The 72,089-nt window shown below is 40.5% G+C and overlaps 1 protein-coding gene across 1 annotated transcript; it reads left to right on the top strand.

The window, feature by feature from the left end:
• Positions 1 to 7,994: 7,994 nt before the first annotated feature.
• On the top strand, positions 7,995 to 58,461 carry SLC7A11 (solute carrier family 7 member 11). Its single transcript, XM_081021459.1, has 12 exons — positions 7,995 to 8,790; positions 12,167 to 12,293; positions 16,107 to 16,222; positions 23,719 to 23,844; positions 26,915 to 27,014; positions 27,614 to 27,658; positions 50,118 to 50,241; positions 50,413 to 50,516; positions 51,326 to 51,422; positions 52,923 to 53,072; positions 54,695 to 54,872; positions 57,957 to 58,461. The coding sequence occupies exons 1-12, from the start codon at positions 8,514 to 8,516 to the stop codon at positions 58,022 to 58,024; spliced, it is 1,512 nt and encodes a 503-aa protein (XP_080877585.1). The 5' UTR covers positions 7,995 to 8,513; the 3' UTR covers positions 58,025 to 58,461.
• Positions 58,462 to 72,089: the final 13,628 nt, after the last annotated feature.

The raw sequence follows: 72,089 nt of genomic DNA on the forward strand, positions 1-72,089 counted from the left end.
TTATTTACTTACCACCCACATCAGAAGGAATTTCAATTACCTGGAGTCACATAAAACAGGAACCAGGACAAGAAAGTAAAAACTTTTTTTTTTTTTTGCTAGCAGGCTGTTAATAATAATCTTCTAATCACATAGATGCCAGCATCAAGAAAGATGCTCACATTTTCACCTGAAGAGCAAAATGAGCTTGGTCATCAGAACCTCTTAAAAACATCTTGACATTTCTGAGATACAGGTTTTGAATTATATGACTCAGTTCAGGGATCTTATAGTCAAGTGACTGATGTTACTTTCTTCCACAGAGTTTTCAATGCTTCATTCATTATTTGAATGCATTGTCAGAAACTGCTACCCATGCTTATTTTTCCTTCTATAGTGACTATGTGGTAAAACCAGCTGTGCCCTCCTCCAAGATTCAATTCCATCCGCCCCCCCAATGAAACTCAATATCCCATGGTTATTGAGCATGCTCAGTTCTCATTCACCTGTTTTGGGAGAAGGGATTTCTTCCCACTCCTCTTTTAGGTTATTCTACAAAACTCTGGAGTACTCCTGAGCTTGCTGATTATTCAGTGGTCCCATTTTACTATCCGTCTTATCATCCATTACTTGAGCTTGGTATAAAAGACAGTGATATAGAATGCCATTGACATCAAGATCTTAAAACAGGTTGGTTGAACCTGTGACTTTGACTGCACACACAAAGCTTATCACATGCACAAGCTTTTCATTCTCTTCTGTGGGAATGGAAATGCTTTGTGGTTGCAATGGAAAACTATTTGCTCATGCTCATCATTTTCCTCTTGCAGAAGAGAATAAGAGGATTTTAAAATTGTATATTTTAGGTGAACATAAGCCACATTGAAATAATAGGTCGTATATTCACATATTGGTATATTCACATATGCCCCACATATTGGGGCAACATCTGCTGACTCCCCACTCCATCTTCAATCACCCACATTATTTCCGGATGTGGAAATTCAGTCACAAGGCCCCAGGAGGATATTTTTGTGGGAGACTGCAGCAGAAAGGATGAGGTGGGAAAACCCTGTTCCATTGACATTCCTGTTCCATTCACAAAAAGAAAAGTATGACCCAACCAATGTGGAATTGATTTCTATATAATATTTTCCAAGGCATTTCTCCTCTTATATTAAATGGCTAAGCAATGAGAATTTCTATTCTATATTCAGTGGTTTATATACAAAGCTACTTCTGTAGATTTGTTTCCCTGGGGCTCTTCTCTCTCCCTCTCCTTCACCTGTCATGGACAGAGCTCCTAAATAAATCATGAGAAAAATATTGGTTCTGTGAATCGACTCCTAAAAAGTAATTGTGATACTTGATGCGATGGCCGCTTGAGACCGTCTCATGGTGACACTAGGCCTTGAAATGGTGCTTCTCTTACCAACAACTCATAAGAGAGGTCTTTCTGAGGTGAACAAAGTAGCTTAGAAAGTGAATGCAAATGTTATTTTTCTCTGTCCTTGAGAAAATATGCTTTGTGCTATATTTGAGACAACAGCAGAAATAAAAGATAGACAACTCAGCTCTTTCTTCCCCTCATGAAAATTTAAATCTGAATTCACTATCTACCTTGTCCCCCAAATTTATCATGTACTAGAAAAATGATGAAAAACTTTACCTGAGGTTTTCTCCCCTTTTTGGAAAGGGAACCTATTTAAATTCTGTAAATGTGAAGCAAAACATTTTTTATGCCTATTATCAGTTATTTGAACTAGCATTGCATGGGTTTACTTGGTAAATGTGTGGAGTTTTTCTGGGTGGGATAACTTTGGTGGCTATGAAATGCATGGAACAAGAACCACTGAAGCAAAAATGGGTACCCAACAAGCCCACTGTGAGGATCAGTGGTGTAGTGGTTAGCGTGTCAAAGCAGGTTCAGAACTCACTGGCTGACCTTGATCCAGGCATGATCTCCCAGCCTAACCTACCTCACAAGGTTGTATCTTCAAGTGCCCCAATTTATCCAGGACATCCCAGAATTACAGAAGCCATCATGGCTTTTGATTTGGTCCCAGAATGTCCCATTTCCCCCCTCCAGCCCTTCTGCCGCTGAGCTCAGGGGGGAGGATGAGCCGGCGCTTGCAGTGGTGCTGCTCTCTCAAGCGAGTCAGCTGACTCCCACAAGAGCGCGGCACCAAAAGACGTCCATCTCAATTTTCACCAGTCTTCTGTGTTAATGTGTATATACCCATACATAAAATGGATTCCATAAAGGTGGCACCAATGTGATGTACATTTGACAGCCATTTCTTCTATGTGCAGTATGCACATGTGTGTTTTGACTCACTGTTTAGATAACACTGGCAATAGAAAGAAGCACTTTGAAGTACAAAAAGGCAAGTTTCCCTAGGTTTTGGTCCTGCTTTGATAAAAGTTTCAGAGGTTTCTATCTAAAACATATAGCATCCTCATTTGAGCTGCTTTGCATCTTACCAAAGTCCCTTGCCACACTAATTGGGAACCCAGATGTAAAATCTTGTATAGGCATGCCAATTATATATAAGCGTTTGGAGTACCACATCTATCTTGCTTGTCTAGTCTAGCCTAACTAGCAAACAAGTTCCACCTGCCTAGTAATTATTGCTATTTGTATATTATGGTTTCCCAATTAGAAGATTTCTCAGGAAGGTTTTTTTGTTTTGTTTTTTTTTAAAAAAGAGTTCAGCACCTTAAAAGATTTAATATATCTTTTCATCCAAATGTGTTAAAATTGGATGGCAGAAGATTACCAGTCGCATCTTCCCATGTGCCATATGTAGTTGTGTGTAAGCATGTGATGCTGCTATTATATTGAAATTATTCCCTCTCTCCAGTGCTTCATTTATGCAGAAGCTAAGGAAACTGCAGTTTATGGCCTCAGATTATGGATATTCGGGGGGGGGGGGGATTACTACATTTTTTACTACATTTCAAGTTTATATAATTGGTTAAAAAATAAATGAAACTAGGGAGACATGAAACAGTTGAAAATAAAGAAAATAGGCATTATCATTCTGATATGACAATAATATAGTTAATGAACCCGATAAAAAGTTTGACCTAATCATTCATCAGTCTCATGAGTAGTTGACCAGTTGACACATGCATGCACATGGATGTGTTTGTTTCAAATGTACATACTTCAGCTTAATGGCAAAGTGAATGTGGCCTCAGTTTTCCTTTTGAAATGAAGCTGGTTTGAGGGAAAGTACACTAAGCAGTAGTATTTCTCAAGAAACAAAAGGATGGCTCTACGTTGTGCATGGTAACATTTGTACACTGATTCAAAAGCCAGTGGTGAAAGCACAGTAAATGGTCATGTTTACACAACCTAAGTTTACTTAGTTATTGATGAACACGACTAATTTAGGTCTACTAATTTCAGTGAGTCTACTCTGCATGAAATTTAGTTGAATACTACTCTCAGTGTATAACTGTTCTTGAGTTGCTGTACATTAAAATTGTTCATGTATGCTAAGTAAGAAGTCATAAGGTATTTTCATTTAAAGGTATCTTATAGTATACAAGTATGCTTATTGCAAGTTATATATTTTAGTTTCTTTGTTTTTAGTTGCATCCTCACCTATTTACCAGTATGTATGCAAATATAAAAGTTTACTATTACTATTTTCAGTTCTGTTAGAATAATATACCTTTCTTTGGTAATGCTACAGGACATTAATAACATAGGTCTTAATCTGGTCCTGCCTCTTTCAGAATTTTTTTTTTATATATTTAAACTGTGGGCTGTTAGAAGGCTTTACCCCTGTTTTTGGATATTCCCAATTGCTACCATAGATTCATATGTAATTAAGCTGACTGCATGATATGTAATTTACATATAAATCACATTTAGTGGGCAATTGCACATGCAGCTTGTAAATGCGTGGGTTGTATTCAGAAGACATCATCAAAACTGCTTTGAGGTTTTATTACATTCAAGGACTGTAGGTCAAGAGGAGTCAGTGCAGCACCCTCAGCACAAGGGGAATCCAAGTGTCCACAGGATGTAGTATGTTCAACAAATTCTTCTGGTGGTGGTGAACAGGGAAACTATATACAGTGGTACCTTGGTTTAAGAACAGCTTAGTTTTTGAACAACTTGGATTAAGAACACTGCAAACCCAGAAGTAGGTGTTTTGCTTCCTGTTGAGTGTGTTCCATTTGTAAATTGAGTCCTCCGCTGCTATGGGAAAGCGCGCCTTGGTTCAAGCACGCTTTGGTTTAAGAATGGACTTCTGGAACAGATTAAGTTTGTAAGCCAAGGTACCACTGTACTAATACCAACAGTATAAATACTCTGAAACAAACAAATAAAATATATGAAACATGGCAGCCAGCAGGTTGATTTCCTCCCCACACCCTGATGGAAAGCATAATTTGTCTTCTGGACAAATATTATGTGCTTGTCTTTCAGGCTTGGGACACTGTCTAGAGTCTTGAGTCCAGAGACAGATTCTCACATACTGTTGAGGTTAATGAAACTTAGGTACAACTAACTTTATTTAGAATGGAGTTTGTTGTCTAGAGAGGACTTAAGTCCTAGATTCTCTTTTTGTAAAAAGTTAACACCACCTTAAAGAAGAAATGGCAAATACCATAATACCGCATGTAAACAAATAAAAAGAACCCCACTTATTTTTTATTTAAAAAAGCTTCTCAAAGGTAGGATTACCAGTTTCTGGTAGCTGAGGCTGATTTGGAAATGTCCTAGCAGATGCTGTGGAATACCTTACAGAAAGGGTGGCTTCGTACTTCCTATTGTGGGTTGTTGCTTGCAATTTAGCTGCAGAGTTGCATCATAGCTAACATAACACCACAGCTTAACAATCAGTTTAATTGTACATTATGTTCCATTAGATTGTACATGGATAAAGTTTTTTTGCTCAGAGCATTCCCATCACTTCCCACGTATGTTTGGAAGAGACTGGAAAAAATCCAAGTCATGATTTCCATGTCATTCATGTTCTTCCCCAATGCTTCATCCTTTTGGTAAAGAGTCCCTTAAACTTTTCCACTTGTGCACTTATTCCAACACCAGAAATAGCACCAAAGCGTATGATCAAATTTGTTTTAGGGTTGGCCATTTTTACCACCTAAAGCTTCATACCTTTTGCATTTTACTACAAATGCAGGGCCACATGCAAAGGGATAGTGCCTTTGGGTCCCCTTATATGTGGCTGCATGCAAATGGTATACAGTGGTACCTCGGGTTCAGTACTTAATTCGTTCCGGAGGTCCGTTCTTAACCTGAAACTGTTCTTAACCTGAAGCACCACTTTAGCTAATGGGGCCTCCTGCTGCTGCCGCGCCGCCGGAGCACAATTTCTGTTCTCATCCTGAAGCAAAGTTCTTAACCTGAAGCACTATTTCTGGGTTAGCGGAGTCTGTAACCTGAAGCGTATGTAACCTGAGGTACCACTGTAGTGCTGGCACTGGTACTTTTAAGGCAGTGGCTCCCGTGAAGCTCAGCTTGTCCATTATTAATCACAAAGGTCAAGAAGTGTGAAAGCTGAGGTTCAATAAGACTTCTTCCAGCAAGAATGGTAGTAGAGGAAGAAAAATTGATACAATTGGAGGATCAAACTCTGTAAGGAATTAGTGTGATGCATTTGCTCACAACCCTTCCCCTCCCATCATAATCCAGCATGCACAGTTCCTCACTCTGTTTTCTATTGCATTGTTAGATCTCTCTGACCTTTCCAAAGCAGCTGCATATCTGCTTAGTACGGTGCTTGATTATTATGTAGGCACAATATCTGCCTTTTCTTGAATGATTAGCACCAGCAGTCCTAGGACCACAAGTCTGTACCTCTTTCATATGGTAATGAATCCTTCATTTCCCATTTAGGATTATAGCACTAAGGAAAGCCCATCATTTCTCTGTCTCCCTTGAAACACTCCATTGCATGCCTGCACACACATGAGTAAAGCTTGCTAAATTTGCTGGACTGTTACACTTTTATATGCCAGAGATCAATTATTTTGCGGGGAACTGTTTGTTCTTCTTTATGGATTAGCTGCTTTAGGAATTGTTCCTGCTAACCTTTCAGCTAGCAACCATGAATTCCTTGCTTCAGAAGCAGACTGGAAAGCAGAATTACATATTACATCAATGCAAATGTTAAAGGAACACTTTAAACCAGGGCAATAGTCATTCCTACCTTTGAGGTTATATGACTCACAGAGTTCACAAACAATGACTTATTTGTGATTGCATCAAAGATAAAACTTTTTGTAAATGATGCAACACAAGACGCAGGAAATCAAGTGATCGTAATTCATGTCTGGGCTTGAGCTAATTTCTAGATACTGTACAAGAAAACCAAACTTAGTATCACCTCCTACTTCTAGGCTAAGTATAGGTAACAACTACACAGTAATGTGAACCTGCCCAAGTACTCTCTCTATACAAACACACACACTTTTACTTTCTCCACAGTTAAGATATGCACTTTAAAAAACTGCTTCTTCCCAGTGTTAGGAGTAGTAGATGCTCTGTGACTTTAACAACTGGAAGCACTTTTATAAAATCAGATGTGGAAAGTTTTGAAGCAAACTATAGAAACTGTTCAACCATTGTCTTCCTGTTTCTACCAGTGGGCTAAAATCCTATTGCAAACCCTAGTCATAATAGAAGCTAGGCTGTCTTATGACTCTTGTGGGTCCAGGTGCAGTGCAGCTGTGGGTGGTGGGGTCAAGGTGTGATACGGTTGCAATAACCACAGGACAACCAACTGGGATTTTAAGCAGGCCACAACTTTATTGATGATGGATGTCAGTGAACTTTGGCGAAGATATTGGGTGTGTATCCTGAATCAACTGTCCCATCTGCTGGCTGATTATATTGGCAGGGATAACCAAGGTTAAGGATCACACCTATGAAGCATGGACATAGCCAGAATTTTTGCTGGGGGGGGGGGGCAGAACCTCAGATTTGTATTGATTTGTATTTTTTTTTTATTGATGGGGGCAGCTGCCCATTGCTATGAAGTACATCAAATTGGGGTGACTGCCCCAAGATCATCATTTGGGTGCCATGGCCCCTTCTGGGGTGTCTGGACAGATGCAACCCCTCGGACCCTTAAACGGGATACCCTGATTTTTTGGAGTGGGGCCCCCCAACCCCCATCCACTTAGACTAAGGATCCAGCCCAATTCCTTGCCTACCGGCGCCAAACCACTTACATCTGCAACCAATCCTTAAGGCCATTTCAAATGTTCAGGAACCAAATGTCATTGACCATTGGTGAGAAATGCACCGTACAGGGTCCTGTTATCAAATGTGATGCCTGGGTGCTGAGTCACCCTGCCCTCAAGTCATAGTACCGTGATAGTATAGCTGTGTTCATTTTCTTTTGTGTGCTGTTCTTTTGTGTGCTTCATGGCCCCTTTCAATTCTGCCTTTCTAGCAGCTCAGACCACAGGATTGTTATTATGCTTGGGACAAATATGCTTGAGAGAGCACAAGGATCCTGCTTCCACTGCATTCAGGAATGCTGTCTCCACTCTGACAATACTTACAAGAAGAGACTATAATTGCCAACAGCCACTGGTGTGAGATCAACAACAACTTAGTCTTTTCATTATTGAAGGATCGGGGGGGGGGGAGGGATTAATTCCAGGAAGAAAATTAATGTTAAAATCATGGAACTATAGGAGCATAGACACAACTTGCTGGAACTGACTGCGTTGCTAGGCAACATGGGGCAACCAAAGAGGCCAGCATGTGCTCTTGAATGTGAATGTACATGCTCTTTATGCAAAATGTTGAATTGGGTCCAAACAAAAATACAATTGAATTAGGTCCAAACCAAAAATAGTAAAGAATGCATACAATCTATGTTGCCATATGATAGCTGGGGTGGGGGGAAAAAAGTATTTGGAAAGAAACAAAAACTGCCACATTATCTTTGCTCTGTTTCCTCCCCGCTCTGTATTTTGAAAATAGGCATTTGCTTCTCATTAGGAGTCTCTTTAAATATTTGGGCGTGTGCTGATATAGTAAGTTGCTTACTAGAAATCACTTAGGACTCCTGCCTTTGTTGAATGGGACTCATGTGAGTTGTGCAACATCCTGCTACCGTGACGGGGAAAAGTGCTGAGTAATGCCAGAAGCAGAGCGCTCTCCTATGGCTGATGCAAACCTGGAGAATTTGCATCATCATCACTCAGCAAGAGTAACTTGGTATGACAGGAGCTTATATACAAGACCATGCGGAAGCTGAGCTGGCTTCCAGTGAAAGAACAGCACCAAGGTAGTAGCTGTGTGTGAAAGGGCAGGTGTTCCTGTAGCACTGAGATAGCAGTGAAAAGTAAAAGACACCTGAAGAATTTTATACCTGTTGGCACAGGTGGGTTGAAAGGCTACAGGCAGTGAATGTCTCTCTCTCTCTCTGTGTGTAGAAGCAATTAGCTAGACAAAGGCAGAGAGAGGAACGAAAGTGCCTGCTGGAGAGTTTTACAAAACATTCATTCTTGGAGAGTGCTGGTAGCACTGAAGCATGTTTAGGAAGCCTCCCGGACCGGTAGTCTGTAATGGCAGCTACCTGCAGGAGCAATCTAACGGCAAGTTGCCCTCCAAGTGCAAGACCAAGGCAGCCGAGGGAGACAAAGTGGTTTTGAAGAAGAAAGTAACTTTACTGAGAGGGATATCTATTATAATTGGCACTATCATTGGAGCAGGAATCTTCATCTCTCCCAAAGGAATCCTCCAGAACACAGGCAGCGTGGGAATGTCCTTGATTGTCTGGACTTTCTGTGGCATCCTTTCACTCTTTGGTAAGTTTGTGAAAGTTTATAATTGATCCTTGGGGGGCGGCAGGTGGATTTAAAAAATCACAAAAGAGACAAAAGTTTGATACTGGAGATCAAAAGCCTGATTTGAGACCCAGAACTAACACTGCTTTGGTATTTTGGGGGTTATTTTGCCGCTTGGCAACCACTGTAAGTTGCAAAGATTGCCATGCGAAACTCGGTACAGCAGGACTTTAAGACCAAAATTGTATTTCTTACGACTCCCTGAAGGAATTGCAGAGAGAAGTCTCCTTTATCACATCATAAAGTTTGCTGTTTGTGTTGGTTTTCAGTTTAAGCTTCGAAGAACAGGTAGCAGCACACTCACAGAGGGGCTGGCAGCTGGGGGAGGTGAACCGCTTGGTTGGAAGAACACCTGCGAAATGTACACCTAGATTGACCTAGTTCCCCATTGGTTAGATTCTACTTTTGCATGAACTAAACTTCTTTTGAACTCTCTGGTGGCAGGAAGAAGGGAATAAAACAGGAGCACTCTAACTCAGTGATTCCTAATTAGCTAAGTACTGTGGACCACCTGTTTTTCAAAAGCCAAGCCATGGACCCCCTACTTTTGAAAATTTTGATCTCTATGGTGTTTTTTTGTTCTGTGAAAATGCCATGGACCCCCTTGGGTCAGTTGTGCAGACTACCAATTGGGAACCACTGCTCTAGCTAATTTGATTTTTTTCTTTAAAAAATATTAAATCAAAATCTCGTTTGAATGATGACTTTGAACCCCTCACTTCTAACCCTTAATCTTAAAGCCAGACATTCTGCTAATGTTTAGAAAAGCTATTATCTTGATAATGGCATCTGTAGTTTGAGCATGGATATTAAAATTGAAATCCTATACTTATTTACCAGGGATCTTGCTGGAGCTTACTTTGAAGTAGACATATATAGGATTGCAGAGTGAAAATAGATTCTGGAGCTCTCTGTTTAAGACTAAATGGCCAATGTATATACCAGGTTTTTAAAACTTTTTTAAAAAAATGATATTCTAATTTTAAAAAAGACTTTATAACATTTATCATCTATATAGATGAAGAAATAGCCTGGTCATATCCATAACCTCTAAATCTTTCAAAGAATGGGCCTCTTGATTGCCTTAATAAGTTAATCTCAAAGAAGCTGAAGTCCCGCATGACCTTAGGTATTACTATTAGCCTAGACGACTTATTTTCTGGTATTAGGAACAGTGGGCAAATGAGAGGGGAGTAAAAAAATCTCTGCTCAAGAAGTGGAAAATGTGAATGTTGCCCTGTGTCAACTTACTGTGCACTTGAAAGATCAGAGACAAGGCTTTATCCACCCTTGCAAAACATTTTGATCAGAATCAGAACGTATAGCTGTTGGGCCAACAATAATTTACAGGGCCAGCATAAGGGTCAACCTCAAAATAATTTCATTTTAATTAGTACAGGAGATGGATTTTGTTTCTGTTTATGCTACGTTCTAATTGAGCATCAGTGTCCAGGAGTGATGTGATTGGAACAGAAGAAATAAAATGCATTCTTCTTGCGTTTGTAACACATAAATTTACATTTTTGTGCTAAATTCTCTTAAAAGTATTTGGCCAGTAAAGGTCCTCATAGTGTTCTCTGCACAGCTTTGACAACAATTTGATAGACACTGCCTTCATACTGTTTCATCTTCCACTCTTCTTCCTCATGGATTATGCAATAAGAGATCCAGTTACAGAATTCTTAAATAAAAAAAAACAAAGCACAGGTAGCTGTGAAACCCTCAAATGCAATTCTTTGAAGTTAATTTTAGAGGAGAACTTTCAGATAGCACTGACTTTTTCCTCAGAAAAGGAGCTTAAGTTGATTGGCATATGTTAAATAATTCCACTATCTGTATATACAAAATTGGTCTGCTAACTGTTATGTAGATTGAAGTGAAAAGAAGTAAAATTTGAGATGCAAGTGACTTTATCAGGTCTATTGAAATGCTTTGGTGGCCCTTAGATGTGATGCTTTAATAAATACATTTAAATGTAAAAAGAGAGAGACTGAAATGCTCAAAAGTAGCCATCAGAATATTCAGTGAAATTATGAAATAATGTTAATGCAACTCATTGATAAAAATCTCCAGTAAAAGGAAAGATGATTCCCTGTGACAATTTTACAACTGATTTATATTGATTATGGATTGCATGGGTTATGAATGGAACTCTATTCAAAAAAATAATAACACCCAAATTAATATAATACAGTGGTACCTCGGGTTACATATGCTTCAGGTTACATATGCTTCAGGTTATAGACTCCGCTAATCCAGAAATAGTACCTTGGGTTAAGAACTTTGCTTCAGGATGAGAACAGAAATCCCGCGGTGGCAGTGGGAGGCCCCATTAGCTAAAGTGGTGCTTCAGGGTAAGAACAGTTTCAGGTTAAACTGAACAAATTAAGTACCGTATTTTTCGCTCTATAAGACGCACCAGACCACAAGACGCACCTAGTTTTTGGAGGAGGAAAACAAGAAAAAAAATATTCTGAATCTCAGAAGCCAGAACAGCAAGAGGGATCGCTGCGCAGTGAAAGCAGCAATCCCTTTTGCTGTTCTGGCTTCTGGGATAGCTGCGCAGCCTGCATTCGCTCCATAAGATGCACACACATTTCCCCTTACTTTTTAGGAGGGAAAAAGTGAGTCTTCTAGAGCAAAAAATACGGTACTTAACCCAAGGTACCCCTGTATTGTTGACTGTATTTTGTCTCCCAATCACAAGTCTTCCCTTTTTCAAGACAATTTTAATAATGACCAACTGTCTGCAGAGGCTCAGAGCACCCACAATTAATTGAATGAAGTAACACAACCAACTGCAGGACTTCTAGTCCTGGTTGGAAAGGGATGTTTGCACACTGAAAGTTGCTGGATTGTGATTCAAAATAAACTGGGCAATCCTAACCCCACTTATCTGGAAGTAAGCCCTGTTGAATTCAACAGGACTTACTTCAGTGTAGACTTGGTTAGGATTGTGCTGTTTAGTCATATCCAGAAAAGGCCCATTGAAATAAAAAAAAAATCATATAATTGGAAGGGGATCCGTGGATCATCTAGTCCAACCAATGGACTTAAGTCCATGAATCTCAGTGGATCTACTCTGATTGTGCCTTAGTTGGATGCCACCCATTGTCAGAAGATAAGTCAATAAATAAGTTTTTTTAAAAAAAATAATCTCCTGAAGCATTTGCATGAATAGGCCTTGTGTAGTTTTCATGGGGCGTGGAGCATGAATGTAAGCAAATGCTATTGGGCTACATGCATGCTAATAAAATGTATGAGGCTGACTATTCATTATAGATAAGCTTGGCTATCTTTCAGAAATGATGCCTTAATATTAATTATGATTTTGCAGGTGCGCTCTGTTATGCTGAACTGGGCACAAGCATAAAGAAATCTGGTGGGCATTATACATACATTCTGGAAGCCTTTGGCCCTCTACCTGCTTTTGTAAGAGTGTGGGTGGAACTGCTCATTATACGGTAAGTCAATTCTGTCTGCATTTGTTTTGTTGTCGTGTACTCCCAGTATGCTTTTGAAAGTCAAAAATCAATTAAAAATATGGTGTGCATGGACATAGTCCAGCTGTGTTCTGTCCCTTAGTTTGTGCTTCCTGTTCTTGCTTCCCAAGATTTTCCTTTGTGACATAGTTGGACCACTAATTGTTAATTTGTAAAAATTAAGAAACTCTAAAAAGCAATATTTTTAAAAATAAAAAAATGCTTAATTTTGTTTGCTCTAAAAAGCTGAAGCAGAACATTAATAATACCCGGACCTCATGTTGCATCATAATGTTGGTTTAAAACTATCCAAGCCTTGTAATTTCCCCCCAATAAATCACAGTGTCTGCTGGCTTTTATGAAACTTACTTGCAGGTAGTAATCATCATTTTCCAGCAACTCCCCTGGTGCATCCATGAGACATGCACACCTGCGCTTGATTCAGATTTGGTCAGATGGGGCTATACAATATGAAAGAACCCTCCCATGTGTCTATTGCACATGGAATTGTATGCATGCAGAGTCTGGCTTTGTGGCAAATATGGCTAGGGCTAACATTTCAGTATGCTTCGTGCCTCCGTTCTACTTCAATATAGTATTGACTATGTAGTATTATTTCTAAACCCTGCCTTGGAGTCTTTGGTAGAAAAGAAGCTGTAAATCAATGCCCTGCTTTCTCTTATAAAAGGGAGCCCCACTGGAATTTCCAGTGGGTTGGGCATGGCAGGTTGTGGGAACTCTGTGAGTGGGCACAGTGTTTTAGACCACAATATGCACCAAAAGTTGACAAGGAAGAAGGTGACTGATGGGTGTTCAGGAGCAAGATCTGGAGTGGTCCTGAACAAATTTAAAGCTTCACTTGTAGGTGTCTTTTAGTAAAATGTGAAAATCTATGTGAGGCTGAAATTGTGTTCTGTTGCCCCAGGGTGATCTGAGAATATTGCACTTCCTCTAACACTTTATTCCCTGCGTGAAAAAGAAGTAGAGCTGGCTAAACTGGTTTCAACCTACAAGTTCTCCCACCCCCTAGCCCAAGAGATTCCATTTTTATAGTCTTAGTGGCCCATTTACAACATTGTTAACTTACAATTTACACTGCCAGTTGGCTTAGTAAATAAGCACAATGCCTTGTTATGTTATGTGAATTGCTCAGTGTTTACTATGCTGTTTAAAATAGCTCTCATATCACAACAAATACAGTTTGAGCACCTGTGGGAGCTAACAGGTTTATCTGTAGGCAGTTTAGCTTGTGGATGTAGTTACTCTAATTCTGCATCTGAGGAGCTTGTGTTACTAAAGATAATCCATACAAGTGAAACAAATATGCGTTCTCATTTCCTCTCCCTCTCCCGCCCCATGCCACATGTATTTACGTAGCTTATTTTAGTTGTTCTTATTGCTTCATATGCCTACGTAACAAGCTGTAGCAATAAAGGATTTGGTTAACAACAATTGTGCTCAGTCACTCTGAATGGGATATATATTTGAGGTGCGTCACTCTCCTGGGAACACACTGAATTGATTAGCAAGTGTTAATCCACACCCAACACAAAACAAATAAAGGCAAGATCCTTTCAAGCCACGATATGGCATGCATCCTGGGATACATGCTTGTCCAGATCTGTAGTTATCAAGAGTGCCTCCCCTGCCAAAATAATGCTTTAAGTTTCTGCTATAAATTGATTGGCGTTGTGTCAATAAATTTGGCATCTATTTATTTTTTTAAAGGATGAGTCAAGTACTTTAGCATAGTATGCAATGTATATAAGAGAGCCCCAATCCTGGCTTTGCTTTCATAAAGAAAAGCAGTTTTGTGAGCCTGGAATTTGGAGCAAAGAAGTGGGCAGGGATTGAGGTGCTTAACTCTTTCTCCGCTTCTACATTCAAAATAGCCTTAATGGGGAATCATTTTCAACCTGAATGCAACTCTCCAGGTGTCATTTTGACCCTGAGGACCCTGCCCAGCACAGCCGTCTTTCCCATTGGTGTTAGTGGTTCGTTGCGCCAGGGCCTCTCAGGGGTGCCCTAGCGAGTGGGGGAGCTGCGCGGCTTTGCCGGCAGCCTCCCCTTTACCTGCATGCCCACCAGCTGCGCCTCACCAACTATATGGCTGGCAGGCATGCAGCTTCCTTCCCAAGCCTCCGCAGGAGGAGAGCGATGTGATGCCCGCAGAAGCTGTGCGCAGCTTCCCTCCCAAGCCTCTGCATCTGCCAAAGGCGGCCCTGCTCCCGGCCGTTGTTCTCCTCCTGCTTCTTAGCGAAAGGCAGCACACAGCCTTCCTGGGCTGCCTTCCTGGGCGCCCCGATGCCAGAGAGCATGTCCGCCAGCATGTTTTCCTGCTTGATTGCTGCCACCACACTGGGGATCAGGGTGTTGGGGGAGGCAGAGGACATTTTCCACCACCCCCTCCCTTGTTTTGGAGTTGCCGGGGGGGGGGCACCGGAGGGATCTTTGCACCATGGCACCAGATATGCTTAAGACAGCCCCGCTGCCCAGTTCCCTTATTGGACGATAAGGCCACCAGTGGCTACTAGCCACAATGCCTATCCTCTGCCTTCAAGGTCCTGGGAGCCATGCATGTGCATGAGCCCTGCTTGAAGGTTTCCCATGAGCATCTGAGTGTCCACTGTGACAACACGATGCTGGACTAGATGGGCCATTGACTTGATTCTCCTGTTCTTCATACAGTTCTTGAGTACCTTTGCCTGGCTGGAATTTGTCCTTGGACTGTAATATTACCTTTCACTTGCCTGTCTCAGCTTCCACCTAGCCAAATCAGTTTGCAAAGACACTTCTAGCTATGGTTTCTAGTTTCCCCAAACACTCGACACACTTCCTCCACCAAATGTAGCTGGGTTAGTCAATATGCTGCCCTACAGAAGTTGGACTACAACTGCTATCTTGACCATTGGCTAGGGATGTTGACTAGGGATTTTGGGAGCTGGATTCCATAACATCTGTTCTTGCTTTGTTTAAGAAAAGGGTCTAAACCAGAATTGGTGTAGAGCAGGAACCAATTCTAACATCACACTAAGCCACGGTTATGAAACACCATGCCCTATAGTGTTGGCATGTGTTCTATGTATTTGAATTCTACGTATTTGAATTCCAGCAATTGTTTATAGCAATCGGTTTCCTCTGCTTATAGATTTTTGTGCAAAGTAAGTTTCTTTAGGGATACTTCCTCATTTTAATAAGGCCTGGTGACTGTGACTGTCACAAAATGTAGAAATGACGCTTATGAAAACCTCAAGATTATGAGCCAAGAAAAAGTTCCAAAAGCACAGGAATCGCAGCTACCAAGAGCACAAAAGGGAGAACAAAAGAACTTGTTCCTGTTTAAATGAATTTCATATATATATAAAAAATCATTTTTTAAAAGAGTGCAAAAAACGTTTTTCTGCTTGGCAGAAGGGTAGTCGCAATAGTTGTGTGAGTTATATTTTCTGATATTACAGTGTTCACGTGACTAGACTGTTCACACAAGCAATTCATAATTGCAAAAGTTATCCAGCCTTCATAGGATGAATACCTTAATGACAATGTCCTAAAACTCTGGAAGTAGGGATGGGCAAATCTATTAATTTCTGTTTTTCTCAGCTTCACATATTTTAAATGTTGTTCAGTTCTCTACATTTCCACATCAGTTTGCATTCATGAAAATTCACCAGCAATTTGGCATGTGTAATATATTTGACACAGCCTGACATGTCATGTAGGCATGTATACTGTAAATAATCTCCATATCTACCTGTAAACTGACCAACCTTTCCCCCCTTTCTTTCTCTCTTGCAGCCCTGCTGCCACAGCAGTGATTTCCCTGGCATTTGGACGTTACATGTTGGAACCATTTTTTATCCAGTGTGAAATCCCAGACCTTGCTATTAAACTGATTACAGCTATGGGAATCAGTAAGTATCAGTTTTTAGGAGAAATGGGCTGAAGCAGGTGAAAGGCAGAAGAAAGCAAGAATAAATTCTGCACTCAATTAATACAACTCATACGAGACAAATTAAAAATGTGAATTTGTAACTGAATTGTTTTAATAGTCTTAAAACAGACTGTTCTCAGAGATACTTCAGGATGACCAAGGGGTTTATATTTGAGAGTGGGAGACAATATGAAATCAAACACTCTTGCTAGGAGTTTGAGTTGCAGTGGCTGGGTAAGGCTTTTCTTCTGAGGTATGGTAAAGGGTGAAAAATAACCCAGCAGGGTAGGCAAGGTAAGGTACAAATGCAGAAAGCAGCAGCTGGCTGATATCTTTTATTCAGACTAGAGAACTGACCAGATAAGGCAATGATACTTATTAGATAGGTGAAATCAGTAACTGGAATTACTGAATCTGTCAGACTCAGAGCTTTCATTCCTAAATCTCCTAAGACAGCTTCTTGCTGAAATAGAATAGCTCTGTCTTTCTGGCCCACTGTCATGATGGTGCAGGCAATAGGGAAATGATGTCTACTCTTTATGATCCAAGATGTGGGACACTTGGCACATGACACCTGGATTGTTTTAGATTGCCTGGAAAAACAAAACACGTTAGTGGTTGGCAAACATTAGCTCAGCTGCAGAGTCTGAAATTTTGTGGCTTGTTTAGCACTGCAGAGTTTATAGCCTACTATTGTAGACTGGGAGGAACCAGCTATTTAACTAGTTGAGATGGATTGGTGTGTCCAGACTGATAAAGACTCATTGAGAAAAGCTAGGCCTCTGCTGGGCAGTACTTGCTTACACACTTTCAAGGGCCAGTCACACAAACTTGTGATATTTTTCACTCTCACACTTAACCTTCCCGTTTAGTGTAAAGTGAAATGAGTAGGTCACCTTGTAGTCACAGGTGCATCTGGGGAACACAGTATTCCAGGCCCCATGGTGGTGAAGTTTCCTTTGTCAGTAGAATATTAAACTTCTGATTATGAGCCTAGTCAGTGTTCAGTGTTTGGTCAGCAGTGCAAATTATGGGCTATGGATACTAAGTTCTATCTGTGACCTTTGATATTATTGAATATCAGTTGTTTCTTGACCAATGTGGCAGCTGACAGGTGCTTCAATATTTGCTCCAGTTTTTACACATTTATCTTCTTCCCAAGCCCCAGCAATTATGCAGAGACTTGATATAGGGGTGAGACTGAATATGAAAAAGGTGACTGTAACTGAATCCAGTAAGAACTGAAATATTAATGTATTCAGGTTATGAAGAGAGCATGGCTACTTGGCATAAAGATGATTTTGGTCTTTTTACGGAGGCCACTACGCAACATAGATTCCACATGTGCTCTAAAGCAGTGTTTCCCAACCTTGGGTTTCCAGCTGTTTTTAGATTACAATTCCCATCATCCCTGACCACTGGTCTTTCTAGCTAGGGATGATGGGAGTAGTAGTCCAAAAACAGCTGGAGACCTAAGGCTGGCCAACACTGCTTTAAAGTCAACCTCTGGCCATCCTCTGTTGAGCACAATTAAATCTTCTTGGGTTTGACATAGAAAGTCAAACCTTGAGTCTGGATATATCTCAGAAATCCCCTTGTTCCACATATCCCTTTGCCACAATATATTGCATTGACTTAATATAATGGCAACTGGACCCAAGATTGGATGAACTAGGGCCACATTTTATTAACAACATCTGTAGGAGAAATGAAAAGAACTGGAAGCTATACTTTGAACAGATCCATTAAAATCAATGGAACTTAAGTTAGGGCTTGATATATGTTCCATTGATGTCAATGGACCTACACTAAGTGTGAATAAATCTGGATCCCTAGATTACATCTTTTGGAAATTATATAATTACGTCCTGTGCAAGCGACATTGCCTAACAAGTGAGCAAAAGGGCAAATCTTCAATTTCTGTTTTCCAGCTGCTGCACATATAGTTTATCTATCTATTACAGAACTCTTTGTACTAAGAATATGCCGAAATAGTAAGCTGGGCCCTTATATTAACAGATATTACAAACAGGCAGCCAGACCCCACATTAGAAAGGAAATTAAAGGCATCAAGAAGGAGTGAAGTCATGCAAGACAATTCTAGTTACACAAGGAAATGCACTCATTTTGCATTTTCTTCAGTTGGATTGTCCTTGAACTTCCAGGTCCCAAAGTTATTTGTGAGTGTGCTTTTCCACCAACCCAAAACGTGGAGAGAGAATCAATACCTGACCACCTTATTTTTCTCTTAATTATGTTAAAACCTAAAGGCTCTATCTAAGTAATTGAATTAAAGTTATGAGCTTTAGAGGTTAATGTGGAAAATATTTCATGGAAAGATAATAGTAAAACAGATGTTTGATCCTGCATTTGCCCCTGGGACAGCGTTGGTGGCTGGATGCAGGAAAGGATTCCATTGTAAACATTTGCCTAGTGTTTTTAATTTGACCACAATGTGTGTATAATTTGGAATGGGATTTCATCACGATTAATTTAATGGGGCAATCTTTGAGATAAACCAGGATTACCGTATGTGCCTTAATTAAAAAGAAAGAATCAGTATGGCAGAAAGGTGGAGTCCTCCTAAAATAATGTCACCTGAGGAGGGAGATAGGAGTTAACAGCAAGTGGCTGGCATGGAGACCAAATGAGAGCCTGGGAGTGAGCTGGAGGAGTTGCTGCTTCAGAATGGAGTCTCTTTTAGGAAGCGCTTTGAGAACAAGGCAGGCCGCTGTCAGGAGAGACACTGAAAGATGTGCATGAAGAAGCAATTATAGTAAGGTGAACTGGAATGACTCCAGGATGAGGCATGCTAAACCCTGCAGGGCAAGCCTATTTGCCCTTGGAGAATAAAATACTGATCACCAAATACAGTAGAATGTCAGCCCTGCTTTGAGCACACAAGCAAGAAGAAGCACTATCTGGGTCCCTTGAGGTAACAGCACCATTACCTCTAATGAACTGGGATTGGGAGTTTGCTATGGATCACTTGCTGAGCTAAGATAATGGTTTGAGAATTAGAATAAACAGGAGACCCACTAAAATAAACCAGGGATTTCCAAGCTGGTGCTCTCCAGATATTGTCAGACTACAATTCCCATAAGCCCCAGCTCTTGTGGCCAATAGTCAAGGTTGATGGGAGTTGTAGTTCAGATTGTCAGCACATGAATTACTGTGTCTAGAATGTCCTTATCCAGAGGCAGTTGCAATTGGTGCATGATCTTCCATTGGTGAATGTGCCACAGAAGCAGCTTGGGGTGGATCTACCCTTCCCCAACAACAAGACATCAATCCTGATCCTTTAGGACAAGTCAGCGTCTGTCTAGAATAGTCTGAATACCACCTCCATAGTCAGACAAACTTCCACAAGCAGTACTTCTGTTTGGATGCCTGATGAATTCAATTTTTGTAAATTCCAATTTGTACTGTTCTGTCCTGATCTTCACTTCCTTGACTAATGTGCAGATCAGTACATAATTTTTTTTACAATTTTGCAGTTCTGTGAATCATGCAATACAGTTTTTGGCTCTCAAAAATATCAAAATGTGTTTACATTTTTTTATTTGTATATTTGTGATAGAAAATGTTGTTATAATAGATTAAAATCACTATATTTATAAATGTTAAGTAGCTCTATTATTTTTTTTTGGCAGTGCCCCATACATATCTTTAAATACAAAACTGACACATATGAGATTCCATATCCATTCCATACTTTTCATACTTCCATAAATATATTCTATGTAATTCTTTGTACCCCTACCTTGGTTTTTTAGTTTAACATACACACCCACACTCCACATTAAACTTAGGAAGATTGTGCAAACTTTGCAGGTGGATGAACACACCGATGTAGTTATAAAAGCAAACCCCATGTGCTGTAATATTAAATGACACTTTTGCCCTCTTTTTATGACTAACTACAAAGCCACAACAGAGCAGCCACAAAACAGGCTGGCAGCCTCACGACCAGTTTGAACATGGCAGAACTTACAATAAAGCCTTGCTATAAATACTGATAAACTGTTCTCAAACAGATGCTGGCTTTTTCATTGCAATAAGCATGACTCACTTAAGAAGAGTGATTTATGATTCATTCCTTGGACTGCTCAGAAAGGAGGCCACAAGATGCTGTGTGAACTTTTGTCATCCACATAACTCAGGTTCTTGCTGGCTATTAACTAACGGAAAATCAAGCACATATTTCTGCAAGGCAGGTCGCTGTATTGAAATGTTGCTACTAAGTGCTCATAGGAGCAAAGATGCTTGGATTACTCATTCATCCCTGAGTTGTATAACTGTGTTCAAGGCAGAGAAGCTGAACTCTTTTTATTCTGATCTTTCCTTTAAAAGACAAAGTCGGTGTTTAAAGTCCTTTCATATACTTCACCATGGCTTCTTGTCAGCCTATATATCATTGTGCAATTAGCCTGAAAGAACTGTGTTGCTAACAGATATTACAGTTTAATGTCTTTTCCCCTCAGCATATTACTGAATCGCTGCTTCTCTCCCACCAAATCATCATTGGATTCCAACACCTCTTTCAGGGATCATCTATATTTCTGTAAACACTCCCCCCCCCCCAGCTTTCCCCCGGGAAAACCCACTGCTTACTATTGAATCGGAGCAAATGTTCATTGGGTTTTCTCCAGATTGACGTTCACTCCAATTTCATGCTAAAGAGAAGGTTTTACAGAGGAAAGCCATTGGACAAGCTGCAAACCACTTGGACCCAAGGTTTCTTGACTTGGGACAAGTGTGGACAGGCCCTTAGTTTGTGGCATTGTAACCAAGGATGTATTCAGTTGTGAATCTAAAGAATAGTTCAACGTAACAAACACAAGGTTAAATTAATCCTGAGGTTGTGAACTCTATTGTTTCATGTTGAGGAAGCTGGTGGCCAAGTTGTGTAAAGAAACACCACATGCTGTACACCTATAAAAAAATCCTGTACGTGTGACGATAATTGTGAATAAATATTCTGGCAATATGAAGCATTACACTAGTTCAGTATTTTTAGTATGCAAGTTCACAGCCTCCATCTTGGGTAGTCTGGATTTATAGATCTAACCAGGGCAGATACACAAGGCTTCTGTTGTGTCTGCTAATCTCCATGACTCTGCATAAATCTGTCTGCGCAGTAAATGTGATGGTGGTTTTCCAGTTAACCCAGCCTTCCAGTTAATCCTGAATGAGTAGCTGGACGGAAGAAAATAAACAATATTTTCTTTCTTTGGCTACTGATTGACCATTAATTGCACTTTTCTTTAAACATAAGGATTAAGTCATTTAATTATATGCACATTTGTAACAACCAAACAATCACTTCTCTGGGCCCAGTGCAAACTTCTAAACATGTTATTCTCGCCCTGTAATCCCTTTTCTGTTTTGGAAAAATTGGAAATTGGCTGGTGTCTTTTTAAGATTTTGTTGCTGTTGTTTCTTTGGTTTAAGCTCCTTAATCTGACTGCCTACTTTATATTTATAGCTGGTCATGGCAGCGTGGCAATGTATATAATATATTTATATTTATACATGAAGAACAGATTCCTCTAGGCCCCTTCACACATTACTCTAGTTCAGTGATGGGCAAACCTGGCCCTCCAGATGTTTTGGGACTACAATTCCCATCATCCCTGACCACTGGTCCTGTTAGCTAGGGATGATGGGCGCTGTAGTCCAAAAATAGCTGGAGGGCCAAGTTTGGCTAATTGAATACAAGGTGGACTGCACCACTTGCCCTATTCCTACATTGCATGGTTTCCTCAGCCCTGCCATTCATGCACTGAGCAAAGACAGGCTGCTTGCATAGACTTTCCCTATGCAGATGTCCATGCTCAGTGTGTTTTCTTGCTCTCTTGTTGCTAGCCAGATGCCACTGCTCATTCCTGCTTGCCCTACATCTGCACCTGGAATCGTTGGGCAGCTCCCAGGGCCCCAGCATCCTAGCAGTGACCATGCTGGTATCTACCCTGCCTCCCTGAATTCTTCCCCCCCCGATTGGTCACTCTAGGCATCTAGCTGCCCTTTTAATTTCCCCAAATACCCTCAGCCTAGCGTCACTTTGGAAGACTGTGAGAAAGTAAAAATGTAGCTACTGTGCAACCAGGTATCCTCATTATGGCAGAGGAGGAGTGTAATTACTAGGGATCTTAGAGAATTCTGACTAAAGCAGAAATGGGGGCAGAAATCGCCACTGTTTGCAAACAACCTTTCAGCTCAGTCATCATATATGAAATCCCTGACGTCATATATAATAGCATCAGGCATAGGGCAGGTTGCTTGACAAAATGTCCTGGTGGGTGAAATCAGTGTGTTTTAGGTTAAAAAAAATTATATGTTTTTTTTTTTATAAAAATGTTTTAGATGCCTTAAGTCCTGGTCTGTGAAGTGGTTGTTATTATTATTATTAAATAACAACTACAAGTAATTGCATCACCATGCAAATAGGGTAGGGAGAAGTGCGTGTGTCTCAGACATGTGAAGGCACTTGAGGTCACCTGCTTGCTAAAGCTAAGCATGTCTGGACCTGGTCAGTAGCTGGATGGGAGACGACCTGGTAACCACAGGGAATTCTGCCTTAGGTTCTAGAGGGAAGAAAGGCAGGATACAGATGCAAGAAAACAAACAATTAATTCATCAGATGGAAACATATTTTTTTTAAGTTCCCTCTGCCCAAGAAACTCTGGGGAATTCTTTCCAGATTTCCCAGTGTTCTTTGGAAAATGTCATTACAGTTGAACTGATACAAAACTGATGTAACTTAGTAGGTAATAGTCTTTTGCTCATGTACTTATTCATACTTAAGAATATGGAATATGGAAGTAATTCAGGCTCCCCAAGAGAGCTGAAAGGTTCCTTATAACCACCTTGCTGAATGCACATTCCCCAAGGCATCTCTCTAGAGGAAACCACACAGAACCTTTAGGAGAAGAAATGAATGTGAACATTGAGCCCAAAGGGCAATGTTTTGCAGGGCCCATAATTGTGAGGATTTGGCACTCTGATTGTTTTATTCCATTGTTCAATGTTTTCAATGCCATACAAATCTGAAGTTAAATCAAACCAAAGATTACAACTGAAATGGGAAAGTGACATTAATTTTCAGTTTAAAGGCTGAGTTATACCAGTTCATCAATTATCAACACTGAATGGTTCTGCCAGGAAGGAAGAAACTTTAATATCTGCTGTTGAAAGCTTGCAAAGAGATTTATGGCTGGTAGAACGGCAGTGGTGGTGGTGGGGGGGGGGGAAAGGAGTGCTTTAGCAAAGGCATGTTGAGGAGAGTGGGATGATGAAAAAAAGTGTGTGGCAAGAAGACTAATGAAGGAAACGTTTATAAGGGTAACTCCACTTCTTCTGCAAATGCCTAGAATGCATGCTGGGGAAAGCTTTCCCTTGATGAAGCTTATGGTGCTTTTGGAGGGATGAGTAGCACTTTCTTTTAACTATTTTCTCTTCTTTTCCCCCTTCCAGCAATTGTAATGGTCCTGAATAGCATGAGTGTCAGCTGGAGTGCCCGCATCCAGATTTTCCTAACCTTTTGCAAGCTCGTAGCAATTTTGATAATTATAGTCCCTGGAGTTATGCAGCTAATTAAAGGTATGAAGTGAAAAGTAAATGCTATTTTAAGTGCTTTTATCTCCCCCTTCCCACCCTTGTCCCTACCCATATAGTGCTGAGGCCAGCAAAATCTCTTAATTAGTCTCTGCTTGTTCAACTTAAGCTCCATACTGTCATGTAAATAACTGGAAGTGGAACTATGCTGAGAAGAACTTATATTTACAGCAGCATGCTGATGAGAGCGTATTGAGGCTGGATCCATAATGTTTTAAATGAAGGGCCAATGAGTTGCTCCTCTCAAGAAAAAAATTATTAGGAGGGTAAATGCATTGGAACAGAACTTCCGATAGGACATTCAAACAACTATTTTATACTGTATTCCATTTGGCTGTGTGTGTGTATGCGCGCACGCACACACGCATGCGCGCGCACACACACACGCATGCGCGCGCACGCACACACGCATGCGCGCGCACACACACACACACACACACTTAGAAGACAATACATAATCTGTGAGCAAAACTCTTCCACAGTGCTCTTCATTCATCAAATTCCATTGCAAAAAGCCTTTCCTCCTGCAAGAGGGGAGGGGTTGTGGGCGGGATCCGATGCCTGTCTTATGCAGGGGGCGTTAGCCCCCTGCCACCCACTCACCTGGCTGGCGCACCACGCCCACGGGTAAGCGCCCAACCAGGCGGCTTGGAGGGGGCGCATGCACCATTGAATGCTCCTTGCTGTATAATTTAGAACAGGGCTGAAGGGGACTTCAAACCCATGGGGCAAATTCAGCCCTTGAGGTCTTCCTCGAATGCTTCTACCTCTCTGGACTGTGTTTCTTGAACTGCCATCATTCCTGTTGTTTGCCTGAATAGAGAGATGTGTCTGTGTAAACCTCTGACTTTTAAAAGGTTTTAAATACATCTTCTTGTGCAATCCAAACGCAGACAAATGGTGATTAGTGGCCTATGGATAGATGAAACAAGCCAAGTTCAAACAATAGCTTTTAAATCTGACTTGTTTCAACTAACTGCACAACAGGCTAAACTGCGGTTAATCTAAAAGAAGGGTAGAAGTTTCCACTTTCCTTCATTTGACCATGAGAAAGGAGGAAAGGAGGAGGATTGTGTGAACCAAGGCACATGTAGAGTTATTTTCATAATGCTAAACTGTGGTTATGAGTTACATCCAAACACAGCCAAACTCTTGATTTAAAATTTTCCAGCTTCTTCCTTCAGGTTTATATTCCCACTGATTGGCTTTCACTTTCAAAACTTTTCTCAGCTTATTCCTCTATGCTGTTTAAACAGATGGCTAATTCTTTTAATTAAGGGTTACTTTGAATCTAATAAGATAATCAATGTGCCAGCTGTTTTTAATACCACATGTTTACAGATATAATGTGAATAACTGTTATTGTATTGGAACAAACTGCAGTTTCCTGTTACATCCAAATACAAGAACCATGGTTTGTATAGGCTGCAGTAAATTAACAAACCATGATTTGAAACTATGTTATGACAAACTTCTCACAATTTTCCATATCTGGACACCATTGAAAACTGCAGTTTGTTCCAAAATGTAAATGGAAGTTTCATATTTGCCTACTTTGCATATGAAGGAGGAAAGGGGAAGCTGAAAAGCCCCAGGAGCTGCTGGAATTGGTGCGTGGCTACTCCCTGTAGTGAACCACTGAACTTCACATGACAGCCTTCTTAGTGAAGAGCCTGCCAAACTGACCCCACCCGCACAGGCTCACCACTGGATCTTTCTAGAATGAAGGGACTGTCAATATATTCCTTTCCTAGCTGAGCCTTGATTGAGCAATAGGCCTCCCTCAGTTCTACTGTAGATTAATAGTAGGGAGAACAAATTAACTGTGCTGGAAGAAAATTGCTAAAATATTACAGGATGTGTTTGCAGCAAATTTTCTGACAATTTTCTGTTATACGTTGTGGTGGATATAGCTTTAAGCAAACATATGTTTGTTTTTGGAATTCTGCCACTCCACCCCCCCCTTCTGAAGTAGAAAGTTGGGGAACTGCGTTCTGTAAGTATAACTGCGTGTGCTCATGAGGAAGGAATTGTTTTGTCAGTAGGTTTTCTTGTTAGCTGTTCTTAAAAATTAGCAGAACTGCTTTCAAAACAGTCTTCACTGGGAATTAGGGTGAAAGGGTAAATATTCCAAACAGCTGTGGGACATACAGCCTGTTATATGTTTGTAGCCACCTCCTGGGGCCTATTTCTAATATGTTTACCCTTAGGTGTTGGTTCTGATGGTACTGATGTTTGCTTAAATATAATGTGGCTTTTGCTAATTATTGTGTGTCATGTAGTATGTGAAACACCTGCAAGAGTATATCCATTAGATTGAATGATTATGCCCTTGTTTATCAAAGGCACTACTTTTGTATCCAGTGTTTCAGTAGTTGTTACTTCTTGTATATGTTATCTCTTACCTGATCTGTGACATTTATTGCAAAGCTGCAAGAGCTTTGTTGAAGTCTGTGGATGTTCATTTGTAGCCAGATGGTGCTCTGTTGTAGCCAACCAACAGAAGGATGCCTCTCTTCACATGCTTCTGATGTCCCATTTGTCTAAACTTAAAGCAGGGGTAAAAAGGTAAAGGTAAAGGGACCCCTGACCATTAGGTCCAGTCGTGACCGACTCTAGGGTTCCGGCGCTCATCTCGCTTTATTGGCTGAGGGAGCCGGCATACAGCTTCTGGGTCATGTGGCCAGCATGACTAAGCCGCTTCTGGCGAACCAGAGCAGTGCATGGAGGTAGTCAACCTTTCTATACCTACCGTCCACTAATGCATATTTCTTGATGGTAAAATTTCCTTACTGCCCACCAGTGCTCAATGGAAGGAGGATTCAGCTTGTGCCGTGGAACCCCCTACCACCCAACTAGAATCCTGAAACTCCCACTAGTGGGCGGTAGGGACCAGGTTGACAACCTCTGGTCTAAAGTATGAGAGGCTGATTACTAAGCTGGAATTAGAATGATTTTTTAAGAAAAACAATAAATGGATTTATCTCATGGGTGATTATGCTGGTGATTTGCACACTTTGTAAATTGTTGATATATATTTTAATCTGCTTTTCAGGAGAAACTCAGCACTTTAAAGATGCATTTGTGGGGAATGCAGCCAGTGTCAAAGGATTGCCTCTTGCTTTTTATTCAGGAATGTATGCCTACTCAGGCTGGTAAGTGGTACGACAGGTTGGATTACACTGAATGCCTGACCACTGTATGCTCAATATGCTATTAGGTAAATCTCAGCCAAACTGATGCCCTTTTAAAACTTGGAGCATGGCAGGAGTCTATGATATAGATGTTAAGCTTATGAGATAGACGTAAGTGCTCTAGCGTATGCTTTGTATGCAGAGGGTCCCAAATTCAATCCCTGGCATCTCAAGATAGGACTGCAAGAGACTCCTGTCTGAAATCCTGGAGAGATACTCAGGTCAATGCAGAAGACAATAGCTATCTAAATGAACTAGCGGTTGCACTTTGTATGAGGCAGCTTGACAGTGCACTCTTGTATGTGTCTTCCCTGACATAGGCCTCCCACTAAGTTCAATGGGACTTATTTCAGGATGAGTGAGTATAGGGTTGTAGCCTAACTGACTTTTCCTGCGGTGGGGCCCACTTACAATTTTATGGGAGATTTTTGGGCACTCTGAGGCGTACTCAAAAGCCTAATCTGCTGTACAGAGTTATTATGAGTATTAAGTAACAATTATATTGCATGTGAAAAATTCTATATTGGTAAATAAAATTGATTTAATCTTTGCTTTTATAGGTTTTACCTCAATTTTGTTACTGAAGAAGTAGAGAATCCAGAAAGGTATGTTCTTCCCCTCACTTCCTTTTCTTAAAAAAACTGATCTTAAAAGTCCCACTGCTCTAGAAAATAAATTAATAAACCTATGCTCTTTCAGATAATCTTGCATGCCAGTCAGGTTGCTTTCTCTTTGCAATGATGATATCAGTTTGAATATGCTTTTGTTTGAAATTTTGCTAATTATTAATTCGACCTGACCTGCGTAGGTGTGTATCTTTTCTTGTATACTGAAGACAAAAAGAAAGTAGTTCTCCCCATTTACAGCATGTCAGCAATTTTCTATGGGAAACATTGAATAGATGCCTCTGACATGTCACTGGGAAAGGATAAGGCTTTGAATGCAGATTTCATGGCATATTTAAATGTTGATTTGCTGTGTATAAGGTTGCTCAGTCATAATGTGATCTCAGCACACTAAGGCCCAATTTAAATTTATGTGGAATACATCCATGGAAGTGTTCCATGTAACTGCTGTTTGTGGATGGAGGTTATACTGAATGGATGTATAGTTGCCTTTGACTGGACTTAACTGTCTAGGGGCCTTTTACCTTTACCTTTACTAAATGGATTTGTGTGGATGTTATGTGAATGTGACTCTGGCCCCAGAAGGTTACCCTTGAGGAAATGTGGGTCTCAGGGTAATAAAAGTTCTCCAACTCTGATGTGTAGGGTTGCATATTTCCCCCCTACATGGCCTTGTTATGTTTCTGAATATACAGTTATCTGCTGTCCTGATATGCTGGCATCCCTTTGATGCAAGGGTGATGCTGTCGCCCTTCATTCTGTGTAGGTAGGCTATATCATTGTACTGTCAGTGTGCTCAACCTGAATTAGGTGAATTGCTATGTGAGCCCCATGCTATCACATTTATCTGGCTATTTCAGCCAAAATGGATAATACCTAGAAAAAATGTAGACTAGCTAGAATTTGACAGAGTGTTGCTGCACATATGCATTGTTGCTTCTCTCTTGTTAGAAAGCCATTGGGGTACTGTAAAATATTCAGATGAAGGCTATTAATGGAAAATAAAGTGGAAGACAATGTGTTTAATTCTGCATTCGGGGAAGTATTCTCCATATGAAGTTAGAATGTTGAAAAAAAAAAAAATCAGGATTATTGAAGTAACCATAAGCAGACTCCCTCCAGTTACTACTTGTGATACAAACAGAAGCCTTTGTAGTAAATCAGAAGTGTTGGCTTCGTTAGAGTCCTGACACAGAACCAATTAAATCAAGCAGTGGTTAGTACTTTAAATTTAGTTTCTATATGCACTAATGGGAAGATGCAGTATAAGATTCTATCAGCACATCTGCATCCCAAATAGTTGAGACATTTTTCCAGCAACACAGAGGAATGAAGTGCTTCTCTGACTCAAGTGGAGGAAAGGCGCTTGATGATTCAACAGCTCAGCACCAACACCCAATAAAAATCAGAGCTAGTCTTTTTATTGGCTTCATTCATCTTTGGATGAGGCCTCTAATGCTGAACAACTGGAGATGCAGAGCTTAATTATTTGAACAGGCAGGTTTTGAGGCTCATAGCCACAGGCAGTTTTGTATCACTATCTTGTTTGCTTTGCTGTAGGTGTTTTATTTAAATCTCCCACAGAAGTTCACACTGTACACAGGACTTCTTTGTAGAACATCATTGTGGAACTGTTGCTATTGCCATAAAAAAGGATTATAATTCTTCCAGATGTGTAATTTGTAATATTTTGTGAAGAGCTGTAGATGCAAATTACTGCCTGGAACAAGGAAGTGTATAATGAATCCTTCTGTCTCGTGCCGTGCCAAAGTAAATGTTTGCCTCAAAATCAGTCACAGTTGTATGTTTCCAGGTGCACTTCACCATGTAGAATAACTGGCAGCTGGTATTCCTATAATCAGTTCATGCTCAAACAGTGATAATTAACCTTCTGCAACATTTAGGGTGACAGAGTGCCTGAAAAGAACTATGTGGCAAACACAGATATTTGCACCTCAAAATAGTAAATCTCCATGGCATGGGGAGATGTTGAATCAGTAATTTGGTACAGGGATATGTGGAATCATTTGCAGAATTATATCTGTGACTGCTTTAGCCTGCCATATTCAATTTTTCCTTGCTTGCTTCACTTGAAACAATCCCGTACAAACAGGTTGTGTTTTCTGTTTATCCAATGAAAAGAGATGAGGGTGGCAGATACTGAGTTGCAAAAGTCCATCTTTGGAATTCATGACTGGGCAGCTGTCCATAACCAGTGTTGCATTTATCAGAATACTAGTGTTTTGGGAAACCTTAACCTTGTCAAGGCTGTCCTAATTGACAATGGCATTCCCCTCCCTCATGTGTGTTTTAGACCTTCATCCTACCTATGCTGCAACAAGCATATTGGAAGGACCAGTTCCTTTGAGTTTGTTATATGGAGTATTGGGATGTGGAAACCATCACGAGATTTCTCTATTGCACTATATACCAATTTTGTTGCTTATTAAGGGAAATTTCTAGGAACTGATCTCAACGTTGTAGCTTAGAAGTCACTGTTCATAACTGGAAACATTGGTGCAAATATATTTCCTGGGACATTAATGGGAAAAAGTATAGCATAACTCATCACATTTGACTTTGTCTTGACCTTTGTAGTAGATTGTTGTGTCATTTTGTCTGTTACAGTCAACTCTCCAAGGTAAGCATGGGATAAACTGGAATGTAAACTTTTAGGCATTCATTTCTACAAGAGTAGAAAACATTGGCTAGTTTGGAATTCACAAATTAAATCCAGGTGTATTTGAGGTTTAATACATCACTACACTTTGATTTAGGATATTTGTGAAAGCTGCATAAGGAATATACCACTTGGGTGTATTGGTGTTATTTCCTAGTTTCTCATGTTACTTGGGCTAATCCACGACCCCTAAAAAGGATAATAACACAGGATAGGAACATAGGATGCTGCATACAGAACATACAGAGTGAGACTATCGGTTCATCTAGTTCAGTACTTTCAACACTGACTGACAGTGCGGCTCTGCTGGATTTTTAGATAGGAGTTTTTCTCAGCCTACCTGGAGATGCCTGAACCTGGGACCTTTTTCATGCAAAGCATGTGCTCTGCCACTGAGTTACAGCCTTTCAATTATAAATTAATGAAGAATACAATAATGAAATAATTGAATGAAGTGAATGAAGAACAATGATCCAGTAATGAATGGTGCAAGCTGTTGATTCACATAATGAAGTACATGAACTACCTGCTTAAAAACATCTATTTGTACACATTTTAGGGCATTTTAAAATTAAAACAATAGGTAACATTAAGGGGAGACAAGTAACCTTAAAAATGAAATTTCAGGAAAGTGCTGCAATTATTTAGCGTTAAGGTGAAAATTCCAGTGTTGTCACTATAAAAGAGTAAGGGCCTAAACATAAATAAAATGGAGAGACCCAAGGGCAAAAATTCTTCAATATCTATCAAAGCTAAAGCTGGAAACAGTTTCTCAAAAATTCCTTTGTCATAAATCCTTGCTAGAATTTGTGGCAAAATGTACATAGAGCAATTCCTTGTTTAAACATGAAAGTTTGCAAATGTTCTGTTTCCATTTGTTAAATAAGTTTGAGGCCATCCAGGTAATCAATCATTGTTTAAAAAGTTACACTGTGCAAAGAATGTATTATTGAGATGTATAGTGTTTGTAAGCCTACTCTCAGATTGATAAATCATGTCTAGGGCCTGTTGGAATACAGAGAATGAATTGCTTTGCTATGACCTTGGGGTGTGAGATTAGTCAGTTTGTCTATTAGGCTTTTCCAGTGTTCTTCTCACTTCATTTATTCCTTCTGTCCTTTGGAGCCAAGATGCAGCAGACTTGGAGCAAGTTGCCAGGGCTTGATATAATCACTCATTTTGGGAAAGCAGAATATCAGAATGGCCTGAATGATCTTTGTGGGTTTTTAATATCAGATTTAAATAATCTGAGTGTCATATTTAATTAATGCACTGTCTGCTTCCTATTTATATTAATTAATGGCTGAAAGTCAACACATCTTGAGTCAATGAGAAATGAAAAGACGAAGCATAATACTGAGGATATTTCCAGACTTGAGGAAGGTGATGTCGACATAGATAAATGAGAGGTGAGCAGCTTCCCAAATGTCACAGTGCTTCCAACATGTTGGTGAATTCCAGCCCTTTAAATTTTTTGGCATGCTGCAATCTGATGTACTATCATTCTTAGTTAAATCAATAACTCACACGATACTTTAAATATCAAGCCTGATAGGTCTAACTTCGCTCACATGCCCTGAGCTCTTTTGAAAGGTGGACAGTGACAGAATGGGAACTGTTGGATGCTCAATGTTTTAGAAACATCATTTACTTTGGAGCCTAACTGGTAACAGTTCACCTTTGGAAAGTGTATTCATATTTTGAGATGTGAAGTTTTGAAGTCTTCTTTTGAATATAGGGTTGATAGCATACCCCACAAGTGTCCCAGAAAAAAAAAGGGCTGTCCCATCCCGTTTTCTCTCACAAGAGCACAGCAGCCATTTTGGGTGCTACGATCTCGCATGATTTCATACTGAGATCCCTTTGTTATCACTTCATTGAGTGGGGGGTAGAGCATCACAGGATGTTTTGACTTGCCAAAATCTAGAGCCCTTGAATCTACTGCACTCTGCCATAGTGCCTAATTTCTAGACACACATGCACACTCGGCCATGGGACATTCTCAAGTACCAAGGAGTAGAATGGGGTTGGCAGAAGAAAGTAGGGTGGCCATGCACGGTGGAGGACAGCACTCTCTATTTTGAAGGCTGTCCAGTCCAAGTCTAGTTTAAAGATGAAGAACCATAACAACAGGAGCCCAGGAGCCCATCAACAGTTAGCAGCTTGTGGCCTGCGGTCCAAGCAGGTACACAAATCACCCAGTGTCTGCCACACTATGGTGAGGTGTATTGTATTTCCCTTAAAATTTGTGTCTATATTTATAGATGACTATATGGGAAATTTGTGCAAATTCTTATCCTCTTTTTGGGTGATGCATGACTGGCTGGTCTAGAAGAGAGAAGCAATATGCTTTGTGCACTCCTTTATTTAACATATTGCCTTTTTTCCCATTTAAAGTACATGGGTTCCCCCAAATAATCCTGGAAATTGTGGTTTGTTAAGGGTGCAAATTGTTACTCTGTGAGGGAGTAAACTACATCTTGCAGAATTCTTTGTGGGGAAGGCCATGACTGTTAAACTGGGGTGGTATAAGCATGCTTTAAAAGTAATGTGGACCTGAGCTTCTTCTGCAGGTCTTCTCTTCAGTGGATATGACACATCGCTAGCCCTCCTCCTGTAGGAATGCATATTTGGGGGCACACTTGTATAAATGATAACCTTGAAATGCAGAATGGATCTTCTGGTTTGGATCCAGCTTAGAGCTGTTTATCTACTGTTGGTAGCTTGGGGATATTTATAGATACTGTGAACATTAGGGAGACCATAATTAATGGCATGCAGGTCAAACTTTAAGTTAATTTTCCTTGTCTTCAAGTTTGCACCTCTCTGCAATTTCCTGAGACTGCTTCTGAGGAATTTGTTAGGTAGTTTCACTACATCTTCAGGCATTGGTTCCTACATGAAGGTCTGTGTGTATCCTCACTTAGTTATAGCTGATGAGTCAAAGTGAGATGGCAACTCACCTATAGTGGGAAGTAGTGCTGGCAGCAAAACCACATAACTTTAAAAACTAAACATTCCCTCGCCACAGGCAAGATCACAGGAAGGCGCAAGAAGAAAGCAAATGCATTACATACAAGTGCCTGCGGCGCAAATCAGCCTAGATGGCTCAAACAAATGATGCAAGTCACATGCTAAAGAGTCCAGATGAGACAAGACAAAACAAAACATTACTTCTAGAAAGTCTCAATCACCAACTTGAGCAAAATTCCTTATCTGCGTCAGATAACGTTGATTGCTCAGACTTTGCACATGAGTAAAACTCATTCATTGAATCTTTCAGTGAGTGCATTTCCATACTACCCTTTCACTTTCTTTGTTTTTCACTGAATGCACAAACTAAGAAATAACACAATGATCTAGTCTAGGAGTGTGGAATCCCAGATGTTGCTGGACTGCAAGTCCCGGAATCATTGACCTTTAGCCATGTTGGTTGGGGCTTGTGGGCATTGGAAGTTCAGCAGCAGCTGGAGGGCACCAGGATCCCCCTTTCAGATTTTCGTCAAAGTTAAGTACCTCTCTATAGAGTCAAACTCTATCAAAGCTCCATTGAATCTGAGGGTACTTAATTCTTAGTAGACATGTATAGGATTACACTATGAGCCCTGATTATTTGAATAGGGAGTTAAGCAGGTATAGATGAAACCATATATTCAAACATTTGGCATATCATTTTTTCAAAAAGGAAATATTGCTCTTATCTATTGAGCATATGAAGGAAACTTTAGCTGGATTTAACATGAATTATAAGCTGTTCCTTAATAAGCAAAATTATTTTTTCTTTTCAAATCACATATGTAAATGGTAGATGAAAGGAACAAGCTATATTTTTCTCTTAGTGTCTTTAATGTAAGGGGCATTTCCATGCACAGTGTGTTAAATATTCATGCTGCCCATGAGCTATCATCAAAATATATTTTTGTTTTTTTTAACTTCTTATTGAGACTAAAGTGCCCTGTTTTAAGGAATTGTTTGAGTACCCTGTGCTTAATTTTGTGTGTGTGTGTGTGTGTGTGTGTGTGTGTGTTGTTCTGCTTCACATATGCATAAAAAATACATTTGGCTCAAAGTCAATTTGTTCATTCCTCTAAGGCCACTATGCCAAGTAAATGGTGTAAAAATGGTAGGATTATATTGTAATATTTTATCTTGAGGTAATCAAAAGTGACATACATTAATCCCTCAAATGCTATTCTATAGCTCATTTGCTCATGTAAATTTAAAAGGTGTCCAGGTACCTTAAAATTGAAGGGCAAGGCTGACAGTATTTCCTTTCACTTTTATTCAATATGGTTTATGGTCTAGAAATACTTTTAGGCTTTTATATCCGGGTCAATGTAACTAGCTGGGTTGTTTATTTTAAAAGTAACTCTTTCACACATAAATCTTAACTAGATGTTGACTATTACCTGTGCAGCACACATAGAACTATTCCAAATCCTTAGGTCAGACATCTAGACTGTACAAAAAATAGCCTGATTCCCACTAAGCTATGGCTTGATTAACAAACCACAAGTTGTCCTAATATATGGTTATGTTTTCCAGCTGCTCTTGCTTTGTGCCATTGTAATTTGGTGAACATATGGGGTGGGGTTTGACTGGGTTCACATGTTAACAATCAAGCCAAAGATAAAATAAAATAAGGTTTGTAACCAAAGGTTTGTATTCAAACAACAAACACACCAGTATACTTGTTGCAGTGGCGGAACATTGCTGTGCAAGGGAAACAAAAGCACCAGTGCACCAGATTGTGCAGCATAAGAGTATACACAAGCACATGGCCAAAGATGGTGGCACAGCAGATTTCACAATCTGTTGTTGTACAACAAGCTTCCGCTCGCACAACTGTTGCACTGGATTCCTTTGATGCATAGCTTTTAAACTGCGCCATCTGCTAGCACAAGGTGTCTTGCACTAATGGACAGAACATACTGGATACAGCTCAGTGTTTGTTGTTTGAATACAAACCTTTGGTTACAAATCTTATTTTATTTTATCTTTGGCTTGGTTGTTAACATGTGAACCCAGTCAAAGTTACTTTAACTTAGCACTGCACTGGATAGAACTCACTCCCTGGTTTCCAGATTGTGATTTGTTAGCAGTAAGCATGCCCCATAGCTAAACCTCTGGGCTGGGTTCACTCTTAATGCCAAGCCATGACTTAATAAACCATAGGTTAGTGTTATGTGCAAACCAGACCACCCTTTCTTTTGCACTGTACTAGAAAGTGCAATATTGTTGTATGTGTGTAGATTTTATTGCGTTTATTTTATAAACATTTCTATAGTACACTTTTGCTCCAAAAAGAGCCCCCCCAAACAACTTAGAACAATAAAACATCAAAAAAATATTGAAGAACATTGAAACCAATATAAAACAGTTAACAAGGCCATAAAAGAGTGATGGAACAAATATGTCTTAGCTATCCATCTAAAGGACTCTAGAAGGGCCACTTGAATCTCTATTTGTAGGATGTTCCTCAGGCAAGGTGCCACCACTGAAAATGTCCTATCCCATACAGAGCTGGCTATACCACTAGGCAGAGTGAGGCAGCTGCCTCAGGTGTCAAATTCTGGGGAGTAATGGCAGTGAGATGTTGAACAAGAGAGCTGTGTGTCACTTATAGACTGCCATGTGCCTCCAAAGCTAGACTGCTACCCTCAGGTGTAGTGGAGGGAGCTGTCCTATAAGTAAAATTTAATTGCTAGAAAGTTGGGTGAAAAATAGATCTCTTTTATCATGGACCATCCCATAACAAATGGAAGCTGGAATACACACACAAACCTAGCCTGTAGTCACGTGGCATCCTGTAGGGACAAAATATTCATCCATTTTGCCTCTGTTGCAGTTATGATGCATGAAATCTTAGCTTTTCTTCTCCCTGTCCATCTATATGGAGTGTGGGGTCCATTGCATTTTCAGGATAAGCTGTGGTAGTCTTCCAAGACTGGGTTGGGATGAGCATTCTGTTTAAACGGAGGATCTTACCTACATCAGACCAAGCATGATGACTAATCCAACTCTGGTAAAACGGAATGCATAGGACTGGATATGCATAGGTTATTAAGCTAGTAGCACTCAATTTCCACTGATTGAAATTGATGGAACTTAAGTCAGTATAACTAAATTTTCACATTCATTTTAATGTGTCATAAATATGATTAACTTAGTCTGGATTCAATGCACACACACATATGTCCTCCTGAAGCATTAGGAAGAGGGCAAATCAAACTTTTAAATGCAGTGAATATGAGCTTTACCCCGTCACTGTTCTCGTTGGCTTCAGCGTCTGAAATGGGAAACCTTTTATATCCATGGAGGCTCCTTGTGTATTTTTGAACCCTGCATAATTGGGGCTAATGTGCCTGCCCCTGCTGACCCTCTTCTGTGTTTATATTGCCTTCTTCCTAATGCCTAAACAGGACTATAGTTTTAATACAGTTCTGCTTTTTATTAGATATTAATATTCTTTAAGCCATAAGAAATTGAGGCTTTGACTGAAGTTTCAGAAGCAGCCAGCTCTTCATGCACTTGTAATATATTAACCCAGAAAGAGAACCTGCCCAGTCAGATAAACAAAGCAGATTAACTTGGCAAGTACATTTTCTGCCTATATAACCTGGTCATTATTAATCACAGTACAGTCATGTATAATTGTGCAAATAGAAATTCAGCAAATGTGTGTCTTATAAAACTAATTTCCTGAAATAAAAAAAACAATTTCTTTCCAAAAGGAGCATAGTGAATGTTGTTGCCCAGCAAATCTGGCTGGTGGCCCACCACTAGCAATATTAATGATCTGTTTGCATTTCCATTACAGTCCTTTATCTTTAGAATTTTATAATTTACCAATAAACTCTTTTTGCAAGTTGGCATTTGAGCTTTAACTGGCCTTTGAAAAGGCCACAGGAGATGAGATAATTTGTTTGAAAAGTGACTATAGTAATGTTAATTTAAAATACTTTTCAGAATTTCACATTCTTTAATGCAATTTAATGTACACATCTAGAGTAGACCAACTGATCCAAAATACAGGCAACATTTGGACTAAACAGTCCATAAAGATTTTTAGATGGTTGAATAAAAGTGCAGTGTCTTTTATTTTTAACCCATTATTTCTGCCTGCATGATTATATACCATTCCCATTGTCAATACTATACATAGAGTCTATACATAGAGTCTATGCATGTTCTCATGCTGGCACCCACAGAACGTATCTGAAGGATTGTTGTTTTGGTGGGGCTGCATGAAACAAATAGGGACTAACATGTGATGGAACTGTTGAATTGAATTTAACTTACAAAACAGTTTGATTTGCAGCACAATCCTAGATATGTTTACTCAGAAGTAAATTTAGTGGGGCTTACCCCTACCAGTGTAAGATCACAGCCTTAGCACAACATGAGCTGTGGAGGACTGGTATAGTATTTAATATTTATGTACTTACGTTCATTTCCATTTACAATATGGAGAAACTATGAGGAAGGTGTTTCATTTTGCTATGTAACCCTGTTGCTTTAACAAAATGTACAGAAAGAAGATCATTGTACTATTGATTTTTTTTTAACCAAGAACTTGTTTGTTTGTTTCAATCCTTGGGTCCTACTTGGGCAACAGCAGTAGAAGGAGCCAGTGGTAGTTAATGCTACATAAAGCACAGATGGAAGTGGCAACAACTTCCTGCCAATGGCAGTAACAGTAATTACAGCAGATTGCGTAAACCAGATGGGCAAGCTAGATGGGGGCAATTAGCATTACAAAACAAGTAAACGGAAAATTAGGGTGGGGTGTGTAGTAGTGTGTATGTGTGCATAGTGGGAGGGGGTGTCAAATGTTTTTGCTTTGCCTGCTTGACCAGAATGTGTAGAATCTTTAGGGTACATCTGTTTGGCAGTTCCAAAGAGGGATTAGATATGGGTCCAAAGCACAGTTGATCCTTGCAGTCTGCATGAACTAGTGACCTTGTCTCCTGCTGGTTTTGCCCTGGGTCTTGGCAATACGTTTGTGAAGGGCGCTATAGAAATGGCTTATAAGAGCCCTGTACAACTTGTGCCACACTGAATTGAGCATGGCCCCCTCACCGTACAGGGTAGTTCAGAAAAGCTTGAGAAACCATCAGTTGTTGCTACCTGACTGAGGCTGCAAAAGAAGGCATTTTGTGGGCACCTGGGTGGTTGATGCAGCATGGGCTGGCAGGCTGTTTCAAATTGGGTCACAATTTGAGAAGACCTGACGTATGCCAGTAATTGTAGTTGGGACTATAATATTTGGAATAGAGAGAGGTTTCCCCCCTCACTTTCTGTTGTTTTCCTTTTCTCTTGTCCTGATTTCAGCTTTCCATTTCTGGATTTTGTTGTCTGTGAAGAGAGTCATTTGCTGTAATATCATATCATGGGAAATGGAGATTATCTCCAGCCGCAGCTTTAAGGCTTTAGTAATCTCAGTCACTGGAGGGTACTTTCTGAAAAACCTATCTGATTTTTTTTTTGAATTGCTTTTCTGAGAAAAGAGCCCAAAGCACTTTAAGATCAGATGACTTTCTAACCTCCTGTTTCCAGCTTCAACGGCAATTGTCTCTGTATTTTAATGCAAAAATTACAGGTGTGCAGGTTCTCTTTAGCAGATAGTTTGCCTTTCTACACTTTATCTGTGACAAAGGGTGTGTTGATATGCCTGCCAAGGGTCCAGATGTCACCATGCCAATCTTCGGTTAGTGATTAGTGAAAATTCTGGGCTGCATGAATATTCATTTCAGTCAAGATCTATTTGTTTTGGTCATAACAAGTACCTACAAGATTAAAATGTTTTGGAAAAAGGCTAATAGTATACAGTAGGGCTGCAAGATCATGTTACACAAGATCATGTTATGCAGCATTCATTAATCCAAGTAACAGTCAAACACATGGACATCCACAAAGTTTTACATTGAAAAAATGGCCCCTTTCTGGATGGGCAACAGTGGCGGAAGAAGCTGCTCGGGTGCCTGGCTGCTCCGGAGTCTGCCTGCCTCCTCCCACTCAGCTGCCCTACAGCTGGGGAGGAGGCAGCGAGTGGACTGCTTGGGCAGCGTGGAGCCTGCGCTTGCTCAAGCCACCACGCCTCTCCCAGGAGAGACGTGAGGCTCCGCATTTTGTCACCACCGCCTCAGTGGATACACCTGGGGTGGCCAGCGCCTACCGCACCCCCCTTCCTCTGCCCCGATGGGCAAGTTATTGTTTGCAAGCAAGCACTCCTCGTCATGCCTTTTGGTAAGTCTGACCAATACTTGTGACTTTCAGCAATCCAGGAAAGAATTGTATCCTCACATTCAAGGCCAATGTCAGCAGGCAACGTCATGAGATCCCAGAATGCTGACAGGACCACTCACTGAAGCCAGTGGCTCTTTGTCTTCACTTATTGGTCCAGATTCTGAATTCCTGTTTTGCAGCAGCGGTGGATTTGACCTGTCCCAATACATACCAATTCCTCAAGTTGTGATTGGCTGCATCTCCCTGGTGATTGCAAACTTTGGAGCTAGTCTTGCTTCTGCTTAAATGTGTGAAATGTCTTGAATGCTCTCCAGTTTCTTGAGCATTTGAGTCCCCTGCAAAAGAGGTTTTCTGTATTTCTGACTCAGCTGGGGAATATCAGCAGGTGTGGAGTTACTGTATTGTTGCCCCAAGAATTTCAGTGGGTGTGGAGTTGATATTGCCCTGCTGTTGTGAAATGCCCAAGACAGCAGTGCGTGTTTTAATTTCATAAAAACGTTTCTCCATTCCTCAGCAGTCACTCTGGTGGCCCATGCTACCTGATCTGATAAAGACCAACGAGAAAAGTTAGCTCCCTACTTCAAGGGCTTAACTGAAGAACAGGAAACCACAGAGGCTCTCTTATCAAGTGCCTGGGATATGTACACTTGCTGGTTTTCTTTCTTTGATGCCATTCTTTCAAAAAGCATCATTACTAATTTTAAAAACTAACAAGGAATAGCTTATTTTCCCTTTGATAATCTTCAAATTCAACAAAGGACTCCTAAAAATAGAGCTTTGTTCAACATTTAGCTAACAGAACTTTCTCATAGCCAATTTTTCTGATTTTTCTGCAAATCCTGTTCTGCAGTATTGCTGCCAAGAAATATTGTCGAGAACTTGTTGCAATCAATGGATTAACATTGGATATTACCCAAGGACAGGGATTGGTTTTACCTCCTTTCCATTGTTATGAGGTGGCCAGGAACCTGGGGCCAGGAACCTGTGGCTTTACAGATGTTGCCAAACTACAGTTGCCACCATCTTTGACTGTTGGCCATATTGGCTAAGGCTGCTGAAGTCCAGTAACATCCCCTAAGCTAACTGGTTGCTTCCTTGACTCCCAGTGCATGATTACTGCACAAAGAACCAGTCAAATGCACACGCTAACAGTCAAATACAACACAAGCTCTTGTGTTTCATATCCCTCATTTTCCCTAGCAGAAATGCCTGATGACTTGCTGCTATAAATTTTGCACCGAAGGGGGGGGGGGGCAATAGTATGGATTTTTAGAATACCCATTTTAAAAAGGGAACTTGTTGCTTGTTGAGTTTCATATAGCAGCACTGAACTATTGCAAGACAGGTGGCTTCATATTTTATCTCTTGAGAGCCCATGGCCATGCTGATCTCTCTCACAGAAACAGCGAAGGCTAAATTCCTCTGTCAGCTATACTGAGCCGATTGCAGACAAATTGCTCTTACCTTGGCTGTTATGAAACTCTCCTGGAAGAATTTTTTTTTAAAAAAAAAATTCCTAGTAATTCTGAGAACTCAGCTGTGCAATCGTTTGTGAATCTCTAGTTGGGAATTGATCTAGACTTAGAACACTGAAGTTCAGATGAAGGAAGTTCAGAAATTCTGGAATAAATTGTTAAATTGAATTAAGAGCACTTTTAGATGAAAGCTTATGATCATGTTAGGTCTTTTGAGACAGTTATGTTGGGAAGGAATATGAATTAAGAATTCGGGGGGGGGGAGGAGGAGGACTGATCACTGAAGAATCCTACTTTGGAATGAAGGAGTCATAGATATAAAGACTTTTCTGGGAGACTATTATTTATTATTATGTTGCTTTCTGCAGAGATGATGCATCCTTCCAGATACATGGAATAAATACTATTGACATTTTGTAGCCTTTAAAAAATGCTTTTAAATAGAATTGAATTCAGTGGTAAAAGTCTATCCTTTATATTTTATAATCATGGGCAGTGCTTTTTTCTGGGGGTACGCATACCCCTCAACATTTTGTGAATCTTTGTACTTTTGTCCATTTACTGTATTTATTTTTCCCAATTTCAACTATGAAATGGTGATTTTCTTGAGTCAAAATGAGAGTACCCCTAAACATTTTATTTTTTGGGGGGGAAAAAGCACTGATCATGGGCATATTTGATAGCTCTCATGAATGTGTTAATTTGGTAGATCTTGAAGCAGCTGTCCCAGTGTAGGCTGCTCAGGGGCAAAGGATGACCTTCCTATTTATTTAAGTACTTGTGCTTTGAACTTTAAGCTATAGATGCATAGAAAATGAACCTTTTGGCAGATGTAGCTTGGCACACAAGTGAGAAAGTCTGCACCTGCTGAATCAAATTGCCCTTTCCTATGCACTTGTTAAAGGTATAGGAGCCCTGTCTTCCTGTTCCCTATATTCATGTTACAAATAAAAATTACTGTCTCCCCATTCTCTCCATTGTTGTCCTCCTCTTCTCAATCCTGCTCATCTGTAAACTCACTGTTCCATATCAGTTCTGCAAAGAGAAATGCCTGAGCCCCCTATATTTTCAGTTCACAGACTCTGCCCCCCATCTTCCTCTCCATCTTGCTTCTTAAAACTCTTCCATTGTTCTCTTCACACAGATAAGCTAGATCATCTTTAGCTGCCTTTTCTTCAAAATAAAAAGGATTAGCTTATGCACAGTTTTTTAAAAAACATGCTAAATGCAACATGTAGTTTGGCCATGAGCCTGATTGGTTAATAATGGCAAACCTGTGTCTCTGCAGATGCTGCTGTGCTTCATCGCCCATTAGCCTTGGCTAGCAAGGCCAGTGATCAGTAGTAGGAGTTGTATCCTAGCAACATGGGGAAGGTCACGGGTTTTGCATCCCTGTGTTATGTTCCATTAATTCTTGAATGATACTATTTCAGTGCATTCTGGACTATTATGCTGCAATCCTATGTACACTTGACTGAGTTTCACTGAAATGAATGAGGCTTCTAATTGAGTAGACATGTATAGGATTGCAATGCACATGGCAAGATACAGCAGAAAATCACCTTGTGATCTTTGTTGGCAGCTCTGTTAGCAATGATGGAGTGTAATATAGCAAACTGGAAAATGGTGATTCTATTTTGTTTTTGCCTATATGAACTCAAGGAATTGTATTTTGGAGCCATCAAAATCTATTGTTAAAACACAGGGCTGCTTTAAAGAGAGAGAGAACTGTTAGGAACATTTTCCTCACTGTACTACATCTGAACAAAATGTTTCGTATGCCCATTACTAGTTTCAGAAGCTCCATCAGAGTAATTGTCAGGTTGAGCAGCCTAGCCAGCTTCTTCTATTGCAATGAAAAGGTTTGGGGTTTTGTCCTCTACAAACATTTGAAGCAGATTTTCACGATAAACACAATCCGCAAAGCAGTCTATGTCACAAGCTCATCTGCAGGCAAAAGGCTGCAATAATTACAGTGGCGGGAAATTGAAATCTGACAGGCTAGTTTATTTCTAAATACCATCATCCTCCCTTTGCTATGCTTCCCATCCCTTTCCCCTGGCTGTGATGTTATTGATATGTGGCATACAGTCTCTCTTGGCCCAGCTTCCCAGTGCTGTGAGACCCAATCTGTTCTTTCCCTGGTTCAAAATGCCCTTATTTCTACCTCTAAGGTCCACAAGAGTGAATGCCAGTTCATTGCCTAGCGCTGTTCATATAATGCTGCCGGTAAGTTTGATATTAAACTTGGGTAAGCTTCTCTTTCTCTCTCACCCCCAACACTCTCCCTACTAAAATGATTTTGGCTGGGGGCACTGTAATTCTTGCTCATAAATCAGGTGCTCAGAGATTTAATCATTCTAAATTCACATGAGAATCTAGCGCAATAAAATATTTCTCACTCCTTCCTTCATCCTTTTTGTAATTGTGCCACCATACTTTTATTTGTTTTTAAGACTTGGGAAATCTGTGCTCGAAGATGTGTCTTGGGGCTGTTCAGTGTAGAAAAGCTGGAACCACTTGATCCTGTTTGGATTAATGGTCTGAATGTTACGGATTTCTAATGCATCCTTAATAAAATATTTTGGAAAGTTGCCACAATAAATTCCCTTACTCCTTTATATGCAGATTGTCCCCCTTTATATATGAATTTATTTCAGCTTTCCATCATAGTGCATACCATAAGCCACTGAAGGCAAAATATCACTGAGTGCACTTAAGTCTGTGCCCATGGGGTATGGATAATTTGAAAGAAATACTTAAATCCCTAGTCATGGTGTTTCAATGGGAATGCCCTCTGGTATGTTGAAAAGACAAAATATTGCATTTCTAGTCCCATTTCCACCTCTTATTCTTCAATTGCTTTGTCTTATTTATTTACTAATAATATTTGTATACCACTCAATATGCAAAATCCCTAAGAGGGTTACATAAAACACAATAAGGTCATGTTGATGGGTTTTTTTTAAAAGAAATCATTTTTATTGGTTTTACAAATACAAAGTTGAAAAAAACCACAAACTAGTAAAAACATATCTGTGTCAAGAGATTCTCCGAATTTCGAGACTTCCTCCCATCCCCTTCATGGAATCTAATTTTAAACATCTACGATGTTGGTTTTTTTTTTTTTTTTAAAAAGCTGGTATTGCGACCAAAAGTATGAAGAAATAGATCAACAAAAACAGAACATCTCTTAATAAAACCATCAGCAAAACATTGAAACAAATCAGAATGGAGAGGAGAGATGACCCTTATGAGCCAGGGAAAGCTTGAACGAAGAGGCATTTGAAACCTGAGACTGTTTATGCCTCACAAACAGCACATGGAAGGCAATTCCAGATAGTGGGTACCACTACCGGGGCCACATTCAAGATGCAATAAGAAGGCATCCTGCCAGTCTGCAATATGATCAGGAATGCCTCCTCCTCAGATCTGACCAGGTATAACCATTATTATTAATGGATAATAAGATCTATCTTACTATCAAGATGCAAATTACTACGATTGCTGTGATGTACTTCTTACTCCACTGCTCCATAGAGTAGGGTACTGGTTCCCCCATCCCTGCCATAGAGGTTTGGGGTCAAAGTTTTATTTGCACTTCTTCTGTCCTAGTGTTGCCAGGGGTACCAACTTGAATAAAAAAATTTTTGGGGGGAGGTAAGTCCCGTCCCACATAATCAATCACATGATGCAATGCATGCACACCGTTTGAATGGCAATGCCCATCAACTTTGGGGCCCCCCGGCCTCCTCAAATATTTTATTGGGGGGCAAGGCCCCCACAGCCCCTAGAAGTTGGCTCCTGTGAGTGTTGCTATCTGTTCTTATGACATGTTCACATTCAGTGAGCCTATGGAAAGCAGGATGGCATTTTCTGCCCCTGAGCTTGACACATTCAAATGAACTCATGGAAGTTGGAAGTTGGCACAGAATCTGCAATCCTGTTCCCTCTCCCCTGTATTTGTTCATGTTGGGCGAGAAGCGGCTTTTTGCACAGCCTCCTCAATTTAGAGTGGATGAGCTGCTGCAAGGCCATAAACATCCATTGTCGTTCAAAACCCATTGACTCTAGGAATGAAATGTATTGACAGTGACTGAAGGGAAAGCAAAATGTTTTTCTTTTCACACTTTCATAATAACCAACGTAACCATCATTTATAGCCTAAGGCCACTGTAATAAAAATTACAGGAAATACATGCATTAGCATTTCAAATATGCATCAATAAGGGTCAGGAGTACTGGTAAATACATATCTTTAAAATAAAAAGCACAGTCCTTGCCTTCCTAACTAACTTGTTTGTGCAAGATTATTCTGGAGGGTGGCACTTGTGTCCTTTGTGATCATATTCCATTTAATTCACTTTTGCAAAAGGTGAAGGGGAAGGACACTACTTAAGAAAAAGGGTGGGAAGCTACTGAAATAGCTTCTTTTGTAATAATGCATGCTCTGAGTTGAAGAATGCAGGAGGAAAGAGTTTAGGTTAACAGAGAGCAATCTCACTTTTTCTGTAAATAAGCAGTGTAGAATGATGGATTGAAATTATGTGTGCGGGCAGAGCAGCAGGCTTTGAAGAGAGCCAGTGTATGCTCTGTTTTCATCCAGATCTCCATACATTCTCAATTGGTTCTGGAAATGCAGATAGTGGGCACCTGCCACATCGCAACTGGCATGCTGTTCCCCAGAAAAGGGGCAGCTACACAGAAGACCCTGCTCTGAGTTTATACATACAGGCCATGTATACACCAGATTGAGGATGGTTTTGAGTACTACCCAGAAGTGCTCAAGAGAATATAAAGAATGTGACTGATTATCCATAATAATTTATGTCTACCCATCATAATTTATTTTTGTATGGACACATGACACTGGTAGGTCCCAGTGTCCTGCGTGTCGCATATGAAGCTTCCTGAAATCTCTGCAAGGGAAATTGAAAGGGGATTATATTATGCAAGGGATTATATCATACTTATTGGCCTGGCAAAGAACGTTTTTTTTTTTTTTTTTTTTTTTGCCACCAGCTCTTCCCAAAATTTGGGGGGGGAGGAGAAGGCTTTGTTTGCTTTTTCCGTACACATACATACACAGTGCATAGGAATGCTTGCCTCATTCTTTAAAATAAAGATACTTGAGATCCTTTATGTAAGTTCCTGTAGGAAAATATTATACAGAAACATCTTGAAATGCCTCTGGTGGTAATTTTTTTTGACATACTAAAGTTGTAAATGGTCTGGAAGTACAGAATAATGGCTCTGACTTCATTTGCTGTCATTCTAGCTATGTGAAAGAGCACAAGACGCTTGCTGATTAAGGTTTACTCAGCTGTGACGTTAACTTCTGGCCATTACTGCAAAGCTCAGTTGATACTGTCCCAATTTATTTTGCATTTCTTTTATTTTGACATGGTAGATTGATTCAGTAATTTTTACTGGGTAATCATCCCAAACCTGCTTAATTTAAAAACAGGAACTACAATCCCATTGCTTAATGGCTATGGGGCATTGCTTTATGTTAACAAGGAAAGGCAAGACTTTCCCTTGGGGTATGCTAAATGCTGCCGGAAAGGTAGCAATAGGGTGGCCACATGTCACAGAGAGCCAGTGTGGTGTAGTGGTTAAGAGCGGTAGACTCGTAATCTGGTGAACCGGGTTTGCGTCCCCACTCCTCCAAATGCAGCTGCTGGGTGACCTTGGGCTAGTCACACTTCTCTGAAGTCTCTCAGCCCCACTCACCTCACAGAGTGTTTGTTGTGAGGGGAGGAAGGGAAAGGAGAATGTTAGCCGTTTTGAGACTCCTTCGGGTAGTGATAAAGTGGGATATTAAATCCAAACTCTCTTTCTTCTTCTTCCTGCTTTGCAGCAGACAGTGTTCTGTTTGAAGGCCCATAAGAAGCATCAATTGCCCGCCAGCATTACCTAACTGTCAAACTAAGCAGACAGTCCATACACCTGGTTGCAGTCTTCCTAAATGAGATCTCAGTCGGTAGTGCATGAGACTCTTAAATTCAGGGTCATGGGTTCAAGCCCCATGTTGGGCATTTCAGTGGGTTGGACTAGATGATCCTCATTGTTCCTTCCTACTCTACAATTCTGATTCCCCCACTATGGTGAGATTGACGGAATTCCTATTAATCCTATGGTGTTTATGTGTGTGTGTATATATATACCTCTCCCTCCCTCCATCATCATCTCCAGACATTTTGCATTTGTAATTTTTCTTTTAAATGCTTTCTATTTCAGTGTTTCCTTTTGGGGACTTTAGTTTGTACCCCAAGAAAATGTTCTGTTGTATGCCCATGTACCTGTTCAGGGTGTGTGGAAGATAACAGACACGGCTACTTGCTACTTGCTTGCAATGAATGCTGTTGGAGACATGGAAAGGAATTTAACAGCAAATAATTAACTGATGAATCAGTAATTGGTGCTGGGAATTTTAGTTTAAAATGACTGTGTCATTACACAAAGCATACCCTCGCCAATTTTAATACCTTGGTGAGAGAAAGGGTGTCTTTTAAAGGTGCTAGATGGTATTTTAGCACCAGAGCTGTGATGTTGGCTAATGCACTGCCCAGTGATTGAAAGGGAAGTATAACTTTTAAGGTGAAAATGAAAACGTCTCATTGCTGAAATCAGGAAACCAGGTCTTTCATATTAGTATTAGTAGTTGCTTTTTGTCAAAGTTTTTTTGTTTTTTGTTTTGCTGTACGCCACCATCTAACAAGTAACACTGGCTGGTGTTACATGCTAATGGATTGCATCCCCTTAGGGACTTGGTCGTATTGAGAGAGTGAAAGAAGGCAGGCGAGGTACCACTTTTACATTAAAGCATTCATACCTCAGAGGTCACAAAACCTCTTATTCTGCTCAAGGCTTCTGGGGACATAGAGAGTCTCAGTCTTTTAGCAGAGAGTAATGAATGGCACTTGCTGACTCGTTATCTTTCCACCCCACCCGTCTGTCAGCAGGGGTTAGTGCTACTCAGCATAATGAGCCTGGACTCTGCCTGCCAAATACATGCAGGTCTGAGAGTGCTTTCTCCCCAGTTGCTTTGTAAATCCACTTTTACTCTTAGAGAAGATGGCGTTAAGATGTGTACTAGAGGTGTCTCGCCAAGCTTTTTCTCTAAAGGTTGATAAGTGCTGTAAATGTGAGCAGAGAGTCCAAGATATGGAGCTGAAAAGGTGGCCTGGCTGAGCTTGAGATTGCCGACAGGGTAATAATGCCTACCTTGAATGTCTTTGGGACTGGGTTATTTGAAGGACTGCTTTGGAGGCTGCTCAAGGGCTCACCATCTTGGAACCCAAGATGTGGCCCTGACCAGCACTGGTATGTGGCCTCTGGAAGGTTGACCAAAAAATGTTTCCCATCCCTGCTTTAAAAGCATAGGAAGAATTTCTAGGGTATAATCCAGGCATAGGCAAACTCGGCCCTCCAGATGTTTTGAGACTACAATTCCCATCATCCCTGACCACTGGTCCTGTTAGCTAGGGATGATGGAAGCTGTAGTCTCAAAACATCTGGAGGGCCGAGTTTCCCTATGCTTGGTGTAATCTGACAATTCTAGTGTGTGCAGATTGGTTTTATCATGGTATAAGCACAAACTGAGGGAAGAAGTGCCATGCCAGGAGGCTGCTGTGGATGCCATCTTCCACTCCCACAGAATGTCTCGGCCTCAACTCAGTTGAGGCGGGATGCAGGGGTGAATGATGAGCAGAAACAGCACTCACACACCTGTGAAACTTTGTTTTATGGGTTCGAGAGGTGATGGGAGAAGCGCCAGTCTGGATGGATCAAGTAGATTTTGCAGACTGGTTGTTGAGGGCACAGATCATTAGCTTTTATTGCATGATTTTTGTATTGTAATGCCTTCCTTTTGTATTGTAATGCCTGTCCTCAAAATGGCAATGTGACTTTACAAAGCCATTAACATAGGGCATTTTGAATTCTGTCTTTTGGAGTTCTAGTGAACTGTTGTGCCTCCTCAAAAAAGAAAAGAAAAGCTTATATTGTGTTCATTCAGGATCATCCTGCTTGTCGGGTGTGAAATATCATAGCCATCTTGTTTGTGTGTCTTTCTACTTCTGTTCAGAGCTATCCATGGTATCTTATGAGGTCCACCTGTGAGATTGTGCTGAATACTACAAACAAATCTTTGATTTTCCCCTTATATAGTTTATATTTAATTCTGTGGTGACTGTCAATTTTGGAATTTCTAGAATATATTGATCTCACTTACTCACTTATACACACACTTCTCATGGGCCTGATTTTTCCAATCATATCTTTTGCTGGAAATTTACTGGAGCTGTACTTTACATCCAACCAGTAATATTCACAACTGAGTTGCCGGGAGAGAGTAGTGTTATTAATAATCTATATAAAGCACTTTAAATGTGTCAAGTGCTTTAGAGCCATCCTCTCATTCATCATCGAGGCAACTGTTTGAGATAAGTATTAACATTTTTCAGAAGGTGAACTGAAGCTGCTAATGATTTGCCTAAGGCAACCCAATGGCCCATAGCTGAGCTCAGATATGATTCCTGGCTTCCCAGGTCCAGTCCCTTTGATCTCATAAATAAACGTGAAGCTACAGCTTGAGGATTATTCTTTCGAGTGTCTGTGTCCCACTGACTCAGAAACAAATCTTATGCTACCTGTAGAGAAAAAGGTATTGAGGAAAAACTTTGACTTCCGTATCTTTGCATATTAACAAAATGGCATGGCTAATTAGGCCAGTTAGAATTCCTTACAGTATGGTCTTTTCTACAGAGTAAGCAACAGCAGGCAGATAATAGTATTTACGAATAAAGCCAAGGCAGAATTTGTGTCTTGTTTGCAATTTATGCAATCCTGATTATTCATATTACGGTGTTTGAAATATGTTGCTTGACCTGCAGTATTTAATATTTTTCCAGTATATAAAAGCATCAGTCACAATGGAAGTGCAGTGACATACATCAAATATATTTGCCAACCAGGTTGCTTCAGTTTTGGACTGCAGATGGATAACAGTCAATTTCTTTCTGTCTTTCAGAAATGTACCGCTTGCCATTTGCACATCAATGGTTATTGTCACAGTTGGCTATGTGTTAACCAACGTGGCCTATTTTACAACTATTAGTCCCGAGGATCTGCTAGCTTCCCAAGCAGTGGCAGTGGTAAGTCATAGTAGAATGTATCATGCAAATGAGTAAATTTTTCAGAATAAGTTTCTTGATCATGACGGAAAACAGAGTTTACTGGATGAACTCCTTAAAGCTGAAGAATGGGAGAAGGTATTGAGGAATTCTACCAATTAAGTTGATATGTCTTTCCTTCTCTTTTGGTAGACTTTTGCTGAACGTTTACTGGGAAGTTTTTCCTTGGCTGTCCCAATTTTTGTTGCACTCTCTTGCTTCGGATCTATGAATGGTGGGATCTTTGCTGTCTCCAGGTGAGTCAAATGTGGGGTGAGGGTAAAGTCATAAAATTTGAATTTAGCATGAAAAACTGGGAATATTACTTCAAAGGGGGGAAATCAACATTAAATAATGGCATTCATTTGCAGTGAATTTTCCGCTCCTTTACTTCAATACCACTGAATACAATTCAGTGAAATGAATAGAAGCAGGGCAAGAATACAGCTATAATCTTGCACTTGCAATTTCTGTTGGAACCCCCCCCCCCCATTTGCTGTAATATTGCAGTGATAGTGGCTTAGCTCAAAGGAGAGAAAAGAAAACTGTAGTTTTCAGTAGTCAGTATGGTGTAGTGGTTAAGAGTGGTAGACTTGTAATCTGGGGAACTGGGTTCGCGTCTCCGCTCCTCCACATGCAGCTGCTGGGTGACCTTGGGCCAGTCACACTTCTCTGAAGTCTCTCAGCCCCACTCACCTCACAGAGTGTTTGTTGTGAGGGAGGAAGGGAAAGGAGAATGTTAGCCGCTTTGAGACTCCTTCAGGTAGTGATAAAGCGAGATATCAAATCCAAACTCTTCTTCTTCTTCTTCAACTGAAGCAATGCTAACTGGCCCTTGTTTTTGAAGACTGACTAAGAGTGGCTGAAGGTAGAAATGTTCATGCTGATTTCCCAGGCTTCTAAATTTCTTTTACATCAGAACTTCTGATGCTTGTCTTGCATAGTAAAAAAAACCCCAGCACTGCTGAGGATAACTTTGAATGTGTTCTACACCTCTAGTGAGTTGCTTCCATTCATCTTGGTAATGAGTGTCTTTAAAAGCTGTCCAAATTTATTTTCCCACCAGGATGTTCTACGTCGCATCCCGCGAGGGTCACCTTCCTGAGATTCTGTCCATGATTCATGTTCGCAAGCACACTCCTTTACCAGCTGTCATTGTTTTGGTAATTCCTATAAACAAATGTCCCTGTACAAGGCTGCATGGCATGAATCTGCACTGGAGGATTCAAATGCCATTTTAATACTTCTTGAATCTCAGTTATTTATTTCTATCTCATACTTTAGATGCATGTGAGGGGTGGAAAGTAATTGCAGAGGTGATCTATTCTAGAGACTCCTCCTTTTGACTCTCTGTTAGTTGCATTTAACTCTCGCTGGCTGGTGCCTAAATCACACCTCATTATGTTTTATTTGAAAGGTTGAAAGAGAGTGATTAGCTAAGCTCCTCTCAATGGAATGAATCTTCCTAGATAGGGATGCAGAGTAATAAAATTCTACATAAAAGCTACACACTAGTGTACTGTCTGGTAAGACCCTGAAGTCACATTACAGGTATCTTGCAGAGAAAATGCAAACAACAGTAATAGATAGATTGGTGTTGCCACCTGCCTTCAGGGCACTGGTTCCAGGTTATAAAATAATGTTTGTTTTCTGATATCTATGCTTTTTTCATATTTTTGTTTTGGAGAATCCAAAGCTGTACTTCTTAGTGTGCTGGCTTGGATACAAGTTCTTTAGAAACAATAGCACCAATTCCCAAATAAACATATTTATCTCCTCTGGTCCTGTTGAAGTAAGATGACATGTGGATTTTTACAATGCAATTCATGTGCAATTCATATGGTTGTGATTCTGAATTTTCCATTATCTGTGTCATCTTTATCACAGAAACATCCTCACAACAGGAACAATGGAAACAATGCTACTTTCTAAATCACATAATTTGTAGCCTAGGAGAGGGCATTCTTGGGGGCAGCCCCAAGGTTGTTGAATTCCCTCTCCACAAATCACTATATAGCTTTCAGCGAATGCTAAAGGCACACTTCTTTACCTTAGCCATTGACATATGAGATATGTTTTTTTCAGTACCCGCCCAATTCCTGTTAAGGTAAATTGTTTTAACTGTTTTTAAATATAGTGGTACCTTGGTTCTCAAATGTAATCCGTTCCGGAAGTCCGTTTGACTTCCAAAACATTCAAAAATCAAGGTGCAGCTTCCGATTGGCACAGGCGCCCTGGAAACAATAGCTGACAGCCACATTGAACGTTTGGCTTCCGAAAAACGTTCAAAAACTGGAACATTTACTTCTGGGCTTTCAGTGTTTGGGAGCTGAAATGTTCAAGTACCAAGGCGTTTGAGAACCAAGCTTCCACTGTACTGAATCAATTTTTTTGGTAACCTACCCAACACCAGATTTAACTTTGTCCTCCCATCCATCAGCTGACATAATGAGTTGGGTTTGCTGATGGGCAGGTGGGCGTGATTTTGGGAAAAAGGCTTTGTGGGTCAGATTGGACCACTAGTAGGCCAAGAAGGGCTGGAAGTTCCCCACCCCGATGTAGTGTGCTAAGAGCTATGGGGGCACCACAGTGTTAATATAAGGAAATACGGCAATAACAGTTTGGGCAATAAAGCACACTTCTCCTTTTAATTTATTTTGCAGCACCCTCTGACAATGATCATGCTCTTCTCCAGTGATCTCTACAGCCTCTTGAACTTCCTCAGTTTTGCCCGGTGGCTTTTTATAGGCTTGGCAGTTGCTGGGATGATTTACCTCCGATATAAGCGCCCTGAGATGCCTCGTCCTTTCAAGGTAACCTCAGGAATATGACTGTTTTACATAAATGCCATGTTTATACCATGTGTGCCTCCTCTTCCCCATGGGCATTTTAATGGAAATATATTTTGTAGTCACGCACTTACTTCTATACAAACTTGCCCATTCTATGAGATCGATTTCTAAGGCCTTTTTCTGGGTCTTTTCAGTGGGTGGCGACTAGGAATAAGGTCAGCTGTTGAGCAACGCCTTCACAAAAATATTTATTTGGCACTAACCAGGGCGGGTGCAAGAGATTGCAACACCTGCTGCTGCGTTCCTCACTCCCCCTCCTTTTCATGGCAATAGCAGCGCTGCTCCCACTCTCATTTATTTCCTCAGCAACATTAATTTCCCTGTTGCTCTAGCAGCACTGCTAGCGCTAGCGAGGCACCCCACCTCCTCTCTCCCAGCCTTGCGCTAGGAAGGTCCAAAAGGGTGCTTCCTCAAAGTGGAGCATTCTGGGAAGTGTGGCTGTGAGACTGGCTTTGTCACTGCCTCTCTAATTCTAGACATCATTTGTCCCTGCTGCAGCAAACTGCAGGGGCAGCACTAGTAATATCACAGCCACCCTACCCAGAATGCTTTGTGGAAAGATCACCTTGGTCCTTCCTATGAGAGTCAGAGGAGGTGGAGTCAGAGAGCCTTGCTGGGCAGTTGCTGTGTCAGCCAGGCCAGCAGAGGCAAACAACAAGCTAGTAGGAGTTGCAGTCTTCCACCCCTCCACATCCGTTGCCTGAGGCAGTTGCCTCAGTTTGCCAAATGGTAGCTCCTGTAGTCCAACACCAACTTAAAACTGCCTTACTGCCCTGAGCATTTGATGGATGATAGTTTTATGTTGTTCCTCGCTGTTGCTATCCCCCTCCGCCCCAATTAAATTTTGGTTTGGATTTTTTGACAGTTTACTTGGATTTTATTGGTTTTTGTTAATTGGTTTTTGTGGTTGTGACAGGCATCACTGTTGGAAACCGAAGCTGTTACTCATATTGTAGCATTTTCTTGCTTTTAAAATCATCTCAGATTATGTTATCAGTTGTGATGACAGAAGCACATATTTTCCCAAGTTTATGATGGCTGCATAATGCTATCAGCCATCAATGCCCATGTCCAAAATGATATTTAATTTGGCAGTCTCTTGCCAGGTTATTTATTGTACTTGGGAAAGAAAATCAATATGTACTTAATGGTTTTAAAAGGCAGCCCGTAACCTAGGCACCTTCCTTCATTGTAAAATTGATTCTAATGAGCAATTACAAAAGGCGCCATCTTTGCTGCAGTTGCTCCTGCCTTCTACTCCAATAGAAGCTTGAGAAAGGGACTCAGTACTAGAAAATGCATTTACAAGACTTCCAATTTAAAGACTGTGCATAGCAATGTAGTGTTTGTCTGAATGGGTAATTAAGCAGCTGTTGGGATGCCTATTACATAAAAGTGCATTTAATTTGCTCTCTTTAGCTACTTGTATTTGCAGTGCCTGTCCTGAACACCTGTATTTCTATGAGACTTGCAGTGTGCCCCTGTGTTTTATCCAATTTATATGTCATGGAACATTAAATACCAGCGTCATTCAATAGCCAAGGTCAGGGTATTGCAATAACGTCTTTTGGTGTGTGTTCCAGGTGCCGCTCTTTATTCCTGCTCTGTTTTCTTTCACCTGCCTCTTCATGGTTGCACTATCACTTTATGCTGACCCTGTCAATACTGGCATTGGCTTTGCAATTACACTGACTGGCGTCCCTGCCTACTACCTCTTTATCATATGGGACAAGAAGCCAACGTGGTTTAGACGGCTGTTAGGTGAGTAAACGCCAATAGGAAATCATTCCCTTTGTTGTACATTCAGCGTTAGACCATACAGTATCTCTGAAAACTGCAAGTTTTAATTTTTTTTGGAGGCATTGTATCCACTAGTTTCATTGCCACAGTAAGGCATCTACCTCATTATTTTTAATGTAAATGCCAATTTATTAAGCAGTTATTCTGTACCAGTAGAACTCAATACTTGAAGTAATACTCTTTGAACAAAAGCTGTTTCAAATTACTGAATCTCCCCCCAAATTCCCCAAGTAAGGATATATCTAACAAAAGCCATGGGGCCATGCTCTCTGGTCAAGCAGTAAATGATACTGAACTTTTATTTTACCTTACTGGCACTTATCATGGACTATCTCTATCTGTTTGGAAAATAGCCTACCGTACTTTGACCCAGTTTGTTTCTGTCATTGTCCCATGTATTGACATCTGAATTTTGGTTGAGTTTGATCAATGTTAAAGAGAGCTGTTCAGCTGTAAAGCAAATGCAATTAATCTCTGATCAGTATTGATCAACTACTAGGAGATGTCAACAGCAGCCAATATTTCCATGATTAGTACTAAATACCACAAGTAATTTGTGCAAATTCAGGGCTGATTTATGACCCAAACCTAGGTGCTAAAGATAGCACCACAAAAAATAAGTATTAATTTTACTTAAGCATAAGAAGTGCCTGCTGAATTAGTCCAATGGCCCATAGTGGAGCATCCTATTCTCACAGTGGCCAACCTGATGCCTATGGGAAACCCACAAGAAAGACCTGAATGCAGTAGCACTTTCCCTGCTTGTGATTCCCAGCAAGGCAGAAGGCAAGTGTCAGCCACCATTTCTCAAAGGCACTTTTCACCTGTAAAAAATCCACACTTAGCCTGTTTTTCTTTCTCACCCAGAATCAAATTAGCCATCCCTATACTGAAAACACAAAGTTTGCTTTTGTTTTAAGTGTATATGCTAGTATAACAGAGTTTCTTCTGAAGTTGGCAGCCTTCTCACGACTTGACTTGAAAAATGAACTTTTCTACTTCTCAATTTACTGCACTACTTCAAGGTGTACTGGATCTTTTTCAATTATCTAGTTACATAAAAGCAGAACAAGAATGTTATAAGATAGATACAGTGGTACCCCTGGTTACGTACTTAATTCATTCCGGAGGTCCGTTCTTAACCTGAAACTGTTCTTAACCTGAAGTACCACTTTAGCTAATGGGGCCTCCCGCTGCTGCCGTGCCACGGCGGCGGCGGCTGCGTGATTTTTGTTCTCATCCTGAAGCAAAGTTCTTAACCGGAGGTAATATTTCTGGGTTAGCGGAGTCTGTAACCTGAAGCATATGTAACCTGAAGCGTATGTAACCCGAGGTACCACTGTAATTCCACTTGTAGCTTAGCAGCAGAACACAGCAAAATAGTTATCAGTGAAATTAGCATTAGAATTTGTGAAATAATTTGACTCGGCAGTGCAGATTTGAGAATAATGATCTGTCTTCTTAACCATGATAAAATTAGATCACTTAAAAACAGTGCCATGAGTAAAAGGAATATAAAATTAAAATGCACATGACATTCTGTAGGAATCTTTCCTGCTATTAAAACTGCAGTTTATTTTTCTCTGCCTGAGAATAAGGCAATGGAAGCAATATCTTTCACTCGATAGTCAACATTCCCAAAGCTTTTGAATCATATTTTTATGAATCATTGTGGCCACAGGATGCCAGTATTGAACCATTTTATGCGAGCGAAAAGAAAACATTCCCTTCCAGGCAGTTACTGGAGAGACTTGATTTCTGCTTGCTGTGGCAATGCAGCTGATTCTTTGAGCTCTTAAAAAGAAGCCTATTGTTTTCTCTGGCACGAGAAAATACAAATACCTGTAAATGATACAGACATGCATTGCAAACCTGGCTAAGATAATATTTACAGATATTAGTTTATTTCACCGTATATGATTAATGCCTGGAGAACTGTAGTTTGTTAAACCATGTAATCAATTTTAATTGAAATATAATGGTTATTGTTTACTTAAATATGCAATGCTTTGTTAAATGTAGTTTGGTACTGGATGAGATTATCAAAGGATATCAGGATGGATGCTCAGTTTGTGTCTCAGTCTAGACTTCATGTCCTTGAGGGTCTAAGCTACTGTACATGAATTGTATGCTTTTCTATCTCAGTGACTGGAAGATTGACTGCACTTTAACAGTGTTCTAACAAGCTAATATAATGTTACAATATAATGTTACACTGAGTTGCATCCAAAGACCTGGGTGAACCTGGGTTTGGAAAACATGTGAGCTATAGTTTAGCTCATAGTAGTGGTGCTGTGAGTTAAACCACTGAGCCTCTTGGGCTTGCCGATCAGAAGGTTGGCGGTTTGAATCCCTGCGATGGGGTGAGCTCCCGTTGCTTGGTCCCTGCTCCTGCCAACCTAGCAGTTCAAAAGCATGAAGTGCAAGTAGATAAATAGGTACTGCTCTGGAGGGAAGGTAAATGGTGGTTCCGTGTGCTGCTCTGGTTTGTCAGAAGCGGCTTAGTCATGCTGGCCACATGACCCGGAAGCTGTACGCCGACTCCCTTGGCCAGTAAAGCGAGATAAGCGCCACAACCCAGAGTCATTCACGACTGGGCCTAATGGTCGGGGTCCCTTTACCCTTTACCTTTACTAGAGCAGCTGCGGTAGTACTGGAGGACGAATAAAGTGGCCCAAGTCTGCTCTCCAGGAGCCTCCAAATTTTTATGTTCATGCTAAACTAAGGTTTGGCTTAGCACTCTGTGAGAACTGGACTGAAGTTAGTTTACTTTAGGTCCCATTGAAATCAATGGAGCAAGTTAATCCGAATGTGCCATTCAAATCAATGGGAGCCTAAATTCATCTAATTTAGGCTGCAATCCTAACCTCAATTTCTTTGGAAATAAACCCTATTGAATTCAGTAGGATTCAACTTCTGAGTAGACATGGTTAAGACTGCACTGTTAGTCCAGAGATCCAACCCTCTGTTGCATGCAAGATTAATCTTACAAATGGCCTTTCATAGAACCTTTCAAAAAGTCTCCTCTATTTTTGTCCTTTATAGACAAGACAACGTTAACATTGCAAATCATCTTGGAAGTTGTTCCATCAGAGGGGAGTGCCACATCATGATCTTCTGCAGCTGAAAGTAGCAGAGAGGCCAAGCAACCAGCTTCTTCATCAGTCAAGGAAATGTGTGTGTGTTCACCTTCCTAGGCAACATGGAGAAATAATGAACTGTGGAGGGAACTGTTTTATAGTGTCAATATTTTTATGTGTGGTTATCTGGTACTGTGGACTCAGGCCACATTCTTGAAAGGAGAAGCTATGGAACCTTTGTGGAACAAAGTGCATGCTTTCCTTTGAGAATAGAGTCAATGTAATCTGAAATTCCCTTTATCATACAAGGGAAGGGATCAGTTTTTAACACTGATGATTTGTACTGTAGTGTAAATGAACATTTGTTTAAAAATGTTCAAGACAGCTAAAAAAAAGAGAGAGATAATGTCTGTATTGTGTGTATTGGGTCTAAAGAAAGAAAGGAGTAAAAAAATGTGAGTGCAAAATTACTCCATCCCTTGTTAATATCTGTTTTTGTTTTATTGAGAACACTACCAAGTTCAAAACTATGTACACTCTATTTACCTTTTTAGTTCTTGCTGATATGGATGGGCTTCCTGTTCTTTTATACCAGGGGTAGCTAATGTGATGCCTTCCATATGTTGTTGAACTACAGCTCTCATAATCCCTGACCACTGACCATGTTTGCTTTGGTGGGTGGGATTTGGAGTTCAACCCTGTCGGAAGAGCACCATTTTCCTTACTCCTACTTTAGATGAACCTAGCAATGTATTTACAAAAAAGCACTCTCTGAATGAACGGTGCTGACACAGCCACAGCAGCATCCTGCATGAGGTCACTTGGGCAGGGTGCCGTACTCTTTCTCAGCTGCAAATCAGCACAAACACATTATATTGGATACACTGGATTGTGCTGATTCAGCTGAATTATTGGCAACACTTTATTGATGACTGGTAAGCCTTTAAGAAGATGGAGCTTATTGTCTCCAGTCCTAGCCTCAGTCCTACCATTCCCTATCTCATGCCACAAGCCCAGCAGCAAAACCTGTGTTGCTTCAATGCAGCTGTCCTTCTGCCTAATACTTAAAAGCACAGAAGCTTATAGGGTTGGACCATAAGGGAGGTTAGCATCTTCCCTGTGTTTGTGATAAAGCATCTTAAGAACAAATGCTTTCATTAGGCATATGGATTATTTCCCAGTCTTAACAGTTTCTTTTAAAAATGACAGCTACCAAGACTTTGGTTATTTCCAGTCTGGAAATTTGGGAATTATGCCCAGAAGCTTAAGAACCAAGTAATGAGTGGTGTATGCCTCAGACAGCTTTGGAATTCTGTTTGCTATGGACAAAAGCCAAATGGCCAACTGTTTTTGAAACTCAGCGCAGAATTAAGGAGTAGCTGGTGACATGTTGGATGGTTTTACTTTTCTTTGAACAAGAAGCACACACACAAACCCACTACTCACTTTGCACACACAAGTCTTGGTGTTTTCTTGTGTAGCTTTGGTCCCACCCCATATCTCGTAAACTTTAGTCCCATGTTATCAACTGAAATCAAAGAAAATTCTTCCTCCAAACTCAAACATTTCCTAACTTCCTATTGCAAAAGTATTAATATTTAAATATTCATCTTGAACAGCATATGTTGTTTGCCTATGGTTTGGAGTAGAGGTTAACCTCTCACTAAAACCTCTGTTGCAAAGTAAGTTGCTATTCTGCATTGGTAATCTTGCTTATAGTCATAGGTTTCTGGCAACAGGAGAAAGAAGGAAGTAGTTATTCACACAGCATATATGGAATCCAAAGTTGTCGTGATGTGATGGTGACTGACATGGATGGCTTTAAATGGGATTATACAAAGTCATGGAATATCAGGCTGTCAATAACTGCTAGTCAATATGTCTGTATATTACCTTCAGTATTGGAGACAATGTATTTCTTAATACCAGTTGCTGTGAAACACAAATTGAGAGTGCTGTTGTGATCATGCACTGCCTGTAGGCTTCCCACTGGCATCTGGGTAGCCACTCTGCTGATATTAAAAACAGTCTTGCTTTTGTTAACGTAATTCCTAACTTGAACTATAGTTAAATAGTTGGCTTGTGTGTATACTTAAAGGACACCGTTTCTCAAACTTCTGCTGCTCCTCAAGCCCCTATAGTTAGGAAATCATTCTAGTTTATTTGTGTCATAGTAGTTTTTCCTATTTAAACATTATTTATTTACAGTGTCTGTGTTCTGCTCTTACTGGGGAAGGTTTTGCCCAGTATCCTCTATGTGTGATGGGCTCATGGGAAAAACCTGCCCCATGAGCCCTTGCTGAAGAGGGGAGGGGAAAGCCTTTATAAGGCTGCTTCCCCTGGAGCTCAGGGACAGTTTGCTTTGAGAGCTTCCCGCCCGCCCACCCTCAGGTTAGAGCCACCACAGGGCTAAACTGATCCTGGTACCCAATGCCATGTCAACGCTTGCCCTGCCTGCTGCTGTCAATAAAGATTTGGTCTGATTTTATCCCATCAACATTGTATTTTGCTGCTCTCATGGGTCACATAATGCTCCTGCCTGGGCAAAAATTTTGACATACAAGGGAAATGAAAGGAAGGAAATAGGAAAATCAAAAAAAACAGGCACCAATTGTTCCTATAATGACCAGCTAGTACAGAATATGCTTTCTTCGCCATTAGTTTCAGAGAAAATAACCTCCCTCCCCAATTTATTTCACATATAAGTAATCTCAAGGGTTAACTTGAAAGCAATAGCTATACAAACTGATGTTACTTATGCTGACAGTATTCAGTTGAGTTCTTCTATTCCAAAGTTTCTTTTTTTTTTTTTGCATTTGGAAGCATAACATTAAGAAAAACTGTTATAGACATCACTTTTTAATAGGATTAGTGGCACCCTCACAAGCTCTGTGTCCTTAGAGAAATTGCCTTCTTCATTAATTGTGCAATTGCACATTCTGTACAGAGTGAATAATTTGTAAAGTAATAGTGTGACTTTTAGAAAGGCACACAGGAGACTTATTATTCTAATTAATAATTCCATTGCATGAATATTTACAATCATAATAATACGGAGCTATATTAATGAGGTACCCTCTGTGTGATAAAACAAGAGGAGTAGGTTGCAAAGAAATGTATAGCTGTACAAAGCCCAGAGAGTAAACAGCATTGCACATAAAACAAATCCTCACATTTGGGGTCCTGGAGATTGGTAACACACGCATGTCTTACGTGGGTGGGAGAAGTTCCTCCACCCACTGCTAGATTTAACTCCAGTCTCCTCTGCCTGTTTCTTTCAGCTGAGCTTACTATCAGCCTCAAGGGCCTTGCCAGGAGAAATGTGGCTAGTTGGTGGGGTTGCTGGGATTAAAGTGGCAGGCAGGGCAAGGATTTGGCACCCCTCACCCACTTGATACTCCTCTGCTTTACATCACTCCCTGCTTTACAACCATGTGGCAGAGCCACATCTAGTTAAAGCCCAAGTATGTGTACGGACCTAATTAAATGCCAGCATGCAGCAGTACAGCAAGAGGGATTCATAACAATACCTTAGAGCTCAGTCTGATAGACCTGCTTACATGAATAAGTGCGGGAAGGACTAATGCTGTAAAGTTCTATCCATCTCCATTTACCATCTGCCTATTGATTTTAAGCTGCCTGATACAGTGAGCAGGTGTTGGTCAGGAACAAAGCTAGAAATATCTGCTATTACTCCATTTGTGTTTCACCAACAGTGAGTAATAGAATATACTCTGACTTTGTTTATACAGGTGTAATCCAATGGGAATTGGTAAGAATTCAGCAACTGAATCTTCTTTTATTTACAAAAAGCTGTGCAAAGCCTTCCTGCTAATATAAAAAGGCTGATTAAGATCACATAAACCTAAGAAGGAAATGATAAACTTTGGCCAGAATAATTAATTACTACATATGCATTCCATTATTAATAGGCATTTGTAGTGCAATTCTAGGCACCTGCACTCAAAAGCAAAGCCTACTGAATTCAACAAGACTTATTCACTGTCCAATGGGGAAAGCTGCCCAGTTTTGTAAACAATAGCCAGTTTGGAACTAATTTTCTTTGAAGAAATTATGCTTGATCTCTAAAGAGGAACTTAAATATCTTAATTAATCAAGATCTCACCTTTTACATTTATATCCAATGCATCTGAAGAAAAACAGACATATTGCTGGAGACTGTTTTGTTTAATATTGAGAATTTGAGATAGGCTGCTTAGTTTTAAAGAAGTAATTGGGCAGTGGTCAAGAATTTCCTTGACAGTCGGTTAATGTTCTCTATTAAATGTTTGCATGAGTTTCATCTTTTCACTTCTGAGTTAAAAATTATTACATTGGGAGTGGGACGTTTAGGTTGTTGTTTAAGAAAAACTTAATTTCCCACTGTCACTGTTGGAAGGGAGTGGGGAAAGAGATGAAATTTTAGCAGGTAATAAACTATCTGCTGTCATTCCTTTATATTATATAATGAGATCCAAAATACACTGTAGATTATTGGCAACAGCACATTTTGCCTAGCTTAATTATGATTTCAAATCAAAACAGTGGATGCTTATTGATTGGTAACTTCTCAGGCAAAGGCAGATAAATGAAAAGTACTCAACATTCTCTTTTCAATATACCAAGTAAACAAATCTAAAAAGTCTGTAGTGAAAATAGAACTGCTTATAAATGTTGCAAACTGAACGCAATGAAATATGGTGTTTCTAAAATGAAGTGCAGTGACTAAATTTCCCGGTTGGTCCTGTAGCTGGAAAACATGCTGTAAGGAGAATGTAAGTTTTGCAGACATATTGCCCCTATTCACATGTTACTCATAGCATTTACAGCTTGAAGCAGGAGTGGTGCTGCTACCTACAATGTAAGGTTCCTGCATTAACCATCCTTTGATATCCACACATTTGTCATGAAAAGCAGCTGTTAATGCACAGAAGCGTCACATGAACAAAAGACTTATGCAGCCATACTCAACACGCAAACAATCTTTGGAGTGAACCACATTCAGTGTGAAGACACTGGAGGGGTGAAGTTGCCCAGGGATGCAACATCAAAGATGTGCCTGGAAGCATACAGTGGTACCTCAGGTTAAGTACTTAATTCGTTCCAGAGGTCCGTACTTAACCTGAAACTGTTCTTAACCTGAAGCACCACTTTAGCTAATGGGGCCTCCTGCTGCTGCCGCGCCGCTGGAGCACAATTTCTGTTCTCATCCTGAAGCAAAGTTCTTAACCCGAGGTAATATTTCTGGGTTAGCAGAGTCTGTAACCTGAAGCGCTTGTAACCTGAAGCGTATGTAACTCGAGGTACCACTGTATTCTAGTTCTTGCTTCAAAGCATGAGCTCCCTCTCGAGTAATATATGAATAGGGCTGGTGCCTATGAGAAATAAAGCAAACTAGGATTAATCCACTAATTTAAAATGGCACTATAGTACTTCAAGCAGTAGAGATATTTTCTAACAACAGAGAGCTTCTATTCGGATGACTTGTCCTTGTTTGCACTTTTTCAATTTCTCCTTTGAAATCTCGACAAGCCTTTTCATTACTGGATACATCCTGTGGGGTTCCTGTTCCTATTTCCTCATCATGCAGAGAATCTCCAAGCAGATTAGCCACATCGCTGGTGTAGCAGTTCTGGGTTGGAGAAGATGCATGTCGCAAGGAACTGGAAGGTGGAGGCGGATGCTGTATGCTAACAGCAATGGGTTAAATTGTCACATGAAGGCTGCTTTTGAGGTGTTTGCTAAATAAGAGTAACTTGGAGATCTTTAAACTGTTTTAGTCTTGATATTAAGGACTTTGCATTACAAGCAAGAAACATGTTGGTCTGCAATCATTGTCAAAGAGGAGTGCATGGCTAATGTGTGTGACACATACAGGGCCTACGAACATGATGCTCTTCAGTTCCTTTAATGTGCTCCTGGATCTGTTTGCTATTGGAAATGGGTGATATACACCTGTAGTTTTGGAGAAATTCATGTCAGCCCATTCCCTTCCCCCTTTGAATCTTAATTTAAATAGGACCATGTACAGTCATCTCTTTTAAATAGCAAGCAAGACTAGAACCCTCAGAGACAGCTCTGATGTGGTGTAGGAAACCAGGAACAAAATGAATTTCAATCTAAAGTAAATATATAATAGTGTAATGAAATAGCCATGGAATTGTCCTGAACTAAGGGTAGAATAGCATCATTCCCTTGATCAACAGATGGATGAAGTACTCTTTTTGACCCTTATTAGACCCATTTCCTGGACATATAGCTGTAATAAATATGCAATTAAGTTTTACTGTATTGCTGTTTGATGGCTATCAGTGATGCCTGCTCAAAACATTCAGCAGCTATTCAAACGCCCACACACCTGACAAAGTGGCTGGAATAAGAGTTATGGGAGCAGAAATTGGTCTTTTTTGGGTGATTTGTTTGATTTTTGTATGAATTTGGAGATAGTGCTGAAGGTGATGCTGTTACTTCAAATTGTACAGAAGAGAAGAACATGATAGGCCAATTCCAGATTCCTGAACAAAAGCTCTGCATACCTCCAAAAAGTGTGGGAAAGCCCTAAAAGTATGACAAGGATGGGACAAGGGTGAGAACCTATATATGCATCTAAAGCAGTTTCTGGTTGTACACTACTTTCATTATGTAAAATAAATTGAAATATATTTATCTTCTACTTGTAAAGCTTTTAATTGAGCTCCTCTTGTACTGTTGATGTGTTAAATATGTATATATGTGTATACAGTTAAAACAAGTTATACAGAAATGCATTTTTGCTAAAAATAAAAATGCCCATTAAAAAGTTCATATTTTAAAATTGAGTTGCCACCAGGAACTATGGTATTTAGGCATAGTGCATTACTGTGCCCTGTCCCCATAAGCACAACACAAACTCTTCTCTTCCTTTCCCCCCTTGGCCTTAGAGAAATCTGCTGCAGGCCTGTATTAAGAGCCTTGCCAGGAAGCTGTGTAGAATCCTCTAAGTCTTTCTACAAGGAAGCCTAAATTTGACAGCAGGTGTTCAACTGAAAACCAGGGTTTCATTTCATAAGAAATTTTTAAAAACTGAACAAATGGAGGCAACTTATTACAATCATTTCTTGTACAGAAATGAATGCCAGATTTATGAATAAGGGTGCTCTGTCAATATTTTGCAGAAGGGTTTCTAATGCATATTGGGAAATTTAAGTTTTTGCAATCAAAGTATTCTGTTTCCCAAGCATAACGAATCCATTTTAAAAAAGCAGACTTTTTGCAGTTGGGAAAGTGATGGGAAGTTGCAGCCATCAACTGCCCCTCCTCTTTAAGGGTATTCTGTTAAAGGGATCCAGGGGTGTGGATCTCTTCTGAAGCCTGGGTATGGGCTAGGGCCATGCCATGACCCCATTGGGGACCCCGGAGGTGCTCTCAGTTGATGTACATTGGAGTTGGCAAGGTTTTACCTGCCTGGGCCGGTCAAGTCCCGTGCAGATTTCTCAGTGGGCCGGATCGCGTGCACGTGCGTGATTTCTGGCATCTGTGCATGCGCGATTTCTGGCACCGTGGAAGCGAGTTCCCGTGCCACGCTGGTTTAGCGCAGCATGCGGGGACTCACCAAGCAGTTGGCTCGGTTCGGGGGTGTCTCGTGGGCTGGTTAAATTGCCCCCATGGGCCACTTGCAGCCCATCGGCCTCAGGTTGCCGACCCCTGATGTAAGGGTGGTTGACCCTTACTAGACTACCTGCATGGCACAGAAGGAATCAGATATAGTTGGTTCAATTCCAATGCCTAAGCCAATGCCACTCACATTCAGTAGCCAATAAAGTTGTGGCCTTTTTAGCCCATTAACCTAAAATACTAGTGTCCATGTGTTTCATTATTCAACAAATGGGGGAGGGCTCGGGGCCTTGACACGCAAGAAAATAAGGACGAGCACTCATTGTGGTGTAACTCCTCACCAAACAAATATGACAGGCCTTTCAATAAAGACTGGATATCATCTAACCTTCCCATAAACATTGTGCAAACAAATCAGGAGGAATGGTTAGTAAATGGGGCATCTGAAGGAGCCCAGCATTCTGAATGTCACATATCCATTTGTTGCTCATTCATACTCATTCAGAGTTCAGATGGTGGTTCCAATGAATGGAGGAGGGAAAGGGGGAGTGACACTACAAACTGCACAACCTTCAACTCAAATATATTTTAGCAAAAATATCCAACATTCTGCAAGGACTTCTGGCTGGAACTTTTCCTGTCCCCATGCACCCTCTAAATCTGTTCTGAGGGTTTCTCCAACCCTCTGGAGATGATGTGGGGGAGGTGCAGGGGTGCACAGAGAGAGGAGCAAAGGAAGTTCTGTTGTGCAAATGGCAATCCCTGTGCTAATAGAACTACTTCATTCGACAACACCCTGACTTGTCCAATAGAGCCACCATTTCTTTGTGAGTCTAGGTGTATGGCTTTCTAAGTTGCCTACAAAACAGGAACCTTCTGTTGGAAATTTAGCAGGTCTAACCCCTTGCAAGGGTAATTGCCCGAGAGCAAAAAGTCGCCCTCTTTCCTGTCGTCTGTGAGCCCAAGTAGATGTGACGCTAAATGCACATTTGTATTCCACATCCACAGTTTTAAAAAGGCAGATGACAGCTGCTGGGGAAAGCCAACAATTATGGAGACTGCTGGAGTAGAAGTTTCGCACTTTCCTCCATTGCAGGAGTCCTGTTGGAAATCACTCCCCCAGAGCTGCTCTTTGCCTTGAGAAGGAGGTTAGCAAAATTTTGCCCACCCTACATATGAAACAGGGGGAAATCCTTTCCTTTTTCACAGTGGGAAAATTGTGCTCAGTGCTACCTTTATCTGGTTCTCAGGATTGCACTGTGCATTCTGGCACCACCTTTTTAGTAATTGTCACTCTGCCAAAGAATCATAAATTTGGACAGACTGCCTAGTCCCCTCCCCTGCTTGATGCAGAAAACCCAGAGCTAGAGCATCACCAACAGATGGCTGTCTAAGGAGGGGGAGCTCATCACCCCTTTAGGTAGTTGGTTCCATTGTCAAGCTTCTCTTGCCCATCTCAGTCGCTGATAGAAATGTTGATATGTTGGACAGAGCCATGCTCAAAATAGGTCATGTGTTTCATGGGCAGAACCCTACATGCAAGTAACTGTATGTGTGGTGGCTCTGTTCAGATGTTCAACCAATATAAGTATTGTTTGTGGACTCTGCTGTTTTTCTGCCTATGTATGTGAATTGCATCTGAAGACCTGAATGGGGCTTACATATCATATCACACACAGTGCCTTCATGAAGATGTTTTAAAATTGTTTTATCTGTTTTTAATTGTTTTGAAAGGGTTTTAGTATGTTTTTATTTTGTTCTGGATATTGTTGTTTTTAATTATTGCTTTATTACTGCTGTGTTTGCTGCCCTGGGCTCCTTTGTGAGGAAGGGAAGGATATAAATTTAATAAAACAAAATAGAGGCCCTTTTAATTATGAATGGTTCCCCTCTGCCATTATTTCAATTGGGGAAGGGGGAAGGGGCCTTCAGGACAGCCTGGGAGCCATTGTCATAACAGCCTTTGGATGATTTTAGATTCTCTATCACTGGATCAATACCTATTGAATGAGAAAGGGCTTATGGCACACCGTGGGGGGACAACCCTGGGAATTATTATTACCTTGTACAACCTGCACTAAATATGTTATGTACCTAAGTTGTGTACCTGCTGACTACCTGTTTGGCCTCTTTTATGAATGCTAAGCTCACAAAGATTCAGAATCAATAAAAACAATTTCTGCAGGGAAAGGAGAAATGTTATTAGGGAAGCTGAAATATGTTTTTGCATTAAAGTGTCTCTTTTCCTAGATTATATGGATATTTTGGAAACAGGACTGCCCACGTTCAAAAATAAAACAAAATCCTCAAACGTACTATAAAACTTCTTTCTCCAGGAGAGCAGACTATGTAGAAGAGAGAAAATGGTTTTCTGGTGAAGTAAATGTACAACAAACAACATTGTGTACACTAATTCTGGGCTGAAGGCTGCTCTCTGCAGGGAATGAATAATGGCAGGGCAGCCAGTGAACAGCACCATCTAACTTTCACGTGAAAGCTCCAATATCAATGAATTTGCTCCTAAGCGCCTTCTGTGGTTTCTGAGATGCCGCGGCTGTAGCCTGATATTCTACCCAATGGTAAAATTAGTAGAACTTGAGTTCTTGAACTCTTGGGGTGAAACTAGACCTGCAGTACCAAGGAAAAGGTCACAAAGAAGTTAGCAAGATTTTGAGTTCATCAAAACTCTTCACCGGAGCAGATGATACATATAAAAAGAAAGGAAAGGAGCGGGGAAAGACTGCTTTTGAGCAAGATGGAGAAATGCTTTTCAGGTTGAAATGCTTTTAAGACAGAATGGTGGAGGTTTTACGCAGACCTAGTTGGTTCTGGTCAATGTTATCCTACTTCTAATGGGCCAGCATCACTATGTGAAATCTTGGAGACCTTCACGCTACTTATTATCCCAGTTTACTGCACATGCTTATGCTGCACAGAAACCATTAACTGTTTCCAATGACTAAGGAAGTTTACATTGTTTTCCACATGTAAAATTTGCCATGGAGCATACTTGTATTTTCTGAAGTGAGGTTGAATTTTATCTGTGTTCTCATCCACTGCCAATAATAATGCCCATTTTGGATTCCTTATGCACCTTGCAATGGCATTCCTTGTATACTGGTCACACCATCTGTATGCTCATATGAAGTAGGCTTGACATGTAACATATATATTTTTTTTTGCATGCTTCTTGTCCATTTTTCACTATGGAGAAGGGTGTAGATGAAAATGCCATGCAGAGATGGAAAATGTTTCAACCTAAATGAATTCAAAATGCACTTAATTCTAAAACTGCCCTAAAAACCTTTTCTTGCAAATTATTGATTTAAAAAGATAGCTGGCAGAGGCTTTCTGATTCCTGAGCAAAATCTTCCCTAGAAATTGTTAATTATGACTGTTAATTGCAATTGTTAAGACCAAAAAGGTTACCAACCTTTATTATCCACACAATCCATCATGCATAGATTTGGTCTGATTTCTTATCTGGGGACAGAGCTGGCTCATTTGTGTAGCTTGCTTGATTATGGGTGATTTACATGTATTTGCTTGCTTGGAAGTCTGATCCTGAAAACTAATGCAAATCTAATCACCCAGGTTATAAAAGCAATCAGGATAAGATTCCATGTTTGCTTATTTTACCAGAATCCATGCAGTGACGGTTGTGTCCACACCCCACACAATCTCTTTGGGAATGCAAGCACTAACACACTGCAGCAATGGACAATGCTTTCAAAATAATAAATCTCAGTGTGGAGACGATTATAATTGCTTCACATTTGGGAGCTGCATTTTAAGGAGACATACAGATCCCATTCCAGTAGCAGTGGTGTGTGAGGAAAGCCCGATTATGGATTTTGCATTAACATCCTATTTTGTAGAAACCCCATTCTCTTCATTAACAAAACATAGCCCTGATTTGTTTCATGGCATTGCTGCTCTTTTGATTTATGAGTCTGTTATTGTAAGAATTGATTACTGCAACTCTGTTTGAGCTGGTTTTGCTATAAATAACTATGTGCCACATTTAATAGGTTTTCCAAACAATTCATGTTCACCTGATATGGGTCAGGAAACCTAGTAATATTTCTTCATTTCCCTCTTAGGCTTCAAAATATCCATGTTTACTAGCTGATAATGTTTAAAAATCCAGAGAATGGGTTCCAGGGGTTTGTTGTTTTTTTTTGTCCTTTATGTCAGATAATCTCAGTATCATTTTAATTTGCTTGTTAAATAGCTTCTTTTCCTGTTCTCTGCCATAAGCCTTTTTTTTTTTTTTAAAAAAGACAAGACTTTTTGCTTACAGTGGAAGAAATATTCATTCACAAAGAATAGCACCTTAGGCTCCTTATTTCTAGATTTCATATAGATAGACTAATGAAACTTAACCATTTTTCTTCCGAATAAATAGTAAGTCACACATTATGAAATTATCAGGCCACTCTGGGTGTCACCAAATAAATAAGTTTTGCTGAGGAAGGGCCACAGCTCTGTGATTAGAGCAACTGCTTTGCACACAGAAGGTGCCAGATTCAATCCCTGGCACCTCCAGGAAGGCTCTCGAGAGCTGCCACTGCCAGTCAGTAGACAGTACTGAGCTAGATGGATCAGGGTAAGGCACCTTCCTGCTCTGCAATAAAGGCTGGCGGGGTATAAGGCAGGAGCCAAAGCTAATGACTTGTGCAACCACAGCCAATGACAGGCAGAGCCAACTAATTCTAATTTTGTCCCCACCGTCCTCCCTGCCGAGTTCTGCAAGGGCCATACTGGACTGAGGAGAAGGAAGCTGACAGCCAATGCCACCTTCTGGACTAGTTATAAGTAAGAAGGCAAGCAGGTGGGGGGTGGCTGAGAGGAGACCGAGATGGGTGGGGTAGCGCGCCTTTCACCCTAATGGACCACTCTCTCCTGGTACTCTGAATGTGCAGAGACATTGTCTGGGGTTCCGTGCTGCAGATGGTATTCCTCCACCTGATTTTGGGTGATTCTGTACTTTCTCAATTAGGGATAGGGGCAGAAGTCTGATTTTCATGTGAACTGACCTGATTTGCACTTTGCAATACAATATGAAAACCACAAAAAGCCAACATTCAAAATCCACTTGTCTCCAGATTTTGTGACATGGTTTCCCAGCCAAATAATTTTTACCAACATGTTATGGGAAAGTATGGATTAAAATACATCTATTATTGAAAGTAAACCTTGTTGGGGGAAATTGCTTGCAAAAATGTGTGTACATCAAACTAAATTGCATAGAAAAATGTTTATACTGTATCAATAGAAATTTGCACTAAAAGGCTGACAATTTTTCAGCCTTTAAATTACAAGAGTCCCATACACAATGAAGCAGAAATGGGGAGAAATGAACCTAAGGCTGGGAAAATGAGAAACAGGGAGAAACCAAATGTGACACATTCATTCATCCCTTGTATGCCAGTGCTCAGGACAACTGTAGACCTTAAATAGGATTTAGGAGGTGAGGCACAGGTAGCTGCAGAGGGAGAGGAGGGGACAGGAAACTTCCCTTCTGTGAACTTCCTTAAGTTAACATTTTAGGATCCAAGCCATTGTCTCTCAACTGAAATGAGCATAGAACCAAAGTATGCTTTGCTTCTTGTTCCCAGAGTGATTTCTAGGCCATTATTCTAGTTGTCTTGCTGAGCCTTTAAAGATAGAGAAGGGGCTGGTGTGGTACAGTCCAACTCAGGTTCAGCTGAGCTTTCCAAGACTGGCTGTGTTAGTTTTAGAATGTTCTTCAAAGGCAAAGTTGCTAGCATTTGCTGTGAGATGGATGTCACTGTGGAGACAGGATGAAAAGAGATGTCCCTGGGACCATCTGGTCCAAATGTATGGGATTAGTTTCTTTTGTTGCAGACAAGATGCTTGGATAGCATCTTTTGGGGGGCGAATGCTGCCTTTCTTTCTCCCCCCCCCTTTTTTGGTAGAGTTGAAGCATAAAGGTTGGAACAATGATTTCCATGCCAATTAGGAGCTCAGCGATGTTTACTGAGGAGATGACTCATTTTATTGCCCAATATGTTTCTTTTAGTAAAAGGTTCAGGACTCTGGACGTTCTCCCTAGGAAGGCTGGTTGGGGCTTGTTTGTCATGGTTCTCTACAGCCCAAGGCGCTACCTGCATTAAGCAGGCTCCTGGAAGGGTTTGCACAAGTTTTATGGCTGGTTTAATGGCCTACCTCGGGTGCTCTTCAAGCAGGGCTCTTAATCTGACTCTCATTATAGCTCGACTGCATGAAATGATATGAAGCTCCAAGCTAGATGAATAGGTACTACATCTGCAAAATGAGCACTGTATTGAACTCTGGTCTTCCCTCTAGTACTGCACAACGAAGCTGTAGAGATGACTTATGAGGCAATTCGACTATATTAATTTAGATGACATGCTCTTCCTTCAGAAATAGCCAAGGCACTCTTCTGCCCACACTGCAAGTACATCTTGCTGATTCAGCAGAAGAACTGCTCCTCATTTCGCTGCCATAAATTTTAAGC

The sequence above is a fragment of the Podarcis pityusensis genome (assembly GCF_964106645.2).
Source record: "Podarcis pityusensis genome assembly, chromosome: 9".
NCBI lineage: Eukaryota > Metazoa > Chordata > Lepidosauria > Squamata > Lacertidae > Podarcis > Podarcis pityusensis.

Bases quoted from the DNA above. Each gene is read 5' to 3' on its own strand.
- SLC7A11 (XM_081021459.1), top strand. From the start codon at position 8,514: ATGTTTAGGAAGCCTCCCGGACCGGTAGTCTGTAATGGCAGCTACCTG. The intron at 8,791-12,166 runs GTAAGTTTGTGA...ATGATTTTGCAG, and splicing joins TGGCATCCTTTCACTCTTTG to GTGCGCTCTGTTATGCTGAA. The intron at 27,015-27,613 runs GTAAGTGGTACG...TTGCTTTTATAG, and splicing joins ATGTATGCCTACTCAGGCTG to GTTTTACCTCAATTTTGTTA.